Source organism: Dermochelys coriacea, chromosome 8 (genome assembly GCF_009764565.3).
Source record: "Dermochelys coriacea isolate rDerCor1 chromosome 8, rDerCor1.pri.v4, whole genome shotgun sequence".
Taxonomy (NCBI): Eukaryota; Metazoa; Chordata; order Testudines; family Dermochelyidae; genus Dermochelys; species Dermochelys coriacea.
In genome coordinates, this window is record NC_050075.1 from 6395025 (window position 1) to 6464859 (window position 69835).

At 50.5% G+C, this 69835-nt stretch overlaps 2 protein-coding genes and 1 long non-coding RNA gene across 8 annotated transcripts; 2 read left to right on the forward strand and 1 right to left on the reverse strand.

Moving 5' to 3' along the window:
• Positions 1 to 3738: 3738 nt before the first annotated feature.
• On the reverse strand, positions 3739 to 6234 carry LOC122455504 (cationic amino acid transporter 2-like). The gene is made up of 2 exons (XM_043490748.1): positions 6102 to 6234; positions 3739 to 3911 (listed from the first exon to the last, which is right to left on the reverse strand). The coding sequence occupies exons 1-2, from the start codon at positions 6223 to 6225 to the stop codon at positions 3739 to 3741; spliced, it is 297 nt and encodes a 98-aa protein (XP_043346683.1). The 5' UTR covers positions 6226 to 6234.
• Positions 6235 to 12223: 5989 nt separating this feature from the next.
• Positions 12224 to 55110, forward strand: ANXA6 (annexin A6). Of its 6 annotated transcripts, XM_043491049.1 has the most exons (27): positions 12647 to 12798; positions 14648 to 14884; positions 18682 to 18739; positions 23151 to 23241; positions 24051 to 24145; positions 25630 to 25743; positions 26112 to 26202; positions 28573 to 28652; positions 28749 to 28805; positions 29542 to 29635; positions 30763 to 30858; positions 32139 to 32197; positions 32781 to 32903; positions 33608 to 33666; positions 35067 to 35145; positions 36205 to 36286; positions 38606 to 38700; positions 41995 to 42108; positions 43339 to 43429; positions 44366 to 44445; positions 45624 to 45677; positions 49054 to 49071; positions 50986 to 51079; positions 51589 to 51684; positions 53638 to 53696; positions 54024 to 54146; positions 54718 to 55110. In XM_043491049.1, the coding sequence occupies exons 3-27, from the start codon at positions 18722 to 18724 to the stop codon at positions 54775 to 54777; spliced, it is 2022 nt and encodes a 673-aa protein (XP_043346984.1). In that variant the 5' UTR covers positions 12647 to 12798; positions 14648 to 14884; positions 18682 to 18721; the 3' UTR covers positions 54778 to 55110. The 6 variants fall into 6 exon arrangements, with proteins under 6 accessions (XP_038269488.1, XP_038269491.1, XP_043346986.1 ...); XM_038413560.2 differs by lacking the exon at positions 14648 to 14884 and having other exon boundaries at positions 12224 to 12798; XM_043491051.1 differs by lacking the exon at positions 49054 to 49071 and having other exon boundaries at positions 12644 to 12798.
• Positions 55111 to 66101: 10991 nt separating this feature from the next.
• LOC122455555 lies at positions 66102 to 67161 on the forward strand. The gene is made up of 2 exons (XR_006273815.1): positions 66102 to 66256; positions 66850 to 67161. It is a non-coding gene; the product is annotated as an uncharacterized LOC122455555 (long non-coding RNA).
• The last annotated feature ends 2674 nt before the right edge of the window (positions 67162 to 69835 follow it).

The window sequence follows — 69835 nt, forward strand, 5'->3', positions numbered from 1 at the left end:
CTCTCCCCCCTCCCTAACCCCCCTCCCCACACACACAAAGGGAGTTCACAGGTGCACGTTCTGCACAGAGGAATGGGATGGGAAGTCCAAGTATGTCCATCAACTCCATTCCTTCCTCTCTCCCATGTCCTCCCCACCAGCCCCATGGAATTTCCCCAGTAAAGAGAATGCAGCCAGGGGCTGTATTTTCTTTGCGCCAGAGCACACCCCTTCCTCCACATGGACAGCTGCAGCCCAGGGGGTCCCCATTAGTGTGACGCCATTGGAGCTGGGGTGGGGAAGCTGTCAGACTGGAGTATGGCTGGTGTGGAGGAACATGGCCTCTATGTGGATGGCCTGGCTTCCCATGGATCCCTGGGGAGCTGACATGCTTGTTAACAGACCCCACTGCCTTTTCAATGAAGGGGACAATGACCACCACAGGGTGATGTTGGAATCTCTTAGAGAGAGTCTCATCCCTGAGACAGCTCCTAGGGGTGGGACCTTGTGAACAGACAAACTGGCCCTTGGGGGGGAAGTGAGCCTGTTACCATGGGAACCTGCTAGGGTTTCCTTCATCAGAACTGCGGGACAATGAATGAACCCCAGACAATCCCACGCCGTTTCCAGCAGCCAGCTTGCCAACAGAAAAAGAGGTGAGATCCATTGCCTAAATGACGAGTCGCTGGATATTTACCCCATTCTAGAAAGCAGTGACCCAAAGGACAATCACCACCACCACCTAGAGCAGGGCATGTTCCCATATGGCTCATATTCCGATGTACAATCAGAGGTAGGGTGGGGTTGTTTAAACACCAGTTTTAATAACTGGGAGAAATCAGCTGTGGTCAGAGCCAGGCTCTGCTTCTATGGAGAGGCTCTGCTGTTCAAAGTCACGGGCTCCCCAGAGTTAGTTTTTTCAAGTATTAGTGTCTGCGTCCACATCACCTGCTGTGCAGCCATCCCTATGGCCCCACGTCTCTCAGTGCTGTGGATCCCATAGCCAAAGTAAATCAGGAGACCTGGCAGCACACAAAACTTCATTCTTTCGGAGGTCACGTAACTGCCATTGCCCTCCCAAAAGGTACCGTTCCTCTCTCCAGAAACAGACACGACCAGCATCTTTCTTCCATGCACCAAAAGGTCCATACACATCCCGTTTCAGTTCCCTGCCAGCTCCCAAGAATGGATCCATTCAAGGCTGGAGAGATGGGCATCTATGGGGGTAGCTTGTGGGTCACTCAGCTGGAGAGCAGGAACTTTGGGATATTCTGCATTCTCACTTCCCTGAGAATCAACCTGCTGCCCATAGTTCTCAGTCTTTCTCCCCACTGGGCCCAAGGGCTTGCTACCAGAGCCTCGCTGCTCCTGGAAGCTCTCTGCCCATCTAGGCTATGTGCTACTTTTACAATCACCTGATCCTTAGCGGATCAGTCTCAACTGGGAGGTAGCTAAAAAGACACATGTGGGGCTGGGCCCAGTTTAACCCTTAAAAGGCCAGCCACCCTATGACAGTCTCCTAACCCACATGCCTCTGTCTCAACCACTGGACAAACCTGCCTTAGCAGCAAGTGCGGATGTCTCTTGCTGTCTACACAGCGTTCTCACTTGCCCAGTACTGTGGCTTATGAAGTTTCTTTGAGAGCCAGCTTTGAGAGGCTTACCAATCCCCATCCACACCATGTACCACAGCCAGGTGTCACCGCTGAGCTGGGCCATCAGGTAGCTGTTGACTAGGATGCTCACGGGGCAGAAACGGCAGACAAGGCACCTGAAGGGAACACGCACTTACAAGGGAGCGAGCATTGGTTTGTAGCACGTATGCAGCAACTCCAGGGAATGAAAGGAACAAGCTAAGGGCTGGGTAATTAGAATCCAAAGTTCCTAGTAAATATTGCTAGGGTTGATCTCAAATGGATGCTTGGGAACAATTATTAGGCTGATGTCAACTTTGCCTCTCCTAGTAACTGGAAACAAGGTGCAATTTTTTACCAGTGAGGATAATTACCCAATGGAGTAACTTACCCAGGGATATGGTGGATTCTCCAGCATTTCACATCGAAATTGGCTGTCTCTTTCTAAGAGAAATGCTCTAGTTCAACCACAAGTTATTAAGCGCAATGCAGGGATCACTGGGCGAAATTCTCCGGCCTGTCTTATGCCGGAGGTGATGATCATAATGGTTCTTCCTGGCCTTAAAACCGATGACTCTATCAGCTCTGTGATGGCACCATCCAATGAACCTTACCCCAGGCTCAGTCTATGGACCTCTGTCTAACACAGCTATGGAAAAGGTCCAGCCAATCTTGAGCTCAGATGGGGTGAACATCCCTATATCAAAGCCATTAATGAGACACCGTAAGCCTGCGAGGGCCTTTTCGCGCATGAACATGGAGGGTTTCTCATCTCTGGTCACTCATGGTTCCTCGTTTGCTTTGTGGGGAGTGGGGCGTTGAAAGTCTTCCCGTGTCATTTTCTGGCTCTTGCTTACCATGAAGGATGCTTTCCTCTGGCTCTGAGACTGCCTCCAGATGACCAGCGACACCTCGAGGATCCCCAGCAGAAGAAGAACCAGACAGGCAATGCACCAGGCTCCTCCAGAAGAGAGACACTCCAGCCCTGCTGTGGTCACTATGCTCACAACGCAGACCAGGATGGCTGGGAATTGGACCACAAACAGCTTGTGAAAAGGGGCTGGCTAATGACCAGATATCCCCGAACCCCCAAACCAGATCTCCCTCCACCTCCCCAAGTGCTTTGCTAATGTAGCTGTTATTCCAGGAACACAGCTGGGAGTGAGAGTGGGGCAAAGGAAGGGCTTTTTGGCTCATCCTCCTGGATGGGCCAGTTTCTCTCAGCAGACACAGTGCTCCTTTCTGTCCTAAGGTGGCTAAGTCTTGGTTCTGTCATCCTGGGTTCGGCCCAGAGCTGGGAGCCAGGAATGCCTCAGTTCTGATCCTGGCATCTATACCAACTCCTTCCGTGGCCTCGGGCAAAGTCACTGACCCTCCCTGCCTCGGTTTCTCTATTTATCCAATGGGGGTAATATTTTTCTTATTTTTCCCCTTCTCGCTTACCCATGGTAGCAATGCAGTTGAACCCAACAAAGGCGGAGAAGCAGGTCGCGGCTCCGGCCAGTGTCCCAGTGAAACCATAAGGCATGAACCCTCCAACTCCAAACTCACCGGTCCTATTGCCAGCCAGGGATTGGTTACTGGGGAGAAAAAGGAAGTCAGCCAGGGGGAACCTCTACCAGGGGGCAAACTGAGGGCCTACCTCTGACAAAGCCGCACCAATCCCACCCCCAACACCAGCAGGGGTCCCGGCCCGTGCGCTGCGGCCCGCCCCACCCCCAGCACCAGTGGGAGTCCCGGGCCACCCCTGCAGCACCTGCAGTGCCACCAGACTGCCCCCCATCCCTGAGCACCCCCGCCCCCAGACCCAAATTTTAGTTAGGCGTATATAGTAAAAGTCATGGGCAGGTCTCAGGCCATGAATTTTGGTTTACTTCTCGTGACCTGACCATGACTTTTACTAAAAAAACCCGTAACTAAATCTTAGCCTCACCGATGGGCCCAGCAAATACGGGCTGCATTGCAGGCAGGATCTTTATTAAATGTCCAACCACATGGCACTTGAAAGTACAGTTGGGGCACTTTCATACAATCACTTTAGACCCAGGGTCGGCTCTCAGGGGAGGCCTCCTTGTGGGGTGATTCTAAAGCACGCAGAGGACTTGGGGCCGGCCCACCTATGCTCTCACTCGGCTTGGTGGGCAGCGGCCCTCAGCAGGTCATCCTCACTCATCCTCCAATTCCTCACATCCCCTTTGCTGAACCCACTCACTGTGATAAACAGCAGGAAGAGCACGTGGATGGCTGTGAATAGTTTGTTGACTGTGGTGGACTCTTTCACCCCAAAGGAAAGGAGCCCTGGGGAATCAAAACAGAAGAGCAACATGCCCAGCTGGCCAGTCCCCTTGGAGGCGCACGGGGCATCAAGGCCAGGTGCCACCATATGGAAAGGGATCCGAATATGAGACCTGTGTGTCTTTACTGAAGGAACCATTGAAAGACCCCAAAAGGAGCACAGGGGAGCACACGAGCCTTTTCTCTCTGGGAAGCTGAGTTCAGATGCTCCTTCAGAGCCCACTGAATTAAGGGAAAGGCTCCCATTGACTTTGGATGAGGCCCTAAGTCACGTATGTGAACATGAACGGGTGATTTCACCTCTCCTCTGCTGGGTGCATGAAAACACCACGGCAGTCTGTCACACCACCATAGCAGAGACGCAGCTGGCCAGGACTGTGGTACACGGGCCAGGCAGGGCCTAGCGGACCTGGACTGGAACATGCAGGGGGGCTGACACGCGTTGGTGATGCTTTCAAATGGGTGTTGAGATGCTCACTTTGGGTGGCTGGTTTGCATCCCACACGGCAAAGATCCTCAGAACACGTTACAGACCTATGCTGCTAAGCTGCCTGCTTCACCCAAGACGCGACCGTTACTGAGGGCGTCAAATAAGCGGAAGTATTTGGCTACAACCAACACGCCTGTTTTGCAGACCAGACCCCCTGACTCTTGGCAGTGGGCTGCAACCCCTGGGGCTCAGTGCAAGAGTTTCACTGGAGGAAGAGCTGGCCCCTCCTCTCTCAGATGCCAGGAGAGCCACTGCGATGTGAGGGCTGGGAGTGGGGGATGTGAAGAAAGCGGGGCCCGTAGGGCTCTGACCAGCATGGGAAGCACCCCCGGCCCAAGCATTTCACTGTATTTGCCTCATGTCTAAGGCCTGAAGGCAAAACCAACTCATCTGAATGCTAAATGAAACTCAGGCCTCATGCCCTGAACTTGGTCTCTGACAGGCTGTGAAGCGGAGTGAATTCCAGAAAGGGGTGGGGGGTGAGAAAGGATGGTCCAGGGGGCTAGCTTGGGGCTAGAGCTGGCTTCAATCCTCCAGGCTTCCCCTGTGACCGGGGGCAGATTACTTATGGTTATGTGTCCATGCTGGAGCTGTAAATTCCAGCCCAGGTAGACACCCCCCACCTAGTGTGCTAAAATCAGCGGTGGCACTGCAGTGGTGCGAACAATGGGACAGGCTTGTCGCTTGAGTATGCATGTAGGGTTTCAGACAGGGTCATACTCAGGGTGGCTAGCCTGCCGTGTTGTAGAGACTACACTGCTCTTGTTAGCATGCTAGCTGGATCAGAGCTAATGCGGGTATATCTCCCAGAGCTGGAAATTAGTCTTTCCATGCCTCAGTTCCCCAGCTGAACAATGGAAGCAATAGCACTTCCCTACCTCACAGGGGTGCAAGGTGTTGTGCGGTGCCCAGAAACAATGGGAAAGGGGGGAGCAGATAAGTCCCTTAGGTAGACAGAGCAACCGGCTGCCTAACAAGGCGGGTACATGCTTAGAGTCTGGCCACAGGAACCCCCCAGCCAATCCTAACAGTGTGCATAGAGCATAAGGCACTTTGGATAAAGGTCCCAGCCCATTTGAGGATGTAGCGGCAGCCTTCGACTGAGTCTATCCAAACCACATATAGACCCGAGGTTTATCACATCCCCTGGGGTACGGCTGGACATTCTGCCTCTTATAGACAGGATCAAATAAATGAAAGCGTTCATGTGAATTGTGTCCAATAAGGGAATGCCCCTTGTTTAAAGCTATATTATCTTTTTTTTGTTATTGGTGTTAATAACGACCACAAGTGAAATCCTGGCTCCATTGAAGTCAGTGGGGCCAGGGTTCACCCCACATCTCCAGTGCTGTACATGTACACTGTGCTGCACAGGTTCCTTGCCTCGAGAAAGAGAGCTATGGAGAGCTATGACAGGACCAGCATTCACGAAGGGGCGGGGCGGGTTATTGGTTGGGAGCTCCTAGAAGTAGGTGTATGGAATGGGGGGCTTGGAGACAAGAATAGAAAGAGGGGGCCAAGTGCAGGGGAAGTGTTGCAGGAGAATGGCAGAAAGGGGGCAGTGAAGGAAGAGGGTAGATAGGACTGGAGACATGGGGGACGCAGACAGCAATGCAGAAGGGGCAGGATTTTGTAAAGCTTTGAAAGCAAGACTCAGCTCCCGAATCCGATGCCTCAGACTAAGCTGAATGCAAACACTGTACCTGCCAGCATGACGATGAGGCAGACAGCGAAGATGTCTGGGTACTCTGCCAGTCCCAGAGACCTCATGGCCATGTAGGTGCCAAAAAACCTCCCCATCTTCTCGTGGAGGAGTTCATCAAACATGGCACTCCAGGCCTGGGCGACGCTGGAGGTACCTGGGGAGAGGCAGCCAGGTAAGCAAAGATGCCAGCATTGGGAGGCTAAACACATGTCCCTGCATTAAAGCAAGATACAGCAGGTCTCTCTTTCATGCTTGACTCTCTTTGCTCACTTTTCTGTCTCCCAGGTCTACGTTGTACCAACAAGACCATGCATCCACCCCCAAGCTTTTACACTGGAAGTCCTGTTTCTTTAACACATGCCCTCATAATGAACCATTAGGTCACTTACGGAAGCTTCCATATCAATGAGGACTTTATGGGAGGAGGAAGAAGCAGGTCAGGAGGCTGAGAAGGCTGCCTGATATGCATGATAATATTTGTGTGTGCATTACACCTGGCTTGCAAGGACCAGATTTTTATCGGTAAATGTTGGTCTCACCGGTAAATGTTGGTTTCACCGTACACACGCTCACCCCAACAAAAAAATGTTTCCATTGATAGTAATTAAAACATACAGATAAGCAAGGTAAGGCAAATGCTGTGTGAGAACGTATTCGGGTTTGATGTGAGGATATTGATATGCTGACGTGCGATGTTGACCTCCCCCATAATTTTGCATAGCTGTGAAAATGTAAATCTGCGAAAAGAGAAAAAGATGCATCAAAATAAACATCGATGGTATCTTTCGAAATTATAAAAAAAATAAAAATGGAATTCTGCCCAGCCTAAATACAAGGCTGAAAAATCTGCAGCCAGAAATACCTGGGACCAAGCCAGTGGGAGCTGGGCAGATTGCGGCTGCACAGTTGTAAGTCCTAGGCATTGCTGGTTGACAGAGTCAGTTGCCGGATTCCAGGGTACCGTTTCGATTGTGTCGTGAAAAGCTGTACTCACCAGCTTAGAGCAAAATTGTAGTGGCCAAGCTGTGCTGGAGTGGAGTGCTTGTTGGTAAAAGGGCAGGGGGTGGAGACAAATGTTGTTTTCCATCATAGAGAAAGGAACAGCCTGACAGTTGTAACAAAGCTTTTATTGTCTCCTGCAACCATCTCCAAGGAGCAGTTGCTCCTCACACACCTAATCGCATCAACAGGCGTGACTGTCACCCCAGCCAGCTGGGTTATACAAAGCAGATGGGGTTGTGTTACCCAGAAAACCAGGCTTGGGTGACGGCCAGGGGAGTTATTGGAATGATTAGTGGGGAGCAACCAAACTAAAGGAAACTTGTGCTCCCTATAAACATCCACCAACTCCCTCCTTCTCCTTCAGATCCCTCCTTCAAGCGCTCCCCTGCTGTGGTGCCTACAGAACCACAATGGTTAGGCAGCTGTGGGTGTGCTCAGACCGCTGCCTGTCCTGTTGACCAGTGTTGTCTCACTGGGCTCCCCGTCTGTCCATCAGTATCTGTCTATTGTCTCTTGTTCTGTACGTAGATGGCTTGCTCTTTGCAGCAGGGCCCATCTCTTTGTTCTGTGTTTGCCCAGCGCCTAGCTGGACTGGGGCTGCTCCGTGTGACCACGATACAAATGATAAAAGACAATGCTAACTAAGTGACCTGTCCACAGGGAGGAAGCAATGCCAATCTGTCAGTACTAGGAAGGGTCTCGTTAGATCCTAGGTGGGGGATGGGGATGAGGAGGGATTCAATTTGTTTTTTTATACTAGGGAAAGCCCTACCTTTTCCCAGCAGCTGGACATTGTCCCTCAGGCTGTGCCATCCCTCTGCCCTACCCCCTTCTCTGCCCCTTTCTCACCATGCCCCGACAGCTCAGCAAGAGAAGGGAAATGGGCTCAGGGAAGCGGCTGGGGGTTGTCACCAGGATGCCTGTTCTGCTGATTGCCAGGACGCCACTCTAATTGCCGACAGCAGGAAGTTGGCAGCGGGGTGTTCGTCTCTGCTCCTCTCTACTCATCTGCAGTGATCCTCTGGTCCCGTGGCTGACCCCGAACTGCTTTGGAGTCCTGCTCTGCGGTACATCGAGCTGATACCTTCGGTTGCTGCTGGGCTTTGCTGGGCCAGCAGGTGGCAGTGTGGACCGGCACACGGGCCAGAGGCCATACCGCAGGGCTGGCTGTTCTGCCTTGGGTGGGGGAGGCAGTTCTCCAGCGGGGGTCCGGGGAGTGCAGGAGGCCAAGGGAGACCCCTTTGCACGTTGGCACTAAAGCTCCCATTGGGAAAACTGTTTGTGTCTCTGGCCGCTAAGGAGCCCGGTGCTAGTGTCAGGCACCGTCAGACCTTGGGGGACCAGATAGCAAGGGTGAAAAATCAGGACACCTTTTTTTTTTTTTTGGAAGGGGGAGAGCGGAGTGTAGTTGCGCATATAAGAGAAAGCCTCTAATATCGGGACGCCTGGGCACCCGAGTCAGACCTGCCAGCACCTGAAAGCGATGGACAGGGACAGGCAGCAAAAGAGAAAATTCAGTGACACGCATTGGGTTGAAAGCGTGATGGAGTGGGGTGGATAGATTTTCACGGATGTGCTCGCCTCACCGGGTGCCTTATTTCTCCCACCCCATGCCCCAATACGCAGTGTAGCCAACTCTGGTGAGCTCTGGTGTTTCTCTTAAAGCCCCTGCTGCACGAATCAGGAGCTTGCGGGAGAATCTCCACTGTTCTTTGGGAAAAAAAAATGTCAAGTAACTTTCAAGCCCCCGTCAATGCAGAGGAAAGCTTGAGAACATGCAGTGAGCGCAACCAAAAGGCTCAGAAACCAGCAGGCAAAGAAAAAGATCCCAACCTTTATTACTGACAAAAATCTCATCAGTTTTAAGCAAATCTCTTAATTTGGGGACCCTGACTCGTGATTTTTGAACCCTTCGGGTTGGCAACGCTGAGTCACTCCCATTGACTTGTATTCTGCGGAGAGGATCAGTCCATCCATGGCAATTAGCCAAGATGGTCAGGGATGCAACCCCATGCTCTGTGCACCCTTAAACCTCCAACTGCCAGAAGCTGGGACTGACGACAAGGGATGGATCACTCCAGAGTGCCCTGTTCTGTTCATTCCCTCTTGACTCCTGTTCTGCAGGGGAGGAGCATAGGGCTCCTGCGGAGGAGCCTTTACGAATCCTTTTCCAATGGCCCTACTGTTGCACTTCCTGGGGAATTTCCCAGCTAGGCGGCTTGAATCCTAAATCCATGTCTGCGAGTAGAGTGGAAAAATAGGAGACTTTTTGCCAACAAATATAGGGCCCATCCCCTGCCAAAGGCCCTGTCGCCATATGTGTGGCGCTGCTGTAGATGGCTCTTGCTTTGCTCTTTCACTGAAAATAGGGGCAGGAGGCGCTGAGCTGGATTTGGGGACATTCCTTCTGGCAGTATCGTCCCACATGCAGGCCTGGCTGGCAACAGCAGGCAGGGTGCTCTCTCTGCAAACAAGTTTGGCCGCTCATCTCCTGAGCACATCCTGTTAATCACTAACGATGAAACCCGGGCCCCACTGACATCAATGTGAGTTCTGCAGTTGCCTTCAGTCATGATCACCATCATCGTCCCAGCGCTCCAAGTGCTTTACAAAGGAGGTCGGTATCATTATCTCTGTTTTGCAGGTGGGAAAACTGAGGCACAGAGTGAGCCATGACTTGCCCAAGGTCACCCAGCAATGCAGTGGCAGTGCTGCAAATAGAACCACTGTTTCCTGAGTCCCAGCCCACTGCTCAATCCACTAGACCAGTGGTTCTCAACCAGGTGTCCAGGGCCTCCTGGGGGGCCACGAGCAAGTTTCAGGGGGGCTGCCAAGCATGGCTGGCATTAGACTCTCCCGGGTCCAGGGCAGAAATCCAAAGCCGCGCTTCAAGGGACTGTAGCCTGGGACCCAGAGCCCTACCACTCAGATCTGAAGATGAAGCCTGAGCGGCTTTGCAGTGCCCCCTGTGGCATGAGGACCCCCAAGCAACTGCCCTGCTTGCTACCCCCTAACACCAGCCCTGGCTTTTATAGACAGAAGAACAGTTGTTGTGGCACAGGTGGGCCTGGAGTTTATTGTAACTGTGATGCATTTCAGTTTCAAATATAGGAATGGCCCCAAGCCCTCTATTTACGATCAGTTTGTTCACACTATTTCACAAGAGACTGAACCAATTTCCTGGCCATTCATGATCATGATGGAGCAAATATTTTCTTTAATGGGGGCACAGGTCTGCAGGCAAAAGAATTGTGCATGAACTCGTGCACCTCCCTCTGCACAGGCAAACCGTCTACCTGCACGTGCACTGTCATCTGTTTCATCCCTTGTGCTTTCTACATCTAGGAGAAAACACCAGCAAATAGACTGGAAGTGCCAAAGAAACAGCCAAGAGCTGGTCGCACAACTGACCCTTTAAAAATACTTCAGAAATGGACTTGCTCTAGGGGCTATCTGTGCAATAAAGAGCAGCAGGCCCAGAACACACTTCTTGGAAAGAAATATAGGGCTTGATTCTCATTGACACTAAGGCAATGGAGAAGCCTTAAAGCAGGCAGGCCTCTTTACCCTGCTCGAGGAGTGTGGAAGGCCCTTCGTGTCAATGAGAATCAGGCCCCTAGCGGTTTCAGTAGGAATCTTTTCCTGCCCTTCTCTGGAGCATGGTCAGACTGTTTGCCCAGACCCTCTCTCAGCTGTTTGCGTTAGCTCTGGCAACTGCCCACGACGCAGCTGCTGAGAGCTGGGCGCTTGCCGCGTCATTTGAGTCTCTCTCTGGTAGGACCCAAGAGCCCCCTGATGTTGGAGCAAGTCCTGCCAGCCAGGAACGAAGCCCACACTACAGCATGGACCTCAGCTCTCAACAGGGCAATGCTAACGGGATAATTGGGTTAAAATCCCTGCTCCGGGAGCACTATCCCCCTCCTGAGGTGCTGCTGAAAGGTGCCAATGGCTGCCATCAGGTGAGCCTTTGACCAATCACAGACCTTATTAAAGTCCAGGGGTAGGTAGTAAAACAGCTACAGCAGATGGCAGCTGGGGCTCGAAGCACTAAAGTGCATAGCTAGGCCTGAGTAGAGCTAATCCAGGTAGATTAACAGGGGTTTTCCTAGGGGTAAGTGCAGGATCTAGGGTAGACTATTGGTTTGCATCCTTTGCAGGCTATTTGCTGGGAGGCAGAACAACCTATGAGCATGAGCCAGAAAGCAGAGACAGCTGGAGCTTCTTAGGCATGCTGGAGCAGCAGACAGGGGGATTTCTGAGCAAGGAAACTGCCTGCTACTGTTTCTTTCTGCATCTCCTTCCTCTGTGGCTGCAGCAGCCTGGAGATGGAAATGGCTGCTGCAAACAGCACACAGACAGAGGGCTTAGAAATGTCAAGGTGCAAAGCACTGAAAACTGGAGGCCCCAGAGTTCTAGCTGCCCTCCCCAGAGCTGTTGAAACCCAGGCCTGGCACATCACTATGCAGGTAGGGGGTACGCTCTGACCACATTCAAGTTAAGACTCTTAGTATTTCCATTATCGAGCCCAATTTTTGGTGCTTGCAAATGGCTGAAAACCCTCCTTGGTGTCTGGCCCGAGAAGCTGCTCCTCTCTCAGAGGCGAAGAAATTGGGCTTTTTATCTTTTCAGAGAGCACAAGGGAAAGGCACCATATATGGTCTGGCTCTTGCTAGATCTCTCCTCGCTTATATGGAGGATGCATCCCTCTGGCCCTCCACTGTCCTCCTCTCTCCTCTCATTCACTCCCATGCAGCGCGATGCTGACACCGCGAGTGACCATCAGAGGTGCTTGAGATGGGAGCCCCCATAGTTCAAAAGGGGCTGGGCATTCTCCCTGAAGCCCCACAACTTGCTTCCCTCCATGGTGGGTCAGAGCCTGGCTTCCTTAGTTAATTTTCCTGCAGTCTGCGATTTCCCCTGAATTAGGGTCAGGGATGAGCTGATGGGGCAAGGGGATCATTGCATTCCGGTCATTGGTGGACGTAGCTCAGTGGTGACATAGGCAGTTTGATCTATATTTTAAGGACTTAATTGTGTTAAATGCTCTTGTATTAAGAGGGTATAAGACTCATGCCATAAAACTGAAATAAGCGTTCTCTCCAGTATGTGCCACATAATGTACATCACGAGGCTGAGGGCAGTGGCATATGGCTGCTGTGAAAACCACTAGGGCTAACCTTTCCCACCATGCTGTGCCCGACACATGGGGGCTGGAGTTCTATCTCTGCAGCCTGGAGAGGCACCCAACTTACCGCTCTCTTTGCTCTTGTCCTGGACGTCGTGGTGCGTATAATGAGCTGCTGCTGCTGAGCTCTGCTCCCACTGCTGCAGCAAGACATTAAATCAGCTTGAGGCAGGAGCGGGATTATTTCTCTGACCCCTGTTGCCTTTTCTCCGTGAGGGTGACCAATGTCAGTTTGTTGGTGCATGTTCTTTCTACAGTGCCATGAGTGAGGGCAAACCAGTGCATCTCCTGGTGGCCTCTGCCCCTGCCTGGGTGACACCGAGGGGCTAGCCCGGATTGGAAGGCTCTGGAGTGTGTGACGTTGCTCCACCGGAGGAGAGGAAACAGCTGCATTGCAACAAGGGCAGGCTGCACACTGCCAAACCGAGCGCTGCTCTGCACAGTTCCTGGGCTGTCTCACTGCAGGCTGAGAAAGGCTGCTCCAGGGGAAGAGGCCTTGGTAGGACATGTAAGTCTGAACCGGGCCCGGGAAAAGGGTCTATCCTTAGTGAGAGGGGAAGCTGGAGAGTGCCAGGGCTGATTGTGGGGAAGGGGGTCTGGCAAGCCACTGGACTAAAGGCAAATCAATAGTCCCTCCTGTGTGCATTGCAAAATGTTTGGCGGGCTGGTGAGTTTCAGGATTATTTTCTCTTTAGAGTAAATTAATTATTATTTATTATTAATGAAAATCACCATAAGTCTTCCTGGCACTCTCCACACTGAGAGCAAGCCCCATGCCAATTCGCTGGGAGTTTTGGGGAATTGGGTAGCGTTTCTGTAACCAAAGATGGCAGGGAGCTGGTGGGTGTGTTCCGGGGCCCCTTCCCCGGGGTGTGTGTGCAAAACCCAGCCACAAGGATGAGCCTTGCTTAGTTTTGCTTGTCCCAGTATTTGGGCAGATGGTAGAAAAAGACAAAAAATCCCCATGAATCTTTGGGATATGGGTTAAATCTGTGAATTTGGTTTGGGGAAAGCGGATCACCAGGGAATTTTGCCCTCCTGTTCATAAAATGACCCATGCAATAGTTATTTTATAATGTATATTTTTAAAAGATTCATGACCCTGTGGGGAGATGCATGAGCTCTGGGCCGGTTCTTGGGGAGCTGGGATCATTTGTCCTAAGACTTAAGGTTGAATTTAAAAAAACAGACTGCATTGGATTTGTAGCATCCCGTGTCTCTGCCTTCTGAGGTGGCTTGTGCATCTTTTTTTAACCCTCCCAGTGTTTCATTTGCCACCCTACAAGGCACTTCTTTTAATGAGAAGAGCCCCAAAGGGCTGATGCAGGAGGTCCTTGAGCTAATGCCCCGATTCGAGGGGGGCGGGTGGAGCCTGTGGGCTTCTTTTGCTCTGGGAGTAACTTTCTGGAAAACCCCTCCTGTCTAAAGCAGAAGTAAACCCTCCTGAGGCTTGTGGCACCTTAGAGACTAACAAATTTATTTGAGCATAAGCTTTCGTGAGCTACAGCTCACTTCATCGGATGCATTCGGTGGAAAAATGCATCGGCTGCTACTCTGAAACCTCCTGAGGCTGCAACCTGGTACGATGCTGGGTAAGAGCTGGCAGGGTGTGTGCTCACAGTACCGCTGCAAGCCTGAAAGCTTTTAAAAATAACCCCTAGGTCTCTTGTCTCTCTGTCCATGCTTCACCCTGGCATGAATCTGCAGGGCTGGGAAGAATGTAAAACCAAAGTCCTGCTGCTTAGAGGAGCTGTGAATCCGTCAGTAAAACACAGGGGCTGTGGCTGGCCCGTGCACCATGGCTTTCACTGGCCCTTTTGGGGAGGGGGAGCTCAGGACAATTATCATGCCATTGTACCAAGGATTTAAAGGATGTGGGGAGGGGCTGCTGAGTCCCCAGAGACTCTGGATGCAAAAGCAGAGAGCTCTCTGCTCTGGTAAATTATTTACTAGGTGCTGTGAGAAAATCCCTATAAGCCCTCCTAAAGCATAATGAGTGGTGAATCCTTTTGTCTGCCCAAGAGCCGGCAAACATGGACACACGGCACCACCTCCCAGATTCCAACCCCCCCAGCCATCAGGAGTTTCTGTTGATTCCCTTGATCTAGTTTGCTGGTCCTGGTGTTCAGCAATCGGAGAATGAGCCGAGCTTGCCAGGAGAGGCGGCAGCCCGAATTGTCCTGTGGGGCCAGCCCTCCAAGTAGCGGTCCCGTCTGCCCCTCGTCAGCTCATGTGCTGCAGGGGCGAGGCTGTGCGGCACAATGGCGCGTTGAAAAATTCAATCCCCATGAGCCTGTCTTTGTCTTCCAATGAGTGTCCCAAGTGGTGATCGGCTCTTGCCGTTTGTCTTTTCATAGCTGGACCTTGCCTAGACAGTTGTCATGGGAGAAGAGCCTCCCCTAGGGCCAGGGGGATCAGGAACATGTTAAAAAGCAGTGCTGGATGGAGCTATAGTGGCACCGGCATGGGCCTGCTCCCATTCAAGAACAGGGACGATGCGGAAGGCCAACTGCAACCCTGAGCAGCTGCTCGTTCCAGGGAGGTGGTGTTTCCCCAGAGGGGATCCTTGTGCTGTCGGGAGTTATCAGACACCAGTGAGATGAGTTTGGCTGTCTTTGTTGCACATTTCTGTGGGGCTGCACACACAGGTGGGAGCCAGGCCCAGGTAGGTGATCTGTGTCGGAGGAAGTAAGGCAGGAAGCTTGCACTAGATACAAGTCTCTTCATTTCCTTGCTGCAGTATTCACAAGCAGCCCCCTCCCCCACCCAGGGCCCAGGGGAGGAGCCCCATCTATGCAAGTAACCTTGCACAATGCCCCCTTCCAGCACAGCTCTACCCACCGTCACACCACGGCAGGTGCTGGCCACCCTTTGCAAAGCCTGTCAGTTCAGCTGCTCTCAGCCCTGAGCCCTGCACGTTCCTGGTATTTCACTTTCCGGGCTTGCTGTCTTCAGCATTTGTGGATAAAAGCCCAGTTTTTGGAGCTGGCCCTGAGAAAATATGGCAGGCGATGAGCCTCAGTGAAAGGACACGTCAGCACCCCACTGGGGCTGGCCAGAGAAGACCAGCAAAACTGCAGAGTTCTGTGTCTCTTGGCCAGTTCGTGGCCAGACAGTGCAGCCCATGGTGCCTGGAGGCTGAGGGGCGGCTCCGTCTGGTTCTTGGATCCCTGCCCTGCAGCCTGACTGCAATGCAGGGATAGGTTGTCAGCCAGGAGCCAGCCAGGCCTCTTACTGCGAGCTGGGCTCTCCCATTGGCAATCTGAGCTGTGCGCTCTCCACCCACACCAGACATTTCTCTCCCACCCTCTCTGGGCAGCGCTGCAGCTAAGAGCGTGCCTCCGGAAAGAGAACAGGAAAGCAAAGGGGGCTGAAGAGGCTGCTATGCAGAGCATAAGAATCATAAGTAATTTTCAGAATCACGAGTAAAACTGTGACAATGCTGGATGCTTCTGTAGCATCTGAAAGCACTTAATGCATGTTTGGAGAGCACTCCTGAGACAATACTGTTATCACCCTTTTAGCAAGGCGGAAATTGAGGGACAGAGGTGGTTAAGTGTCTTGCCTGGGGTCACCCAGGAAGTCGGTGGCAATCAGTTGAGAAGAGAACCCAGAACTCTTGACTCCTTGCCTCATGAGGAACAATGAGGCAAGCCCACCCTTCCTGCTGCCCCTGGAGAAGATTGTGGTGTCTGAAATCCAGCCAGACGACCTCCCCACAGGCTGTGCAGGAGAAGAGCTTCCCTGTTTGAATGCAGTTAGCTTTGGCCGTTTGCACACAGGCTTTGTGGAAGTGGGCAGGATGGAAAGTAAAATGCATTCAACGTATGTTTTTGAAAAGTGCTCCCAGCAGGAGAGCCCCTTCCAAATTGCTGCTCTGGGGCTTTGCCACTATTGAATTTTCCTGAAACACGGAGCGTTGGCTCCAGGAAATTGTGTGTGTGTTGGGGGGGAGGGGGGAGTGCTACGAGTTGTCCCGAGATCCGATGGGTGTCAGATAACACTCAATAGACTCATTCATTTCCAGGCTTCGTTGTCCAGCTGCTCCTCTCCCTCTGCTTCTCTCTAGTCCTGAGGAAAATGAAAATGGCTCCCCCTCTCTGGTGAACCTCCTCCCTGTGGGGACGGGGTGTCCGTTGCATGGTGACCGGCAGTGACTTTAGCGGTGAGGGCTTGTTTCCGTTGGTGTAAAAGCTATCATAAAGTAGGAGTACAGTGAGCTGCCATTGAAACCAAACTGTATTTCCTAGGGTCGGGTCTCTGTATGTCTCCGGCATTCGGCTTGATTTCTAGTCTAGACAGAGTGTGGGGCCTCTGAGAGGGAGCTGCACGGTGTGCTGCAGACCTTGAAATGTGGCACTTGGTTCTGGCCCCTGGCTCCCCTGAGAAATAAAGGTCTGATCGAAGCCAAGGCGAGATTCTGTCTCTTGAGGGCCTGCGGGATGAAATGGTGAACAGGGAGCGAACCAGCCGTGCTCCAGAACGCAGAGCAGCTCCGTCCCGCCCTGCCAGGTCTGTCTCTGAACACCACACCCTATTGCAGGGGGTCTGGATTGTGAGGTGTCACTTGTAGCAGGGGCTTTCCCCATCTGCCATTGGCCTCTGCTGCTGCCTCAGTTTCCCTTCTCCCCCTGGTAAGCATGCCACTGCAGGCCTAGTCATAATAACCCTCCCCTTCTGGGATTTTGGTTTATTAACAGCCACGATGGCATGACGTTGTTCCAGAGGAAAATGCCGCTGAGACAGTTGGCGTTCCGCTGGCTCCTCATACCAAGTACTGTCAGTATCGAACCAGTTCTGAGGTCCTCGCTCAGGCAAACTCCGGTTGACTTCAAGGACTTCGTAAAAATGGCTGAGCATGCCAGGATCTGGTCTTTGGGTTCCTCTCCTGATGATCCTGGGCTTGAACGGGGCTTAGATTCCAAATAAAACCTGTCTGCTGGTATGGCGGGTGGCTTCCTGGGGGAAGCAGAGCACTGGGATAGCAGGGGGTGGTGCAGGCCTGGGCTGAGGTGCGTTGGCAGAGTCCTGGAGGGGAAGCTTGTTCAGTGCTGCCTGCTCTGTACCTGTCCAGAGCAATTTGTTCCTCCCCTAGAGGAGTTCTCCAGTAAATGAGGTGTGTAAGAGAGAACAGCTGGGAAAGCAGAGGGAGAGCAGAATACAAGGTGACTGGAGCAGGATCACGGGAGCTTCTGTATTCGTGGCAAAATCTGAATCTTCCTGGCATGCTCCTGTGGGGTCTGGTTGTTTTATTATATCCCCTGTTGCCATAGGACCGCTGAGGTTTAATTACAATAAGATGAAAACACACAGGGCCTGATCCAAAGTCCATTGAATTCAGTGGGAGACTTTGCATTGACTTCAGTGGGCTTTGGGTTAGGCCCATTGCCTACGTAAATTAATGCCAGCAGAAGGAGGTCTTAAAAATTGAACTGGGCCATGACAATAACTTATCACCAGCAAAGCTATGGAGACTGAGTGTCCGACAAGAGACAGAACACCCCGAAGCGATCAGCCAGGGACAAAGCAGCCATGGGCCATTGTGTGATGCTCCCCAAACATGGGCTCTGGGGCGGGATCATCTCCCGCCAGCCAAGGAGAGCTCAATCCTAGGAAGCAACAGCAAGAGCATCTCCACCACTCAGGATGCAGGGAGGGAGAGGGGGTCTCCTAGGTAACCAGGTCCCCGGCCATTCAGCGCGAGACTTCAATTGCTCTAGCAGGCTTTCCACTGGGGAGCGGGCTGCCAATGGCACTCCAGATGCGGCACTGATCCCCTTGGGACCACACTGTGCTCCTTGCTGACTCAAGGGCAACTTACTTTGTGTTTCTTCCCTCCCTCCCGTCCCCTTCCTGTGTCTGTCTGTGCCAGGCTGCCTGGCGTGGAGCAGAACGCCAAGGACCGAGAGCGAAGCAAAACTGGCCGCAGAAAAAGAGGCACCTGTGTATCTAGATGTGCATGTGCTGCTCTCACTGGTGAATGCTGGTGATTTCTTGGAACGATGAGCCAGCACAGGGCAGTAGGATTTCTGCCCTCCAGGTCTATCAATACATGCAGAATGGCTCTAGGGAAGAGAGGGGATGAAGGGCAGAGCAAATCTGGGCAGCATCTCTGCCCGACGGAGGCATCCATGCCCTTCAGCAACTGTATTGTGTGTGTGTGTGTGTGTGTGTGAGCTTGGCCAAGCCTTGGATAGGGGCCAATAAAGGACATAATAGGCCAAACGTCTGTCCTCAGTTACGCCGGTGTAAATCTGGAGTGGATCCCCTGACTTCAGTGGCAGCACTCTGGATTTACATTGCTGTGACTGAGAGCACAAGCGCCACCAAAGTCAGTATAGCTGTTGGGTGAAAGGACGTTTTGCCTGACGTTTTTCTTTTTTTCCTGCAGCTTCCTCTTCCTCCTCCCCCGTTGATTCTGACCAGAAGCCATGGCGCCCACCAGCAAGGTACTGTACTAGCTCTAGCCCATGGGACATGTCGTAGCACTGGTTACCTCCTGCCGACTCCTCTGCAGACATAGAGAGGCTCAGGGATCCCCCGTGCACCATTTTGTCCTTGGGACAGATTCACTGGTTCACTCCGGTTGTTTTGTGCCTCTCTGGCAATGTAAAGCAGCCACAGTCCTGGCTTAAGGATTGGTTACCAAGAATCCATCCCATATTTTGCCAGGGGGCCATGTTAGTGAAGCTAGCATGTTGGTACTATTCACCGACCCTTCTTGCCATAGGAGTACTGGTTAACTCAACATTTCTGCTCAAGGTGGGGGCAGTTTCTTTGTTTCACACAGCTTTAAGGCTGAGAAGCAGGAAAGCAGCCACAAGTTTGGCAGCTGGCATTGCTTTTCATCCATGAGGCTTGAGATCTTGCTGACAGACACTGTTTAAGGTCTTCGTCCTTCGGCTAGCACTCTGTGTAAACACAAAGCAGACGCACAGTAAGATCCAAATAATTGTCATCTGAGTGGGGCTGGGAAGAAAGACAGAGGGAAACACAGAAGGAAAAAAAGAACCATTAGGAAAAGAAAGAAAGGAAAGTAGAAATAGGAAAAAAAGGGGGAGGGGATGAGGGAGTCAGGAGCCTCTATGGGGACAAAAGAAGTAGCGTGTACAACAAACTTCTCATTCAGCCTGGGGAAGTAATAGATCAGACCAGTTCATGGCCTTCAACCCAGATTCTGGTCTCAGCTATCCCAGTGTAAATCTGGAGCAACTACACAGAAACTGAAGGACTGACTCCTGATTTACATTGGTCTAATGGAGATCACAGCCTGGCCCACTTCCCTGGTTTTCCAAGCAAGTGGTACAACCCCTGTTTTTAAAATGCTGGGGGTGATGGTTGTGGCTGGATGCCAAGTGTCGGTGGAGTGCTGGAAGCTCAAGAAGTTCTAATCTCGAGCTTGTTGCCAAACCTTTTGTTGTAGTGTAGACTGGGGGAGGAGTGTGAGTGAAGGGAAGGGTCACCACAGCTCCTCTAGCCTGGAGCAGGGCCAGCCATGTGGGCGTGACCTTTAACAGCCACAGGTGGGGGCTGTTTGCTATAAACCCTGCACTTATATCAGTTTGAGGGAAGGGTCCTTTTGCCTGCTTGGCCCTGTCCTTAGTGCGCATTTCAGCGATCCCACTATGTCCTAGCCTGGCCTCTCATCACGCCTAGAGGAAACTGATCTGGCAACTCCCCTGAAGGAGAATGACTCCCTTCTGCTAAGAGAGCAAGTCCCTTCACCCTCTGCCATCTGGCAGCTCCATAAGCCAACACCCATTCGCTGCCGAGCCCCGGAGGGGCAGAGAGGTGGAAAATCCCAGGTCTCTGGTGTCATTGAGGTCTGCATGCACCCACGCCTGTCACTGCTGGAGGGCAGCTCCTGCCACCTGATCCCTCGCGGCCCCCATGTGCACCTGTTGCTTGCACTTCTTCCCACTGCAATGCATCCAGTAGCCATTGGTCAGCGTGTGTTATGTCTCCCTCTGCGTGCCCGATCCACATAGGTTGTGGGTCTGTTAAGAGCCCCTCGCTAGACAGCCCAGCTCCTTAGCTCAGGCTGCAGGGCCTTGTGCTCCTGGATCTAGAGGGCCCGGTTCAATCCTGGTGCTGGCCAAGATGGTGGCTGTCACACTGGCAAGGGGTCAGCACCACTTCACTCCCTGGGAGCATCCAGGTGTCCTAGCAGGACACTTAGGAAGGAGGGGTGGGTGGGAAGCTGACGTTCTCTCCTCTCATCCACTTGGGAAGTCCTGTCCCCAAAACAGGAGAAGTCCCTTAAAGCGACAGACAAATATTCACACTGTAAAGAAAGGTTTCAGAGTAGCAGCCGTGTTAGTCTGTATTCACAAAAAGAAAAGGAGGACTTGTGGCACCTTAGAGACTAACAAATTTATTTGAGCATAAGCTTTCGTGACCTACAGCTCACTTCATCGGATGCATTCGGTGGAAAAAAATCCACCAAATGCATCCGATGAAGTGAGCTGTAGCTCACGAAAGCTTATGCTCAAATAAATTTGTTAGTCTCTAAGGTGCTACAAGTCCTCCTTTTCTTTTTACTGTAAAGAAAGTAACCCACACCCCTGAGAGAGAGATGGCAAGAGCATAGGGTGCTGGGCAGGTGAGCATGTGCGCCCAGCGATCACTGGGCCCAGGGTGGATGCTGAGGCTGTGTGAGGAGAAGCGAGTGAAGCTGTGTAGGGAATTTGGCTTCCAACCAGCATGGAGCAGCCTGCCTATTTATAGCCTCAAAGGCTCCAGCTGTCTAGAGGCTGGTGTGACTCAGAAGTGGGGGATGGGAGCAGGAGGGAGTCTTAAAGACTATGCACTAATTAAAACAGGAGAGGAAATGGGGGGAAGGGGGATGTTCTCATTCTCAGCATCTCGCTCTGCTGCTGCCCAGCAAGGCAGGAAATAGGGGGTGGGGGATGTTATTGCCCCAGGAAAGCTCACTACTAGCAAGGAGCAGCCTCTGCTTCCCCTCCTCCCATTCAGTGCCAAAGGGGCCCTCCATTCCTGCTAAGTGCGTATATATACAGCACGGTTTCGGGCTCCTGCGGTCTGTTCCCAGCTCTGCTACTGACATGCTGTGCAGCCTTGCCCATGGCACTTAGCCTCTCTGTGTCTAAGTTTCTCCACTGGGCTCAGAGTGGTGTGGCTGTGAGCGTGAACAAGTTAATGTTTGTAAAGCACATTGGGACTACGAAGTGCCGTGTCAGTGCTGGGTACTAATAAAGTCTCTGCCCGAGTGATGGGCACTGAGTGTGCACCTGCCAGCATGATCTATGCCACCCCAGCTCCCAGGCAGAAAGAATTTCTGCTAGTACCTGATGAGCCACCCAGTGGGCCTCTGCTCTGAGCTCTCCCTTTAGATGAGTATCCGCAGAGAACACGCCCCCCCCCCCCATTCTGCTGGAGTCGGTGACAAGTGACTCCTTTGTCAGTGGCTTGGCCTTGTAATGTTTGTTCATGTCTCTCCAAGGCATTTGTATGGGAAGCAGCTCACACTGGGAATAAGGGACCTCAGGAGCTTCCTTATGGAAAAGCAGGGATAAAGCCTTGAATCACCTGCAACATGATCCTGTCCTAGCAGCAGGGACAGCGATTGGCATCTCTTATTAGCCAGGCCAGAGGCTCTGCACACTGCCTCTGGGAGGGGATGGTGGTTAGAGCAGAGGTGCCTGCACACATGTAACTAAGAACAGGCTCACAGTCTCCTGCTTGAGTCACCAGACCCTACTGTTTGCTTTTTGAAGATCTGTTTCTCCCCTGCTGTGGTCTCTCTTCTGTTCCTTGAACTGGACCATTGTGGTGGTTGAGTGTTGCTAATCAGGTGTCATAGCTGAGGCCCTATTGCACGGCAGTCTACAGTTGTCCTGCTTCAGTGTTCCTGCACAAGCTCTTTTGTAGATGATTCTGCCTCTGCGATGGCTGATTCAGCACTGGCCTGAGAGGATGGTGGCTAAAAATTAGCCAGGAACCGTGAGAGAAATCCTAGTTCTCCAATTTGACTTGACTTCTTCATTCTTAGACTCTATTCTTGTGCTATAACTGTGCATGGTGACTTGCTAGCAACATGGTGCATAGGAATTGCCATGGTGGATTGGACCGTGGGCTCCACCTCGTCTAGGATCCCATCACTGACCTTAGCCAGTACTATATGCTTCAGAGGAAGCTGTATGAAACCGCAAAGGAGATAGTGATGGGACAACCTGCCCCTCAGGGAGCCTCCTCTCAGCCCCCCCGTGGCTGGAGGTTGGCATATGCCATGAGGCAGGAGGCTTTGCGTCTCTCCAAAGCATTTTGTTTTTGAGTGTTCACTAGAACAACTCTGGCTGGGCCTGCCATCCGTATCGATGGCCAAGCCCGCCTGCAGCCTGGCTCGGGTATTTGTCCTAGAATGGCACAGCAGCCGCGCACACTGGAGCAGCGAGGACTGTAAAGACAAAGGGTTAAGGGAGCATCCTGGGGCCTGATCCCTGTGGTTAGAGCAGGCCCAGCTGCCTCAGTGAGACCCAGGCAGAGGCCTGGAGCACAGATGATTGCCGCACCGTTGGCTGCTGGCCGAGCTGAGTTGCCTCGCTGCAGAGAAGGGCCAGGCTGGAGCAGAAACAAAGGCAAGGTCCCATCAGGGCACAGGGAGGTGACTTGTCTGGGAAGCTCCCAGCTCTTGGTAGATCTGGGCCCTGTTTTCCTGGAGTCCTCCTGTGGAGGCTGGATGACAAGCCCAGTGGTAGAATTCAGCTGGGGCTGAGTGGATCTGACGTTGGGTTTGCCCCACACGTTCACGTTGCCGCCCTCATGCCAGCTCTGGTCAGGCTGTGGAGAGGCGCCTCCAGCTGGCTCTTCCCCATTTGTTTTCTCGTTTCCTCTCTCCAGGCTGGCAGGTACAGGGGCTCCGTGAAGGAGTTCCCAAACTTCAACGCGAGCCAGGATGCAGAGGCGCTGTACACCGCTATGAAGGGGTTCGGTGCGTACATTCCACTGCCACCGCGCTATGGGCCCAGTCCAGTGTCCGTCGAATCTCCAGGGGTCTTGACATTAGTGTCTTTGGAGCAGGCCTTGTGCGAGCATCCTGCTAATAGCCTCTGGGGCTGCATGGCCGGGTGTAAGCGGAATGGAGGGGTGACACTGGATGCCCTGGTTGTCCCTTTTCTGAAGGCAAGGGAGAGCATTAGGGGGAGAAGGCCATGAAAGCACCTCCTAGCCCTTCAGTATTGCCCCCTGGCACTGGCAGGCAGAGCACGCTGCACCACCTCTCTGTGCCTCCATTGCGCAGTGCATGTATTTTCAGGGCACTGCTGCTGCCTGTTTCTGTAGGGCGCTGGAGTGGCTTCATGATGCACAAACTACCCTTCCTATGGGAAATGCCCCATAGCTTATCTTTTTTGGGGGGGAAAGGCAGGACATGTCTGCAATTTATCTGGGAGGGGCAGGCAGAAGGCACAGCGCTTCAATCTGGATCTGACCTGGGACAGTCTCTGGTGCCCAACTGCAGGATTCCCATGAGGAGAGTGAATGAATGGGACATTCTCTGTGCTAGCATGCTATGCCCCCCAACCCCTCCCTTTCCCCAAATGATGCCCTTGAGACCAATCAGTCCATTGCCCTGTTCCCAGGTAGGCCAGCTGTGGATGGGGTGCATCCTGGTTGCAGCTCTCTGTCCTACCAAATCCAGCACAGAGCTGGAATCTGCTTCTGGTCCAGGTAAAGCTGGATCTTAGAGCAGACCCAAATCTAGGCAGTGGGACCAGGGTGACTGACCGTGTCTCCCTGCAGGCAGTGACAAGGAGGCCATACTAGACCTGATAACATCCAGGAACAACAAGCAGAGAATCGAGATCAGCCAGGCCTACAAATCACTCTATGGAAAGGTAACCCCAGAGAATTGGATGGTGCCAAACCCTGCTCTGTGATCCGCAGGAGAGGGAGCCTTTGCTGCTTCCTCCAAACCAGACCATGCAGGGTGTACAGCCCCCTGCTTCACCCAGTCCCTGTCAGACTGGCAATGGGCATACAAAGCAAAGTAAAATCATTGGGAAAATTCACTAGCTAACAGTAGGGTGGGGAAAAGCCTTTGGATACCCATGGCCAGCCTGGACTCTGCCAACAGCCCTACTGAGAATCATAGAATCATAGAATCATAGAATATCAGGGTTGGAAGGGACCCCAGAAGGTCATCTAGTCCAACCCCCTGCTCAAAGCAGGACCAAGTCCCAGTTAAATCATCCCAGCTAGGGCTTTGTCAAGCCTGACCTTAAAAACCTCTAAGGAAGGAGATTCTACCACCTCCCTAGGTAACGCATTCCAGTGTTTCACCACCCTCTTAGTGAAAAAGTTTTTCCTAATATCCAATCTAAACCTCCCCCATTGCAACTTGAGACCATTACTCCTCGTTCTGTCATCTGCTACCATTGAGAACAGTCTAGAGCCATCCTCTTTGAAACCCCCTTTCAGGTAGTTGAAAGCAGCTATCAAATCCCCCCTCATTCTTCTCTTCTGCAGACTAAACAATCCCAGCTCCCTCAGCCTCTCCTCGTAAGTCATGTGCTCTAGACCCCTAATCATTTTCGTTGCCCTTCGTTGTACTCTTTCCAATTTATCCACATCCTTCCTGTAGTGTGGGGCCCAAAACTGGACACAGTACTCCAGATGAGGCCTCACCAGTGTCGAATAGAGGGGAACGATCACGTCCCTCGATCTGCTCGCTATGCCCCTACTTATACAACCCAAAATGCCATTGGCCTTCTTGGCAACAAGGGCACACTGCTGACTCATATCCAGCTTCTCGTCCACTGTCACCCCTAGGTCCTTTTCCGCAGAACTGCTGCCGAGCCATTCGGTCCCTAGTCTGTAGCGGTGCATTGGATTCTTCCATCCTAAGTGCAGGACCCTGCATTTATCCTTATTGAACCTCATTAGATTTCTTTTGGCCCAATCCTCCAATTTGTCTAGGTCCTTCTGTATCCTATCCCTCCCCTCCAGCGTATCTACCACTCCTCCCAGTTTAGTATCATCCGCAAATTTGCTGAGAGTGCAATCCACACCATCCTCCAGATCATTTATGAAGATATTGAACAAAACGGGCCCCAGGACCGACCCCTGGGGTACTCCACTTGACACCGGCTGCCAACTAGACATGGAGCCATTGATCACTACCCGTTGAGCCCGACAATCTAGCCAGCTTTCTACCCACCTTATAGTGCATTCATCCAGCCCATACTTCCTTAACTTGCTGACAAGAAGGTTGTGACCTCCTCCCAAACATCTAAGGAGGCTATCTTAATAAGTCCTTTCTCCTGGAGAGTCTGCCACTCATGCATTCTTCTCTCTCTCTCCTTCTGTGCCCGGTGGCCAGGACCTGATCGCAGACCTGAAGCGGGAGCTGACAGGGAAATTTGAGAGGCTGATTGTGGGTCTGATGCGGCCCTTGGCATACTTTGATGCCAAGGAGATTAAAGACGCCCTTCAGGTAAGGGGCAGGAAAGGGCACTCTCTGACTATGCTAGAATACAGTATGTGCTACAGGAGGGGTTCTCAAACTGGGGGTCGGGACCCCTCAGAGGGTTGCAAAGTTATTAAATGGAGGATTGCAAGCTATCAGCCTCTACCCCAGACCTCGCTTCACCTCCAGCATTTAAGTGGGGGTCGCACTCAGAGGCTTATTGTCTGAAAGGGGACACCAATACAAAAGTTTGAGAACCACTGTGCACCCTCTAAGGGCAGGTGTACTTATCCCCACTGCCCAATGCAGTCCCCCAGAGGTTGTCCCTCTTGGGTGATACCCACCTGGCATCAGCGCATGGCATGTCACGTGGTGGTTGTGTTTCCTGTCTGTAGGGCATTGGCACCGACGAGAAGTGCCTGATTGAGATCCTGGCATCCCGGACCAACCAGCAGATACACAACCTGGTGGAAGCCTACAGAGACGGTGAGCGTGGGGGACAAGGGTGTCCCGGCTTCTCTGGGGCCAGGAGGCCATCAGTCACTACCCTGTGGGCAAGGGAGGATTAAAGTCAGATGGGGTACAGGTTCACCAGAACTAGAACATCCCCCAGTAGCCTCTTCCTGTGGGCTTCCCCCTCCCCCCCGCCACTCCTGAGGTAGACTCCTCCACTCCAATCTCTGTGCATGCTTCTTGGGGGCACTTGCCTGCAACTTCACACATGGGTGGGAGAAGGCCTTGCACTTCCCAAATGTTGCTGTTGCCTTCGTGCCTAATCTACCCGGGTGTCAGTAAGGCATTTGCTACAGTTCCACATGAGAAATTAGTGCAAAGTGCAAGGTCATGCACCAAGGGATTAACAACAAGAATTTTTGCTATAAGCTGGGGAAGTGTTGGAAGTGACGGAGGGGAAAGACCTGTGTGACAGGGAAGTGTTAGTACCTTTATACAAGGCACTGGTGAGACCTCATCTGGAATAGTGTGTGCAGTTCTGGTCTCCCATGTTTAAGAAAGATGTATTCAAATGGGAACAGGTGCAGAGAAGGGCGACTATGATGCTCTGAGGAATGGAAAACCCACCTTATGAGAGGAGACTCAAAGAGTTTGGATTGTTTAAGTGGTTCTCAAACTGTGGATTCGGACCCCAAAGTGGGTTGAGACCCCGTTTTAATGGGGTTGCCATTGCTGGCTTAGACTTGTTGGGGGCCAGGGCTGAAGCCTGAGCCCCACCATGCAGGGCAGAAGCCGAAGCCCGAAGGCTTTTCAGCCCTGGGCAGCAGGGCTCAGGTTACAGGCCCTCTGCCTGGGGCTGAAGCCCTTGGGCTTTGTCCCCCCACACCTGGGGTAGTAGGGCTTGGGCTTTGGCTTTTCCCCCACCCTCACCAAAGGCAATGAGGCTCAATCAGGCTCAGGCTTCTGTCCCCCCTCCTGGGGTCGTGTAGTAATTTGAGAAAAGTGTGTCGCGGTGTGATGAAGTTTGAGAACCCCTTAAGCCTAACCAAAAGAAGGCTGAGAGGAGATCCGATTGCTCTCTACAAATACATCAGAGGGACAAATACCAGGGAGGGAGAGGAGTTAAGCACCATTGTGTACCCCAGAACTAATGGATATAAACTGGCCATCAACAAGTTTAGGCTTGAAGTTTGGTGAAGGTTTCTGTCCATTAGAGGAGTGAAGTTCTGGAGCTGCCTCCCAAGGGGAGCAGTGGGGTCAAAAAGCCTAACTGGCTTCAAGATTAAGCTTGATAAGTTTATGGAGAGGATGGTATGACATGACTGCTTATAATGGTGTGTGGCCCAGCGGTGACTGCCTGTAGCAAAAATCCCCAATGGCTGGAAACAGGACACTCGAGGGGAGGGCTCTGAGTTACTACAGAGAACTCTTTCCCACGTATCTGCCTGGTGGGTCTTGCCCAAAGGCTCAGGGTCTATCTGATTGGCAGATTTGGGGTAAGGAAGGAATTTTCTCCTGGGTCAGATTGGCAGAGACCCTGGTGGTTTTTCACTTCCTCTGAGGTCACTTGCAGGTTTAAACTATGAATTCTCTGCCACTTGAAGTCTTTAAACCATGATTTGAGGAAGTCAGTAACTCAGCCAGAGGTTAGGGATTTATCACAGGAGTGGCTGGGTGAGGTTCTGTGGCCTGCAATGTGCAGGAGGTCAGACTAGATGATCACAATGGTTCCTTCTGACTTTAGTAAGAGTAGCCGAGTAAGAATAGACATTTTCATTTCCGTTTTCAACCTAACCAGTGTCCCTGAAGTGACTTCCCACGAGATGTCAGAACATGTTAGTGTTAGAGCTGAGTGGATCTACTATTTATTTAATTTTCTTTCTTTCTTGATATAGGAATTCGATACAGTGCTCCTGTCAGATCATTTCTAAGTTTTTATCTGAAAAAAAAATTAGAGTTTTCAGTTGCCTAAGTAGCCCCTGGAATCATGGTTAAAGTTTCCCCTCCCCACAAAAAACCTGAAATGGTGCCCCTGTGGGCAGGCACAGAATTCCCCCCCCCATGCCCAGCACAATTGGCTTGACTGGAGCAGCCCCCCAACTATAGAAGTCAAACTAGGCCTATGGTATTGGGTCTGTGGGGGTGAGGGAGTTGTTAGCAGGGGGCAGTGCCTCTGAAATGGGTTTGGCTTGTTTTGGACTTGCTGTGAGAGGCAGGGCAGCTTTGATTGCATCTGAGAGGGGATGGCATGCTGGACAGCAGCTCCTCAGAGCCCAGTGCCCCATACATCCTTTGAACCCGGGGTCTGGATCCTGGGAGTCAAGGAATGTATTTTGTGTTGGGCTCCGGCCTAACCTGAATACAGAGCTGACACGCTTTCCATTTTCCTTTCCAACGCTCCAGCCTATGAGAGGGAGGTGGAAGCGGACGTCCTGGGAGACACCTCGGGGCACTTCAGGAAGATGCTTGTCGTTTTGCTTCAGGTACGTTGATCTGTCCGCCCCTCCCCGTTCCCCTCGGTCTGTCCGCTGCCCTCATTCCTCTGTGACTGAGGCGCTGGCCTCTTGTCTCTGATGCAGGGCACGCGGGAGGAGGACGATGTCGTGAGCGAGGACCTCGTGGAGCAGGATGCCAAGGTAAGTGTCGCTGAATTGAGACTGGTTCACTTCCCTGGCAATCACTATTGCACAGCCAGTGACTGGGAGGAAAAATGATGGTCAGGGCCAAAGAATGAGCTTTTTATGGCACTGGCTGTATCCCCAGCTGGTTCACATAGGAGCGATGCTGATTTATACCAGCTGAGAACCTGGCCCCTCCGACTTCAGTTTTAAACACATTTTTTGTAGTTTATTCATTGTTCTGCTGTGTGTCTGGGCAGCTGGAAAGGGGCCCAAAGCCCTGGCTGCGGACACCCCGTGCTGGAAAAGTTCAGCTCTGACCTCTGGCCCATGTTTATCACCCCTTCTTACAGCATTTGAGAGGCTGTGTGGGCAAGAGCCACCCAGGACCTGCTTTTGAACTGAGTAGAAAGCTTCACAAACACGCATGGCTGTGGGCCAAACAGGATACGAACCTAGGTCTCCAGCAACCAAAGGCCAGTGCATCTAATTCACTGAGCCACCGAGAAGGAAGGCAAGACAGATCAGATTTTGAATTGACAACGTCCCTATAGATGAAGTCAGTTAAACAAATGATCGAGCCTGAAGCATTCCATGCAGCTGAGTGAGACCGGGAAGGAGCTCTGCCTTTTTAAGCAGTGGCATTAGGGTTTGGAGCTGGCACTGAAGGCAGGTGTTCATTCTGGGTTGCATGGCCAGGATTTTAGCACTCTCTGACTCTGGGCTTTTGCTGCTGTTTTCGCCTCTCTACAAGGATCTTTTGGAAGCTGGAGACCTGAAATGGGGCACAGATGAGGCCCAGTTCATCTACATCCTGGGAAACCGAAGCAAACAGCATCTCCGGCTGGGTAAGCTGTTTTCATAGCGATCCTGCGATCACCAAACCAGAATGCTCCTCCCTCCCCACAAAGCAGCTAGCTGGTTCTTGCAGATTCTGTGTGGATTGGTGGTAACATGCCGGCCAGTCTGGGCTCTTGCCATCTGGTGGTCACGCTTGGAAAGGACAAGTAACCGTTTTCCATGAGATCTAATGAATTTTGAGGGAGGAGTCCCCAGTGCCCATTCCATCTCTGGCAAAATCTTATCGGGGTGTTGCTGGGGGAGCCCTGAATGCTCAGGCCTCATGGCTGCAATAACTTGTTCACCCCAAGAGATTTTGTTTCTGTAGAAGTGCTTCATAGCTTTCATTATTGTCATTGGTGCCTCCGCTGATTACAATCCACATCGGTGAGTCAGCTGCTGGGTAGTTGCCTTAAAAGCAGACTTGCTGTGCACGTAGTAGAGTAAACCAGCCGCTGGATGGCTGCCTTCATGCGGTAGTGTCCGAATGACTCGCAATCTGGCTAATGCACAAAGGGCAGGAGTACGTCTGTTTAACCCACTGGGAGTGTGTGTTACAGTGGTGGTGGAGTAATTTGTATAGTGGGGGTGCTGAGAGCCATTGGACATGACTGTAAACCCTGTATATGATGGAAACCACTTCAAGCCAGGGGGTGCAGGTTACAGGGACCCTTTACGCTGGTACACAGAGGATATGAGTGGTTACAGCCCCAAGCTATAGGGTGTGGTGGTTTTAGCTTAAGCTGTAGGAGCCCACGCTTTTAGTTCTGGAGGTCCCTGGTTCAATCCCCAGCATGTCAGCTGAAGATTTCAGATGGCCGACACATTCTCTGTGGCCAGTGAGGGCGTACCACAGGGACAGCAGCTGCAACCCTGGCATATGGCAGTGAAGAGAAAACACAACAGATTAATTTCTCCTCCCACGCAGCGACGGGCTGGGTTACTGAGAACAGCCGGACGCACTGAGGCCTCTTGCCAGCCAAACACCTAAAAGGCAAAAATCCCTGCCTCAGAGAGCCCCCAGTGTGCAGAGTGGTGTCTGCTCCCCCACAAAGGCGCTCGCCACCATTTCCCCCGCCTCTGGGCCATGCAGTGTGGCTTGTGACAGGGCCTCTCTCCTGCTTTCGCCCCACAGTCTTTGACGAGTATCTGAAGATTTCTGGGAAGCCCATCGAGGACAGCATCCGGGGCGAGCTGTCTGGGGACACTGAGAAGCTGATGCTGGCAGTGGGTGAGCTGATGCTGTCTTGTGGAGGGGCAGGGCTAGAGGAGATGCTCAAGCCAAAAGGGTCAAATGAGGGGACTTAAAGTGAAGGGCCCGTTTCCATATTTTGACAGCTGAAGAAGAGACCTGAGCAGTCTCTGATACCGTGATCCCTCTGACGTCACCTGGTGTTGTGGGTGCTCAACCCCTCTCAGAAATGAGCCACTTTTATTGAGGTGCCTTAACATGGATTATGGGGCCTACTCCAAAGCCCACTGAAGTCCATGGCAGAATTCCTCTTCGTGTCAATGGGCTTTAGATCAGGCCCCAGGTGCCCATCTTGAGGCACACAAGTTTGAATATTTGACACTAATCCCTGTGGAAAAACACATTGGGTCCCCCCCACGTATACGAATGTGGGACTTGCCCGACTGCATGAGGCCAGGGTCTGTCAAGTCTGGTGTCCTGTCTCAGAAAGAGATTCTGGGCAGACAATCGTTCGTGCTAAAACGTGTAACGTTCCCCTGAGCGTGCAGGGAATGACTGGAGAGCCCCGGACAGTGGAGAGGAGCCCGCAGCAAGGCTGACTCGCGGAAGTATGTGCAAATGCCTGCTGTGTCACGGGGCCAGCTCCACGCTGTGTGTGTAAACACAAGCCCAAATCCTGCAGTCCTCCTTCAGTCTGTACCCCTGTTATTGCAGGAGGTAAGGAAAGAGGAAGAGCTGTGAGGTCCCATGTCTACAGGAATTACCTGTAATCTGCAACAGGAAAATAGAGCTCCAAGATTTGACCCACCATTAAAAAGACCTTTACCAGCTATTGCCTCACAGCAGCATCTGCAATGCTACTCTCATTTCCCTTTAATTAGATTAGCGGACAGCTGTGACATCTGAGGCACCACAACACAATAACTCATCCTGGCTCTTTAGTGGTGACCACTGTCCTGCGGGTGGGTTACAATACACCTTAGAGGGAGACCACTGTCCTGCGGGTGGGTTACAATACACCTTAGAGGGAGCCTCTGGAATTATACTGTGACAGGAGGAAAACAGACGCGGTACAGAGAGAATACTGAGGCTTGGGAAGCTGGTGGCGGGGAGGTGGGGGTTAGGGAGCAACATCTAATGTGGTGGTGGAGGTGTCGGGGAAGAGACCAGGAGCCTGGAAGATTTGAAGGAGTCAGCTGTGGCCTGAGCTGGGGCATTGTGGTTTAAGGGCTAAGGAAGCCACTCTGCTCTGCTGGCCAATGGGGTCACTGGACTCTTGTGACTCTTGTTTTTTTTCACCTTCATTGTTTCTCCTTCAGTAAAGTGCATCCGGAGCACCCCAGAGTACTTCGCTGAAAGGCTCTACAAGGCCATGAAGGTGAGTGGTGCAGGAGGTTCTCAGGAGCCCCGGCTCCGCAGATGCTGTGTCAGGGAAACCCCACTAGGTGAGGCATGATCCCCGTTTTCTTTAGTCCGTGAGAGGCACAGGGGCTCTCTTTCGGGCGCAGGCCTGGCAGGGTTCTAACCACCAAGGCGGGTGCAGGGAGAGTTCAGCAGAGCATGGGACAGAGGGCTGGGAGCAATCTGGGCAGATTCATTCTGGCCATGGAACTCCTAGTCCAGGCTAGCATAATGACACTGTGCTCATTGCTCTCCTCTGAAACTGAGCCCTAGGAGAAGATTTGCACAGCTCCAGCTCCAGGAGAATTAACCTTGAAGTGGCTTGGGGACTAGCAGTGTGCATGAGCAGAGATTCTGACAATGGGCCACGGGGACATTGGCTAGCTGGCATTCGGCTGGTTTCGGAAGGTACTGGGAGCCCAGCTGGGTGATTAGTGCAGAGAGAACCGCCCCCGTCCAGGGTTTCGCCTCTTTCTCAGATGGCAAATTGTCTGCAAAAAAGTTGTGACTTTCTGGCATGATTGTGTGGCTAAGCCTGGCCTGTGGGGCATCCCTTCCAGGGGCTGGGGACCAAGGACAACACGCTGATCCGCATCATGGTCTCCCGCAGCGAGATCGACATGCTGGATATCCGGGAAGTGTTTAGGACGAAGTATGAGAAGTCCCTGCACAGCATGATTAAGGTAAACAGAGGGCACTGCCGGGAGAATACCCAGTAATTTCAGCTTTGATCCCCACCACATACGTAAGGGAGACACGTGGGACCAGGGAATCCCATCCTCGCCCCATCTTTTGACAGTGTGGGGTGGGGCGGCAGGGAGGAGGGCTTGGAAAACCAACAGGAGAACATTGGGGAACTGTTGAGGTTGATTTTGGTTTTGTGAAAAAGCCTTTTCTCTGACGTGCAGAACTCCTTACTCCCCACTCGCTGCTGAGGCAGCTTTAGGGAGAGACTCTCCAATGCTCCCTGAAATCATCCCTAAGGCATTTTTGGAAGGCTCTGACTAGATTTTTTTTTTTCCCCTCTTGGTCAGGACACCCCCAGAACTGCAGTGAGCTCTGGGGTTCCACCGCCCCAGGCTGGTTAAAGCTCCATCTAATATTTTGCCAAACTGATTTGTTCCTAAATCCACAGTATGTTGGATGGTGGCACCCCAACCGGCCCCTCTCTGCCTTGTACCCCGGCTTCCTTTGGAGAATGCAGCCAGGAAATCCCCTCCCGCTCATGAGTTACTTTGTGAGACCCAGCATCACACCCACATGACCTGCTCAAGCTAGACAACCCCAGCTGAGGCCTGGCTCCGCGATGTGGCTAGAGGCCCATCAGCGAGGTCTGTCCTGTGCAGGCGTGTGGTTTTAGCATCTCCCTCTGTCTCTTCCTTTGCAGGACGACACATCCGGCGAGTACAAGAAGGCCCTGCTGAAGCTGTGTGGGGGAGACGATGAGTAAGCACACCCGCTGCACCTGGTGCCTACCTTGTACTGTCCCGCCAGCTTCCATCAGGGTCTATGGGGAGGCCAGACACTAGGTTCTCCAGATTCCTTGACTGGAGCTCCGTCTGGGGCCCTGCTGGAGGGTTTCCACCGCAGTCCAGGGAAAGGCACTCAGCGCTGGTCTGGTGCCAAAGTGGAGCGTCCACATCATGGGCTTGATCCTCTGTCACTGACGTCAGTAGGAGCAGGTCTCGTTGCCCACATGGTCAGCGCAACCAGAGGGGTTGTAGTCCTGTCCCAATCCCCTCATATCCTCTTCCTCCCCCAGTCGTTGCCTCTAGGGGCCCCTGTCAGACGTTGGCTTTGGGGGCAGCCCCACCTGAGCTGAAGCATTTGTAGCTGCCTGGTCCGTGCATTTGAGGGAGCTGCTGAAGGGATGCCACGCTCTCCCGTATCTCCAGCTTGCATTGGCATGGGGCCCCCTCCACATCTGCAGTGATCTCCCACTGGTGATATACCAGCACAAAACAGCCTCCTTTCACAGGAGCTGCCCCTGAACGCAGCTGTAAAAACCCAACCCAACTCCCCCCACCCTGCAGGGACAGAGCCATTGTCCAAACCCATGTGAGCCCCAGTACCGGCAGGCACCTTCTGATGAGAAACCAGCCTTGTTCACAGTCCTGCGGTCCCCGCAGTGGCACCCTATTGCTGCCAGCTTGGGGAAGGCAGGGACGTGACCGGAGAAGCACAGCAGATGCAGGATATGGACTAGAGCAGGTCCCATGCTGTAAGCAATGGTGGGGAGAATGCTTTGTCCTTGTCCCCCCAGTGCTGGGTGCAAGGAGCAGAGAAACCTCCCTGCCCTGTTCCCGGCCCTCCAATTGCTCAGGTTATGGAGCCAACGCCTCGTCACCTACCAGTGTCCCAGAGCGCAGTGAAGCAGCTGAACCGCCGATGCAGTGTCAACTTAGTGAGCTGGTGGCACCCTGAGTCATGGCAATGCTAGTGTGAAACACACCTCCGCCCCCCAGGCTCAACTCACCCGCCTCATCCGGTCGCTTTATCCTGACAATGCACAAAAGCCCCAGTATTCTCTCAACAGCTCTGGCTCACATTAAGCTTCAAGCTGTGGGGAAAGGGCTGCAGATTTGGGTTGGGATGCTGGCTGATTTGTCCTGAGGGGCATTTAGGGACTGGGTTAGAGTGGTAGCTGATTTGCACCCAGGGGCATTAGGAACTGAACTGCAGTGTCGGCTGATTTGGCTTGGGGGCATTAGAGATCGGGTGATGGTGTGGGCTGATTTGCCGTGGGATCACTCAGCGGTTGGGTTATGGTGCTGGCTGATCTGTCCTGTGTTGGTGAGTTTCCCCAGTTGCTCACTGTCCTTGTGTCCTATCCCCTCCCATTTCAGCGCCGCAGGTGAGTTCTTCCCTGAAGCGGCGCAGGTGGCCTATCGGATGTGGGAGCTTAGTGCAGTGGCTAAAGTAGAGGTCAGAACCCACTCCAACCCCTCCTCCTTTGCTTCCTGCTAGCTTGGAAATCACAGCTTCCTCCCTCTGCGGGCTGGCACCTTCTAACTGGCTGCTGTCCTGGCCAATCGGATGTCTTTACCGTGCATATTAACACCAGGCTTCCCTTGAGGTTCTGATTTGCTCCCCCATGCCCAGTGGTAGCATGTGTGTCTACTAACACATGTTGCTAACACTGAAATGCAAGCCTGGTGGATCCTGCTGCATGTCCAGTGCCATGTCAGCACAGTATACTGCGTGCAACCTGCAGGCTGGCTTCGGTGCCTCATGGAGGTCGCATGCACATGCAGCAGTGTGGCTTAGGGGGCCTTGTGTTCACCACATTAATGGTGTTGCACTGATGAGGCATCCCAGGGCTATGGGCGGTGGTGATGGGGGTGGACATGCTTTTAACCCCCTGAGGAATGGCAGCGCGGCAGATCATCTAGGAACCTTTTCCAGATCTGGTGTGTGTGATAAGGGGGCTCTGTCCCCAGCAGTGAGGCTGTTCAAGTAGCCCCATAGGAACATTACCTGGAAGAGTATTAGATGAGGAGCAGAGTTGGGTTGGGTGGCAAGGACCTTCTCAGCCCAGTCAGCCTGTGGAGGGACACGGATGCCTCTGTTCCCTTTGGTGGGAACTGCATGAGGACACCCGAGGGTAAAACTTGGCCTAATGCGGGAGCAGAAAGACTTTCATCCCGTTTGTGCTGCGGATTCCCAGTTCTCAGCTCTGTCCCTTTGCCTGGCGTGTGAGGTGGTGAAGCCTTGTCTGGCTCTCAGGCAGCATGACGTGAGGATGGTATTTATACGAGCAATGGCACCTCTTCTTTGGGGCTTCTTTGGCTATTTTCTTCCATGGGGGCCAGTATCTGGACACTGCTGGCTTGGCATCCACACACAGACCCCCAACTGCTTTCTAATCCCACTATCTGCTTTGCCTTTGGCTTGCTGGGTAACACGCCTTGTCCTCTGTTTCTTCTCCACTCATGGCCCAGTGGGCTTCTGGATTTAATCTAAAACCTCTTAACATTTCTGCAGTTGAGAGGAACCGTGCACCCGGCTTCAGACTTCAATGCTGATGGTGATGGAAAGGTGCTGAGGAAGGCAATGAAGGGACTTGGTAAGTAGGACGCTGTGAGCACTGGTGGAAGGTGGGAGGCCCTGTCTTCTCTGTCTTCTGGGGAAATGTTCCACTCCCTAGTGGATTCTAGAGCAGAAAACCCATGAAGGACTGAGACTATCTGAATAAAGATCTAGAAACATAATTCTTCAGATCAACCAGAATGAAGAACTGTCTTCATTAGGCTCAGGCAACTGGATTTGGAGCTGCATAGATTGGAAAGCTTGTAGTGAAGGATTTACTCAGAGAATTTGGCCCATTTTCCATATCACTGATTGTCCCTCAACAGACAGACTTTGTTTTGCATGTTTTCTGCAAACATATTTCAGCCTAAAAGGCATCTACAAACTCTTCACACCAGGGAGTATGCCTTCAAGCGTTAGAGATTTGCACATGTGTGACTGGTCACAAAAGTAATGTGATTTTTTTTTTTTGTGTCCCCCCACCATTGAATGGCCTAACTTTTAGAAGCTACTACACCCAATATGAATTTTATTTAGTTAGGGAACAAACTCTGATTCCTGAGTAGACGATTCTGGGCCATGGGCCCCAAATCCACTTCCCATGAACATCTGGGTTCCTGCACTTTGCTTGTGCACATCTTTGTGGAAAGGAAACAACAGGAAGAGATGAGCACCTGAGTGACTGAGATGTTTGTAGATAGTTGTTCTCAATTCACCCAGCTCTGATCTACAAGTAGGAAGGAGAGGGGCTGTTTGGAGTGGCCCAGGAGGGATGTCTGAGGATGTGATGAAATGTGATCAAAGGGAAATTTAGACTAAATATCAGGACATGTCCTGCCAGTGGGATCTTCCTGAGTGTGCTTCTCTCTCTGGACAGCTAAAGCTCATCTCTTAGGTCATTGAAAATTAGACTGGAGAACATACAATAGGGAACAACCCTTCGCTGGCAGGCTGATAAACTAATCAGGCCCTTTGGTGTCTACACTGAGGAAAGTGTCTGGGGTACCTGACTCTGGTTCAACTGACTCTGGCTCTCAGAGTTAGCAGTGTAGACACTTGGACTCTGGCTGGAGCCTGGCATCTGAAACCCAGCAAGAGAGGAGAGTCTCACAGCTCAGACTCCAGCCCAGGTCTGTACATCTGCTCTCCTATTTGTAGCTCTACGAGCCTGAGTCATACTGGCATGGCTGACACACTGTGAGTCAGGAGGAAGCAGGGTTAATGTCAACCCAACAGTTAGCTGTAGCCTTACCTTTCTCCTCATAGGGGAGAATCCCAGAATAGTAGCCACCCGAGCTAGAAAAGACCCATTAGACTTTCAGTGGGATTTAGGCGCCTAAGTCACTTTTTTGAAAATGGGACTTGCCCTTTGTTCTGGGCCACGGTGCTTGAAGCACCACAGGTCCGGCAGGAGGACTCTGAGAAAAACGAGGCTTACACACAGCTGTAAGTTATTGGCTTTATTGAAGGTTAGTGACCCACCCGCAACGGGGACTCCAAGTGTTGCAGTCACGGAGGCGGGGAACCCAGCACACCAGAGCTTTTCCTGGGACGGAGTCCAACGGAGGGGCAGACAGTCAGCGTTAATAAGCACTACACAAAAACAGCTCATGAATATAGAATTAGGTGCTTCTGAAAGGGGGGCTTTCTACTACCTGGTGAAGGGCCATGCAAAGCAGCTTTGTCCTTCAAGAGCTATCTCCTAGAACAACAAAGCAGCTGGGTCCTTCAAAAACTATCTCTATCCTACAATAACGAAGCAGCTAGCTATGTCCCACAGTAACCTCTCGGCTCGAGAAAGCGGAAGTTCCCTGGCTGGGCCATAACAAAGTCTTCTGCAGTCCCTTACATCCTTGTCTAGACACTTGAAAATTCTCCCCCACATGCTCGTTTGTTTTGCTGGCAGAAGTTGCTGTTGCCAGCTTTGCTCAGCTCTCTGGTCAGGTGCTCCCCCGTGGCTGGCAGATGCTGCACAAGCACCTCTGGGGAGTGCTGCTGATTTGGGGTGATCGTGTGACACCACTGCCTTGGATGTGATGTACATAGTGTCCCAGCCATTCCAGACTGACTCTGAATACCAGGCCCGTTGTTAGAAATGGCCTTAGAGTGGGAAAGGCCTCTGCCCCAAGCCCCTCACGTTCCTGGTGAGAAGGGTCGAGATAGCGGGGCTCCCAGACCCCTAGAAACCCAACTTCCCACCTCACAGGCCTTGTGGCAGCAAACACGTCTCAGGAGCTTGGACTTTGCTGAGTGTCTAGAGCCTGGACTGGCTCAGTCTGTGCCTACCTGTCCTCCAGGCCCATCCCTTTAGTGCGAGGTCCCCTGGTCTTCACGTGGGTTTCTGGTGTCATTGCAGGCACTGACGAAGGTGCCATCATCGATGTGGTCACACAGAGGAGCAACGCCCAGAGACAGGAAATCTTGAGAACCTACAAGTCTCACTTTGGCAGGGTAATGACGCTGGCTCCTTTTCCCCTGCTGCTTCCTGCCATCTTCCCTTCCTTTCTGCTCTTTCCCTTCTGTCTGGTTGCTCATTTTCACCTTCTCTTTCCCACTACTGTCTCCTCTGTCTCCCCCAGGTCTGACGAAGCTGTGAAGGGTGGGGGAAAGACTCAGACAGAGTTCAGCATCTTTGTATTTATCCCTTTCCTGCGAGAGAAATCCCAGCCAGGAAGGAGTTGGGTTTTTAGTGGAAAGCCCTTCTGTCCGTTCTCGCCCAAATAATCCTATCATTAAGGACCATGTTTTCAAAATGGCCCCAATTTTTGGATGCCTCAAGTTTTGAGTGTCCAACTTTAGACAACTGGGGGTTTGATCTTCCAAGAGCTGAGCTCATGCCTGTGAAATGGGGTCTCCTGTGGGGCATCCCAGAACGGAGGCATTCATAATGAGAGGAGACCAGGGGGATGAGGTGGACAAGGCTTTCTTCCGGCAACTCACAGAAGTTACTAGATCGCAGGCCCTGGTTCTCATAGGAGACTTCAGTCACCCTGATATCTGCTGGGAGAGCAATACAGCGGTGTACGGACAATCCAGGAAGTTTTTGGAAAGTGTAGAGGACAATTTCCTAGTGCAAGTGCTGGAGGAACCAACTAGGGGCAGAGCTCTTCTTGACCTGCTGCTCACAAACCGGGAAGAATTAGTAGGGGAAGCAAAAGTGGATGGGAACCTGGGAGGCAGTGACCATGGGATGGTCAAGTTCAGGATCCTGACACAGGGAAGAAAGGAGAGCAGCAGAATTCGGCCCCTGGACTTCAGAAAAGCAGACTTTGACTCCCTCAGGGAACTGATGGGCAGGATCCCCTGAGAGAATAACATGAGGGGGAAAGGGAGTCCAGGAGAGCTGGCTGGTATTTTAAAGAATCCTTATTGAGGTTACAGGGACAAACCATCCCGATGTGTGGAAAGAATAGTAAATATGGCAGGCGACCAGCTTGGCTTCACAGTGAACTCCTTGCTGATCTTAAACACAAAAAAGAAGCTTACAAGAAGTGGAAGATTGGACAAATGACCAGGGAAGAGTATAAAAATATTGCTTGGGCATGCAGGAGTGAAATCAGGAAGGCCAAATCACACCTGGAGTTGCAGTTAGCAAGAGATGTTAGGAGTAACAAGAAGGGTTTGTTCAGGTATGTTAGCAACAAGAAGGAAGTCAAGGAAAGTGTGGGCCCCTTACTGAATGAGGGAGGCAACCTAGTGACAGAGGATGTGGAAAAAGCTAATGTACTCAATGCTTTTTTTGCCTCTGTCTTCACGAACAAGGTCAGCTCCCAGACTACTGCGCTGGGCAGCACAGCATGGGGAGGAGGTGACCAGCCCTCTGTGGAGAAAGAAGTGGTTCGGGACTATTTAGAAAAGCTGGACGAGCACAAGTCCATGGGGCCGGATGCGCTGCATCCGAGAGTGCTAAAGGAGTTGGTGGATGTGATTGCAGAGCCATTGGCCATTATATTTGAAAACTCATGGCGACTGGGGGAAGTCCCAAACGACTGGAAAAAGGGTAATGTAGTACCCATCTTTAAAAAAGGGAAGAAGGAGGATCCTGGGAACTACAGGCCAGTCAGCCTCTCCTCAGTCCCTGGAAAAATCATGGAGCAGGTCCTCAAGGAATTAATTCTGAAGCACTTAGAGGAGAGGAAAGTGATCAGGAACAGTCAGCATAGATTCACCAAGGGCAAGTCATGCCTGACTAATCTAATTGCCTTCTATGATGAGATAACTGGCTCTGTGGAGGAGGGGAAAGCAGTGGACGTGTTGTTCCTTGACTTTAGCCAAGTTTTTGACGTGGTCTCCCACAGTATTCTTGCCAGCAAGTTAAAGTAGTATGGGCTGGATGAATGGACTATAAGGTGGATAGAAAGTTGGCTAGATTGTCGTGATCAATGGCTCCATGTCTAGTTGGCAGCCAGTATCAAGTGGAGTGCCCCAAGGATCGGTCCTCGGGCCAATTTTGTTCAATATCTTCATAAATGATCTGGAGGATGGCATGGATTGCACCCTCAGCAAATTTGCAGATGACACTAAACTGGGAGGAGAGGTAGATACGCTGGAGGGTAGGGATAGGATACAGAGGGCCCTAGACAAATTAGAGGATTGGGCCAAAAGAAATCTGATGAGGCTCAACAAGGACAAGTGCAGAGTCCTGCACTTAGGATGGAAGAATCCCATGCACCGCTACAGACTAGGGACCGAATGTCTAGGCAGCAGTTCTGCAGAAAAGGACCTAGGGGTTACAGTGGATGAGAAGCTGGATATGAGTCAACAGTGTGCCCTTGTTGCCAAGAAGGCAAATGGCATTTTGGGCTGTATAAGTAGGGGCATTGCCAGCAGATAGAGGGATGTGATCGTTCCCCTCTATTCGACATTGGTGAGGCCTCATCTGGAGTACTTTGTCCAGTTTTGGGCCCCACACTACAAGAAGGATGTGGAAAAATTGGAAAGAATCCAGCGGAGGGCAATAAAAATGATTAGGGGACTGGAGCACATGACTTATGAGGAGAGGCTGAGGGAACTGGGATTGTTTAGTCTGTGGAAGAGAAGAATGAGGGGGGATTTGATAGCTGCTTTCAACTACCTGAAAGGGGGTTCCAAAGAGGGGGTTCTAGACTGTTCTCAGTGGTAGCAGATGACAGAATGAGGAGTAATGGTCTCAAGTCGCAGTGGGGGAGGTTTAGGTTGGATATTAGGAAAAACTTTTTCACTAGGAGGGTGGTGAAACACTGGAATGCATTACCTAGGGAGGTGGTGGAATCTCCTTCCTTAGATGTTTTTAAGGTCAGGCTTGACAAAGCCCTGGCTGGGATGATTTAGTTGGGGATTGGTCCTGCTTTGAGCAGGGGGTTAGACTAGGTGACCTCCTGAGGTCTCTTCCAACCCTTGTATTCTATTCTATATTCTATGAGACACTTGAGAATTTGGGCCTAAATATACTATTTCCATGTCTCCATAGTACGTGCACTTCACACTCATTGATGGACTTTCTCCTCATGCCACCCAAAGTGCGGAAGTATTTAGCCCCTTTTTACAGATGGGGCACTGAGGCACAGGGTAGCCTAAGTATTTGCCCATGGTATTTCTTCTTTGCTCCCCTCTCCTATTCCTGCGTTCTGCACCTTTCCCCTTACTGGCCAGCAGGGAGCACTGAAGATTAGGGGAGAGCTGTGACTTCTTCCATCACTAGGTGCTCTGAGCTGTGACTGGTGAGGAAGACAGAGTTAAACATCTTGACATCCATCCCTTTTGCAGGATCTGATGGCCGATCTGAAATCAGAGCTGTCGGGAAGCTTGGCCAAGCTGATCCTTGGACTGATGATGACACCGGCACAGTTTGATGCCAAGCAGCTGAAGAAGGCCATGGAGGTAAATTGTTCAGTCAAAAAATTCTCCACAGCTGTGTCGGACATGGTGCTCCCGCTGCGCTCTAGCCAGGCTTCCAGTGCTGCATGGCCAATGCATGGGAGCAATGCCATAGGATGGCATCTTTCATCCAGTTGGCGACTTCTGTTTGCTTCTTCTGTTGCAACAAACTAACAGGGAGAGAGGCAGGGGATGGGCCCAGACCCAAAGCAGAAATAATCAGAATCAGAATACCTAGCTGTCATACCGTTCTTGTCATCAGTAGATCTCAAAGCTCTTTACAAAAGGGGGTCAATATCATGACAGGTGGGGAAAATGACTCACGGGGAGGTGAAGTCACGTGCCCATGGTTATTCAGCAGGCCGGGGCAGAGCTGGGAATAGGACACAGGTTCACTGAGGGCCCGTGCAATGCTCTACCCACGAGGCCATGCCAGCAGGAGTTTGGGATAGGAGCTATAATGGGAGGGAGAACAAAATGTGACAACCTGGGACAGCACCATTTGTCAGTGAAGAGAAAGAGCAGCAGCCCTGGGTCAGGTGCAGCTCAGAGACTTGCTATGCATCCCATGTGTCGTAAACATCCCTACCACAACAAGAAAACATGATGAGGATAGAGAACCTATCATCCTACCATCTCCAGAGCCTGCTGCAGCTCTCAGCATTTAGAACAGCAGAACTTCCCTTTAAAAACCCAATGGGCACCTGTAGGATTTTCAGGGCAAAAGGGATTTTTCTTGCCTCCTTGAATCCTGAGAGCTCTTCACGGGCCAGTGGATCACTGAATGCCTAACTGCAATGAGAGAATCCCCTGATAACTATGGGGGAGAGGAACCAAGCCAGCAATTCAAGGAGAATAGCTTCTGTTTGCTGTGTTGTGAATTAGTCATGACTTGCCTTGAGGTCCATAAACACAGGGTTAGGTGTCACTGCCTTGAGGGGGTTCTCCAGTCTCTACAAATACAGAGTAAATAAACAGAAATGAGGACATAGCAACAGGGTATTTACCCTGGAGTTACCGTGTGCTTATGGATTTTGTCTCACAAAACAAAGCATTGCTGTGATTAAAGAGATCTTCCTTATTGTGTGACTGGGATGATGTGGAAATGCCCAGCCGGGAGGGTTTTCATCCTAACTTCACCAGCAACATCCCTCCGGAAAGCACTTCCCATCCTGCAGTGTGCTGTGCATCGCTAATGTAGGACGTGCTGTTCTCTTCCCTTTGTGCTTCCAGGGGGTTGGCACCGATGAGAACATTCTCATTGAAATTTTGGCCACTCGGAACAATCGGGAGATCCAGGCTATTAACGAGGCATATAAAGCAGGTAAGGAAGCCGGAGGAGAGATCTTAGAGAAATGCCGGGGGGAATCTGCATGAGCAGTGAGCCTGGGGAGAAGAGGGCTACATTTCGGCATTATTGAAAGTGAGGGACTCAAGACCAATGCTACCCAAGCTCCCCCCAGCACAGCTCTGCTGGGGTAAGTGGTCTATGTACCGTTGCTGCTCCAGGCTTGGGTTCCTCACACAGCGCTATGAAGGCACCTGAAGCCTTCTAGGCATGGCCAGCATCTCCCACGTGGCCCTTGCCTCCATTTAGGAGCAATAGAAATGTATGAGGTGCTAGGCACAAGTCCTGGATTTCCTGCATCTCCATCCTCAGCAAACGGGATCCATGCCTGTCTACCTAGGCTCTTGTCTTAGTGCCCATCACCATCACTTCTCCCTGAGCGTCAGTTGTTAGAAAACGGGAGAGTCCAGGATCCGATTCCAAGCTCCTCCCCTTCTCTCCCAAACACTCGCTGCCCTGGACTAGGCATCTCCATCCAGCAGTACATGCCCGTCCTGGAGCCTCGCCGTGACTCATGTCCTACACTTGCCCTCTCCTCAGCCCAGTCTTCCTCCATCTGGCCCTTTCATTATGGAATCTGTGGAACAAAGGGCTTGACCTTTTCCATGTGGGATCCAAGTGAAGGCTTTTCAGCCAACCTCCAATTCCGAGCACCCACTGTTCCGTGTCCAAAATTGTGCCTGTAAAAGCTATTGTGCATTCATTTTATTGCGTGCAAATAAGGCAGCTGGATACACAGGCCGTAGGTGAAAGGATCACTCTCACCTGCCCTATTCCAGCCCCAGGGCCTGTGTGGCAAGCATGATCAGCTGCCTGAGCAAAAACGGATGCATAAGCAGAAGGCGGTGGCTGACTCTTTGAGATGGGATGCACATTTATATTGTGTGTGGTTTTGCGCTCCTTTCTCCTCAGCATATCACAAATCTCTGGAGGATGCGCTGAGCTCTGACACATCAGGACACTTCAAGAGGATTCTTGTCTCCCTGGCTCTGGTAGGGTCACTCTTTGTCCAGTGTGCTTTGCTTGTGGGACTCTGGTTTTCCAATCTAATCCCTCTCAAAACTCCAGTTTCCTCATAGCCCTCCTTCTCCCCAACAGTTAACAGGGATGTGGTTGTGTTTCTTCAGGTAGAATCTAAGACAGCTTGCAGAACTCAGGAATACACCAGGATGCCTTGGTGTGTGCCTTTTGGTTGGCTGTACCCACTCAAATCTTTCACTTCTAGTTCCTGTGGCCTATAGGAAAGCAACATGCCAAATGGCCATCCAGTCAGACTGCAGGCTGTTGAAAAGGTCACGCTCTAGGGCACGTTTTTTAAAGCGGGGAACAGAGCTATAAAACCAGACAAAAATGTCTCTAGAGTCCCTGGGCCAGATCCTCAGCTGGTGTCAATTGGTGTAGCTCTACTAAAGCCAACCTCCTGCTCTGAGGTCCATGATGCTGTGGTGATTGACCCCGGCTGTGGATCTGGCCCCATCTCGTCTCTATTTCTGAGATGGTAACTGAGTTGGACAGGAAATTCTCAGGGCTCTCAGGCAGCCTGTACTTAGCGAACAGGACTTAGTGATGCTCTATCCCAGCTGGTCAAGGAGTGTTGGAGGAAATGTACTCTGTGCACACATGTTGGGGTGGGACTGGAGATCTGACTGTGGATGGTCCTGGAGTCTTTGTGCCCCAGTTAAACTCCTGATAAATATACTGTCACTGCAGAGAACAGGGAAGATCCGGGGAGCCAGGTGACTTAAAGGGACATTGCTACACAGATGGTACCGTGGACTCTGGTCCTCTAATTCAATATGGAACAGGCAGCAGCAGCGCTGGCTTTCCAGGCCCATCCATGTGTGTCAGGTGTCTTCTGGAGAGACCCCTGGCAGGGGTGAAAAGGGAGTGCAGGCTCCAGGGTGCCCATTAGCGCTAAATGCGTGGCCTTTGGGATGTAGACTCACGTGCATTAGAAACCAGGCAGAGGTCACCAAACAGTTGTCAGCAAGCCAAGGCTTTTGCCACCAACCATGTGACTTGGCTGTGAAAGACTCTCTCTCTCTGCCACCGCTAGTAGGCTCGGCCATCCAATATTGTTTGGGTGTGCAGCTGAGACAAGGACCCTTCCTACTCTGAGCAGACTTTTCTTCCAAGATCCTTTCTCTATTACTGTCATGTTTAAACACAGGGCAACCGTGACGAAGGAGGAGAAGACCTCACACGAGCTCATGAAGATGCCAAGGTGAGAACTGCACCAGCAGGCATGCACACGTATACACATGCTCACAGACATGGGTGTGGGAGTGGGTGTTATTTATCAACCTCTCCTTGGATCTGAGAATGCCCACCCCGAGACCGCCTACCCTCTCCGTTTCTGTTGGGTTCCCTGCACGCAGCACTGAGGTGCAGGGCCTTCAGAGAGTTTGCGTTGCTTAGTAGCTCTTCTTTTCCTAACCTAAAGGAAAAATCTCAATGAAATTTTCCATGAGAATTGTCTAGCTGGGGCTTGCAGAAATCACACCGTGCTGCTAGGAGAACTGGGAGGAGTTACAAGGGCAGTGCTTCCTTTTAGAATTTAAATCAATCATTTTATTAGTTAATAAGACATAGAGTAAGTGAGCTGGTTGGTGTCCGAGGCCCTGAATGAAGTGCTGTAACGTTCCAGTCTGCCCAGAGGTCATTGTGGCATTGACTCAGAGAGAATGTTCAGAGCATTCGGAGGGATTTCCTTCCTGGGTTCCACAGCAGCTTCACGCTGGTTAGTGCGATTGCTGGCTCTTTCCCTGTTTGTCTCCTGCCTTCGCTTTTCTCCTTCTGCCTGCCTTGAACGACACCAGCCACTGCACTTGGAAAGCCAGCAAAGCCAAAACGTTCAAACTGGGAGCCTAACATCCGGCACCTAAACAAGGAGCCTGGTCTTCTGAGGTGCTCCAATGGGAGCTGTGAAAGCTCAGCACCTCTGCAAATCAAGCCACGGCTTCAGGTGTCCAACATCAGGCCCCCATGTTTGGAAAGACTGGCTTCATGACTCAGATGTTCCCATGCATAAACCCACAAGAAAAATGCCCAGTGAAGCGAAACCGTTTCTGGGACAAAACTATGTGTGTTTGGGTAAAACTGCCACCCTTGATTTCTGCAAGCCCTAGTTCTAATATCCTGGAGCCATTGCTGTTGGCAGAGCTCTGTAAACATACATGATGGCTACAAACCATGACAGAAGACAAGGTCCCTCTCCTGAGAAGCTTCCAGTCCGGCACCCTGGATTGTAAATGATCTTATCAAAGGAAACATCTCCCTACCACCACCACTTGATTGTTCAGAAGCTAGTTTGCAAAATAGCCACCATTTTTCTGGGCCACACAAATAAAAGTCAGATCCCCCTGCTGGCACCACCGCTGCAGTTAGCTTAGGAAGGCTGTCCCACGGGGAGAAGCTCAGCGCTTTTGCTTCACACAGGCTGGCGCCAGTAGCTGCTGTGGTTTTGATCTGTGGGAGTTACCGATCCCTTGCGTTTTGCTGGCAGTGACTCAGAGTGGAAGGCAACTGAAGTGAATGGGCTGCACCTGGTTCCTAATCTGAATCAATCAGGAACTGCTGAATTCATGATTTCAGCACAAACCCCTAAACCAGCCTGGGCTTGCTTCAAAGACCCCTGGTCCCCAGTGAGCATGGCGCGAGTGCCCTGTTGGTTCGTCACCTGGAACCAGGCAAGGTTAGCCTGGTGGGGGTCAAGCATGGAGACCCCTTGGCACAGCTCTGCCCTCCACAGAGCACACACTTCAACCCCCGTGACAAGAATCATCTCCCTCACCCCTTGCACTGCACCAGCTGGAGCGCCAAAGCCTGTTTAAGAATCTCACTGGCCTGAACTATCTGAGGTGGCTTCCAAGGGCTATGTGAATAGTCTGCTGCTGCAATGCTTGCAGATGCGGCTGCTCCGTGTAGGGTGACGAGAGGTCCCGATTTTATAGGGATAGTCCAATATTTGGGGCTTTGTCCTATATAGATGCCTATTACCCCCCACCCCCGTTCCGATTTTTCACACTTGCTGTCTGGTCACCCTAGCTCTGTAGCCCCGCCATGCGCTGCTCTTTGTGCTTGAAGCATGGTGACATGTGCCTTTCATTAGCACGGCTGGTGCTGTTCTCCTGGAGGACGTTGTTAGCATTGCTACCAGCAAAGGGGGGGCTAACATCACTACTGCATGCTGCTGTGCGTTCCTACGCCTTCCTGTGCAGTGCTTCATTCAGACCTGCTGCTGATTGTCCCGGAGAAAGAGAGAGGCAGCAATCAGTGGCTAAAATGACCTATGCTGAGCAGATGAACTCCAAATCCCAGGTCCCTATTCAGGCCATTCCAGCCAAACTACTCCCCATGGCTCAGCCCTGGAGGAACGCACGGGAATAATCTCCCATTTCATCAGATAGCAAGACCAATGCCCTCCCTGCCCACGTGGGCTCAGAGAGGGCAGAGTAGGTTTTCAAGGCTGGCAGAAGAGAACAACGATCCCCATGTATTTTTGTGGGCCACCTTTGTGTCTGCATTTGGAACATCTTCTCCCTCTCACTGCACCAAGCAAACCCCCTGACCTCCTCCCAGTTCCTATGGCTTGGCCTTGCATCACCCAGCTCTTTTCTGGCATGTGCACAGGTGGCCCGTCACGTCCTCATTCCTCCCCTTCTCCGGGTATGTCCACACTGCAATCACGGGGTGTGATTGCAGCTCACGTGGACTTACCTGAACTAGCTTTAATCCAGCCAGCTCAGGTACCAGAGCAATGAAGTGGCAGCAGCTTCATGCTTAGCCCTGTAATTACCCTGGGTTGGGCAGCCTGTGCTGAAGTGCGCACCACCGCCTTCACTGCTGCTGAACCCGAGCCAATGAGATTAAAGCTGGAATCACCCCCTGAGACTGCAGCCCAGACATTGCCTTAGCCTGCAAGTTCTTCAGAGCAGGGGCCTTGTCTTCCAATGTGTTTGCAAAACTTCAGGTGCATTGTTGGTGCTCTGTGAATAATAATGAGGGTCAGGGATGGTGTCCCTAGCCTCTGTTTGCCAGAAGCTAGGAATAGGCGACGGGATGAATCACTTGATGATTCCCTGTTCTGTTCATTCCCTCTGGGGCACCTGGCACTGGTCACTGTCAGAAGACAGGATACTGGGCTAGATAGACCTTTGGTCTGACCCAGTAGGGCCGTTCTTATGTTTTTATGCTCCATCACCCTGTTGGGAGACCACCACTCCCAACGGGATTTCCACTGTGCGCACCGTTCTCCTCTGCCCCACACGAGGGCCCTCCCTTTAAGGGGTTGTTAGCAGAGGAGGGGTAATGGAGTTTTCTATATTTTACCTAATGCACTTGTGAACAGCCTGATTGCCTGCCCTGGTGACCACTGGCATTTTCAGCAGCCAGGGAAGCAAAGGGAATGGCCAAGCCACTCAGTGGCCAGAACGGTGGGTGCCTCCCCAGGTAAACGCGAGTCCTCTTCTGCCACCCTTGCCTCCTGCTCTCTTGGTAGGGGGAAATGATCGGTGCCTCCCCCAGGAAAGGGCGTGTGCTGCACATCTCTGACCCTGTTGCCTTCCTCTCTTCCCCCCCTCTCTCTTTCTCTCTGCCAGGTGGTTGCTGAGAGCCTGGTGAGTGCCTGCCCTTTTATTCTTTGACCCCTCCATCTGCATGATTAACAGGATCCTACCTGGCTTGTTTGCAGTGCCGGAGTGGGAGGGGGCAGTAAAAGCCTGCCCGCTGCACAGCTGCAGGCTCCTCCTAGGGGTTCTCTGTGCAGGGAGCTCTCCATCTCGTTCCCACGGGCCAAATCCTGACTTCTGTCTCTGTCAGAGCTCTCCCTTGACACCAGCTGGGGAATTTTGCAGGAGTGTGGGCTCCAGGCCTGAGCCCATGCACGCAGTGTCCTGGGGGAGCAGCCTAGGCAGTGGTCCAACTCCTCAGTTTCTCACACACACCCCTCCCAGAAAGCCCCATGGGAACCCGAGTGACTGGTGATGGGTGTCTGGGAAATGTGAGTAATGGCAGAGTCCCGGAGCAGTCCCAAGTCCCTTCAGAGGGGGCAGCACTGTGGGCCCAAGCAGGGGAGACATTTTGCTATGGGGAACAGGGGCAGTTCCCCCCCACACCTTGGTTTGTTCACACAAACTTTACCCTCCCCTCCCCTCCCGAACTCTTCTGAAATGATGCCCCCGGGCCCAGTTTAGTTGTACACCACATAGCCCCATTGACTGCCATGGGGTTACTCCTGATTTACACTGGCCCAAGCTTTATATCTGCCCTCCCAGGAATCTACAGAGTCGTCTGCAGACTCCAGACAGACTGACAAGCCTCTCTGTGCCCAACGGGACCCCATGGGATGTGCTCTGGGACCGCCACCTTAGAGCCTGGCCAGGCCTCAAGGTGCACTTGGGAGCTTGAATGGAAGCTGCTTATGCAGGGTCCACACTAAGTGGGAAGGTCCTGCACTAGGGAGAGGAGAAGGAAGATCAGATCCTTTCCAGCCTAGATGTGGAACAGCTGGGAGCCAGTCCTATTCCCTTTGAAGTCAAGGGCAAAACTTCCCCGGATTGCAGTAGCTTAGGCTGAGACCTCTGCTGAGGGAGCGTGTCTTGGGAGCACCGGGGCAGTGGCGCCAGAACAGTGTGCCAGCGCTTTTGCCGCATAGAGGAGGCCATTTGGCTCTCAAAATGGCGCACCCAACTTGCGTGTGAGGTCACACCGGCAGGGCCGTTCCGATTGTGTACAGCCCAGTCAGGACCACAGCACTGCTCAGGAGTGACCGCTGCTCACTAATGACTTGCGACTCTCAGGCCTGCACAGTTTTTAGGCCGGTTTTACTATTTCTATTTGCCGTGTGACTTTCTACTGAAATAGTGAAATCGGTGCAATCCCTAGGGTGGGCGCAGTTCTGGCAGGATAAAGGGGCTTCACTTCAGTATAAGCTATTCCTGTTCCCTACAGGAATAAAGCACCTTTGCACCAATACACACACACACACACACACACACACACACACACACACACACACACACACACACACACACACACACGTATCTCTTTAACTACACCGTGTATCTTTAAAGCGCTACAGTGTTTGTGTGTAGGCAAGGCCTGAGTAAAACATAAGATCACAAAAATGTGAGGCTGGAAGGGACCTCAGGACGTCATCAAGTTCAGCCCCCTGGACCAGAATCAAACCTAGGAAGCCAAGTTGGTTGGGAAATAATTAACTTTCCCTGTCAAATATTTTCAACAAAAACACAGGGGAATCCTCTGTGTTGCAATTTTTCAGATTGTGGAAAACTACAATATTTCTGTGTCTGGGTTTTCCTGTTTTTCAGTGAAAACCCAACTATTTTCAAGAGAAATGGACTTTATTTTATGAAAATCCCAGTTTTGTCAAAGAAGCTGTTTTCCTTCTGAAAAGCTTTTTGAACTTAAATTTTTCCACCAATTCTCCCAGGAAGAAATGGTGTACAGCATGCCCCCTCCTGCTCTCTGCCCTGTCTCCTCTCCTCCTTCACTCTTGCTTGGTTTTGCAGAAACTATCCGATGTTTCCAGTGGCGACTCCACATCCCTGGAAACCCGTTTCTTGAGCATTTTGTGCACCCGGAGTTACCCCCATCTCCGCAGAGGTAGGAGCACATTAATCACCAGCATCTGGCCCTCTGACTAGTTGTGAATTCTTCGATCTGACCAGTGGTGCCCACATTGCAGCTTCCTAGAAGAGTGAGCTTGTGATGGCCTCGTCCATAGTGATGCAGCCCCTGATAAGAGGGTGGACATTTTCCTTTCACCTGAGGGAAAGAGTGGCAAACTCTGGGTCTCTGGGTTCTGGTTGCCGGCTGCGCCTGCCTTAGGAAATACCCATGTGCTGTTTTGTAACCGTTCCTTCTGGCACCTACTTAGCCTTTCCAAACACAGACCAGAGGGCTTGATCTTCAGGTCCTGGGGGGTGTGGCTTGGGAAAGGATGCAAAGGAGGGACTTAGGTGGCTTTGTACCCTGCTCCCCTGCACCCCAATCTTGGGGTGAGCTTGAGGCTGGTTTGGCCTGCAGCAGAACTTAGAGCAGCCTCAGGACTGGGGGGCTGGGACTTTGTATGCCCTGGCTTGTGACTTGCTCTCTTCTCCTTCGGTCCCTAGTGTTCCAAGAGTTCATTAAAATGACCAACCATGACGTGGCACACACCATCCGGAAGCACATGTCTGGAGACGTGAGGGATGCCTTCGTGGCCATAGGTCAGTTCCCCACTGTGTGCTCAGTGGGTGGGGGGGCCCAGGATTCTACTGTGTACACTGGCCCAGTATGGGATGGTGCATGGTCCTGTGGGGCTCTCTGCCATTGCCCATGCAGGGGGTTCCTTTACTAGGTTACGCAAATCGCAATCCACTTTAAGACCTGCAGTCCCACGTACCACACCTCTCTAGGGCTGGCTCTGGGGTGCCTCTTCTCTCCTTGAGTGTTCGGCTGGATCGGGGCCATAGTGAGTTCATGGTGCTGTACTATAGGCTCCAGTCCTGCGTTGCTGAAGTCAAGGAGAGTTTTGCAAGTGAACGCAATGGGAACTGGGTGGGGCCCATTGTTAGGAAGGGATTGTATTATTTAAATATTGTGATGGTATCGGGAAAGCTGTCTTTTATTCTCGTTTTCTGTATGAAAGCCATAATCAAAATCATACTAGGGGCAAACAAAAGAAAATCGGGGGTTGGTTCTGGTCCATTCAGTGGAGATGAGACAACTGGATAATTCAGAGCCTGCTAATTGCCTGCCTGGATTCGGGGTGGGGAGAGATCTTGGAGAGTGGCCTAAGCTGTGAAGTTGAGATCTAGGGTGAAATTCTGACCCCACTGAAGTCATTGGGAGTTTTGCCATTGATTTCATTGGGATCAGGTTTTCCCCCTGGGTTCCTATCCCAGTCCCGCTAACATACAGGGAGGGTGGTTGCTCCCTCTGAAATAGATTCATAGATACTAAGGTCAGAAGGGACCATTCTGATCATCTAGTCCGACCTCCTGCACAGCGCAGGCCACAGAATCTTACCCACCCACTCCTATGAAAAACCTCACCCATGTCTGAGCTATTGAAGTCCTTAAATCATGGTTCAAAACTTCAAGGAGCAGAGAAGCCTCCCTCCAGTCAACCATGCCCCATGCTACAGAGGAAGGCAAAAAAACCTCCAGGGCCTCTCCAATCTGCCCTGGAGGAAAATTCCTTCCCGACCCCAAATATGGCAATCAGCTAAACCCTGAGCACATGGGCAAGATTCACCAGCCAGATACCCAGGAAAGAATTTTCTATAGTAAATCAGATCCCATCCATCTAATATCCCATCTCAGGGGATTTGGCCTATTTACCCTGAATATTTAAAGATCAATTACTTACCAAAATCCCATTATCCCATCATACGATCTCCTCCATAAACTTATCGAGTAGAATCTTAAAACCAGATAGATCTTTTGCCCCCACTGCTTCCCTTGGAAGGTTATTCCAAAACTTCACTCCTCTGATGTTTAAAAACCTTCGTCTGATTTCAAGTCTAAACTTCCTGGTGGCCAGTTTATACCCATTTGTTCTTGTGTCCACACTGGTGCTGAGCTTAAATAATTCCTCTCCCTCTCCTATATTTATCCCTCTGATATATTTATAGAGAGCAATCATATCTCCCCTCAACCTTCTTTTAGTTAGGCTAAACAAGCCAAGCTCCTTGAGTCTCCTTTCATAAGACAAGTTTTCCATTCCTCGGATCATCCTAGTAGCCCTTCTCTGTACCTGCTCCAGTTTGAATTCATCCTTTTTAAACATGGGAGACCAGAACTGCACACAGTATTCTAGGTGAGGTCTCACCAGTGCCTTGTATAACGGTACTAAAACCTCCTTATCCCTACTGGAAATGCCTCTCCTGATGCATCCCAAAACTGCATTAGCTTTTTTCACAGCCATATCACATTGGCAGCTCATAGTCATCCTATGATCAACCAATACCGAAGCAGAGAGCAAACAGCACTCCCAAGGCAAAAGCTGTTGGAGGGGCTATGCTGTGGGGACTGATTCCCCCATGCCAGCCCCCACTGGGATATCCTGGAGACTTACTACTATTGCTGGGGATGTGGGGCAGGACTGGTTACTTGGTCCTTGGCAAGGTTTCCAGACTCTCTCTCTCTCTCTCTCTCTCTCTCTCTCTCTGCTTGCAGTGCGGAGCGTCAAGGACAAGCCGGCTTTCTTTGCCGACAAGCTCTACGACTCCATGAAGGTGAAAATAAACTCTCTCTGTTTGGGATTCCCATGGCAACCGGGCCCTCTTTGTGTTTTGCAGCCTGGCTGGAGCTGAGGGGCCCTCTAGCAGTGGCTGGTATTTTCCGTTCCGTGGGTTCAGGTGGAGCATCCACCTGGCTGCTCCAGGTGCAATGCCTCTGCCCCGCATTATGTCCGACGACAGTGTTGCTGCTACCACGCTTCCCTGGGCCCAAAGATTTGGGGAACTCATCTAATTTATCAGCTAGAGGAACAGTGGGAGGGGACCCCACCGTGCTCCCGCCCTGCCCGTTTTGCTTATTGTACTTTCTCCCCACGTTGCCAGGGCATCGGCACCGATGAGAGAACCCTCACCAGGATCATGGTGTCCAGGAGTGAGATCGATCTGCTGAACATCCGGCGTGTGTTCAAGGAGATGCATGAGAAGTCGCTCCACCACATGATTGAGGTGAGGCGCAGTCAGGAACTTCCCTGTCACATTCCCACTGAGCACTGTCCCTATCATTGACCAGGAGTGGGCCAGGCTTTAAAGACATGCCTCTTAGCTGCGCCTTTGCCCTTAAAGTTGACTGCAGGGGAATGTCCTGGGCTCTTCTGAATCGCTGGCCATTGGTGTCACAATGGTGACTGCTGGGTGCTTTAGAAAGTCTGGCCCCCACTGTCTTGGGTAGCCAGCTAGTCCCTCTACCAGGGGATGCAGGTTTGTGCCCTGCTGGATGGTAACTGGCACTTTGTCCATTCACCCTTTAAATGTACCAGGCAGGCAGTGAACATTGTGAGTGAAAATTTCTAAGGTACTTCTAAGAGGCTTGTCCCCATAATGTCTGTGCACCAGCAGTATTGATCACTGCCTTTTGCTGGAGGAGATCAAAATGCTTCAAGGGCCAGATTGCGCTCCCCTTAACGGGTTGACACAAGATTCTCCTCCCTCCCAGAGGGTGAGACTGATTTGCAGAGGCCGAGATCCCAGATGGATTCTGGCTTTTTATTTCTCTCTGGCGTTTGTTTCCTTATTGCAGAAGGACACCTCCGGCGATTACCGCAAAGCTCTGCTGGCCATTTGCGGAGGGGACGACTAAGCTGCCCCGGGAGTCCTGTGAAAGCCTGTCCCCGTGTCTGAGCCATTACGTTCACACAGCCTAGATGTCACTGTAGCTTTTAAGGGGCTTCGGAGGTCGTTCAGTTCCCCTTGGAAGAAGATTCACTTAGAAAAACATACCACAGAAGAGTGTAACGTTGCAAGCAGTGCAGACCACCCAGGTGGTCATGGGGTGGGGATTTTGGGGGGGGAAGAGATTGTCTGAATTGGTGCAAGAGGACTCATGTCCAAATGTGTCACTAACCCAGGAAGTTACTGTGATATAAGAAACATTTTAAACCACAGAAATAAAACCTTAATGTTGCTGACCATGGAACGACTCCAGTTCACTTATTGCAAGACCTTCATGTGAGAGAGAGCCCATCTTCTCAGAACCCTGTGTAAGGCTGAGTGCTACCTAGTTCTGTTATCTGATCACATTGGCTGCTGCATGCTACCTTCACTCCCATGGGTATTTTCTGTGGGAAATCTGTCTTTCTGGTGGAGTGGGGAATGGGATACCCAGGGGAAATAGCGGGAATGGTACGTGCAAAAACCATCCAGGAACTTCATGGTTTAATTCCAAAATACGGAGCTGTCAGGAGTTCTCCAAGTGCTGTGTGACCCGGAATCTGCTCCAAATGGAAACAGAAATCCAGTCCAGGATCGGTCTGAACTGGGAAGAGGTTGGTTAATTAAACCCATTGTTCATTCCCTGGCAATAGCCTATGTAAGCTTCCCTTTTCCTCTATGAAAAATCTGGACTGGATTTCTGTACCTTTATGGAATGGACTGTGGTTACAATTCTGGATATCAGGTATTTGTGTGGATATTGATACAATAAAGCTGAAGTAAAAAACTGTCCTTCCTGCCCTCACCTCTGATCCCATTCATGGTTTGATATGCTTTACAAGCTGCTAATGGGGCATTCAAAGCACATGTGCCAAACCTGTAATATTCACCCAACAATTACTTATTTTAAAATTGCCCTCAGATCCTAGTAAGTGTTGCTGGTTGGAAATGCGAATATCCGTTGTGCAGGAAATTCCAACATTTTAGAAATTGTTTCCATTCTGAATCGGCGGGGGGAAGGGGGGGCATTGAAATGTCAAAACTTTTTTGCCAAATTGATGTTTCCAAATTGAAACTTTTTTTGGAACTTCCAACTGTTATTATAAATATAATAATTTAAACATCAACATCAAAATGAAATAACGTGGAACATAGGTTTTGAAATTATCAAAACAAGAACGTCAAAATGATTTGTTTAGACAGTGCCACCAAAAATTTCTTTGCAATCAGCGTGTTCCCACAAAACATTACAATTTGGACATAAGGGTAAAGCCCTGCACGGATACAAAAATGTATCCACATCCAATCCGCGATCCACAAAAATTGTCTGTGGATATCCTCAGATTTGCAGGGCTTTGTTTACCGTGGCCGGGCTGAGGCTCCAAGGCACCGTCCCCCCTCTGCTTCCCCCTCCACCAGAGCCGGGGCAGGGGTTGCTGTACAGGCAGCTGTGGAGAGCCAGCAAGGAGTTGCTGACCCTCCACCTGCCCTTGGCCGGGTGGGGAGCCTGGAGGGCAGGGACACGGCCAGGGGCTGCTCTCAGTCCCCTTATCCCCGCACCGTGGGCAGGTGGAGGGTCCGCACCACGGTTCCTCACCACTGCCTGCCCAGTTCTTACCATCAGAGCCCTGTGCGGATGCAAAATTTATTAATTAATTAAGTATTAATATAAAATATAATTAATTAATTAGTTAATTAATTAATAAAATTTATTTATTAATTTGCATCTGAGCGGCTATCCACAAAAATGGTCCACGGATATAAAGCGGATACCCGTGGATTTGCAGGGCTCTACAAAAGGGCATTTTCCAAAGTAAAACCTGTTCCATCAAAAAAAATTTGAACCCACTCTCCTAGTAGCTTACCATACCCTGCTACCCCATGTACAACAAACAGACAACCCAAGCAGAGGGACAAGGTTGCAATGCAAACTCATAATCCCCAAAACACAGCTGGTTTGAGGGTGGGTCACCTAACGTAGCAGCTGGCATTTAACCCATGTTGCTGCCATCTGTTGGGAAGAGCGAGAGCATTTTGCGGGAGGATGTTTTAAAAGGGGCTAAAGCTATTGTATGAAGGTCGCTTCAGTGCTGGTCCTGTCAGCCCTGTGGGCATGAGCAGGTTAGATTCAAGAACAAAGCAGGTCTAGTGGTTGCTCTGACCCACTCGCTGCTCATTGAGAATGTTCTAAGTAGGCATCTATCGGTGGAAGCTGTGAGGCAGTTACTGCTTTGAGTCATGGGGGGGTGAATTCGGAATAATTCTATTGACTTAGTGGAGATGTGACACCTCTGTTGGAAGAAGAATCCAGAGCACCACATCAAGTGTCTCTGTTTGCTTGGAAACAGGAAGATTGACAGCAACGCGCAACTGCTGGCAAATGTGATGGTGAGCTACTGCTGCCCTCTTGGGCACGGCATCCTTGTGTAACTCTGACTCCTGAGGGTGGGGCCTGTTTGTCTGCATAGCTGGGGGCCACCCCAAACTGCACAACTAGAGACAAGCTGCTTCTATTCACTGGCAAGCCAAGCATAGAGAGATGATCCCCAAAGGTCTGGGAGGCCTGTTTGTTTTGTCCCTGTGCTCAGAGGAGATTGCCCTAAACTCACTCTCCGCCACCTGCCAGAAATTCCAAGGGAACCTGACACACTGAGACCAGGGGTCTTTGTTTTCATGTGTGAGGAATTTCTCTGGGAGGGCGTGGCTGTGAATTCAAGTCCTGGCTGCTCCCTGTTGAGTGGATGAGGACACCTAAGTCACTCAGTGATAGGAGGGAGAAATCCTCCTCAAAGGGGCTCCCTTTGCAACACCGATTCTCTGACATTACCCCTGCCACTGATGGTTTAGCCCCAGGGCATCCATCTATCGATCTAGGTCCTTATCTGGCCCTTACTGCTGTGGTGATGAAGCTCCACTAGCTATAGCTCCAGCAGAAACAAGCCATCATCATTGTAACCACCATGTGCACTAACTGTAACATCCCGAGCTCCATGTCTGCTCCTGCTGTTGTTAGTGCTGGTTAGTGCCCAGCACTCATTGGTGGCAGAATTTCCAAAGATCCTCAGTGCAGACCTAGACCATGCAATCAATGTCCCATCACTGTGGGAAGCTCAGCAGCCCCTAAAAGCATCTCAAGCCAGGAGGGAGCAATTTCTGGTGGCCTGGAGTATGTCGGAGGTGGGGTCCCCATCCCTGACCCCCCCTCCCCCGAACAATAGGAGTGCTGTAGTGGTTTAGGGAACTCAAGCTCAGTCCTACAGGATTCATTCTGCATTTGGAGTATTTTACCTCTTAATCCCTCCCCTCCAGTGCTTTGGGAAATAATCCAACTTCACCTTCTTCTCTACTTTCCAGGCAGCCCCCCTGAAATTGTCTTTGTTCATCGTCATGGATGAGTGGGGAAGAGTGCAGCTATTTCTGCAGTGAGAAGTGTAACCGAAACCAAAAGTGCAGTAGCACCACTTGAAACGAATGATGAGGAAATGAGGGAGTAACGACCTCTGGGCTCCAAGGTTTAAGACTTCTTGTGTACAAAAAAGATAACTCAGTTGCCATGTAAACTACTGGCACTTTCTGCGGTGCAGGAAATTGGGTGGTGCGGGGGAGAAGTGATCTTATTTAACTTCTGACAGACTTCTTGATGCTGTGCAAGGCCTCGGGGAAGGAATAGGCCCTGCTGCAAGGTGCTCGCAAGAGCAAGCAGGATGGCATTTGGTTAATTGAAGCAGCCTGAGCCAAGCATAGTGGTTCCCCTGCCCAGGGTTTAAATGCATCTTGATCCCCCTCTGGCAGCACCTCTTGCTACTCTTGTTCTAGGTCCCTGTCTAGCAGCCCCTGCTATCCCGGTCCTGTGAGGCTCATGGCCAAGTCTGCAGGCGGGGGAGTGTGTGTGACCTTTACAAATGGAGATATTTGAAGGTGAGAGGCCTTGAATCCAGACCATCTTCACCCATCGAGGATTTTAGTCCTGGTCTCCAGAGGAGAGCTGGGACTATCCCTCCAGTACACCTCTCTCTCCCCCATCATGCATTGGAGCTGAGCCTGTTCTAAGCTCAGACGCCGTGGGTTGAACTTTCCCAACCTTGAAATCTTTCTCAGGACCTCACCTGACTAACGTATGTGGTTCTGAAGGCAAATAGTGACCTCTAGTAATTCAATGGACACCTGTAACCAGGAAAGCGTCATCGGTCCTAGGTGGTATTTCCTTTCTCACCTGTCACGCCCCAAATAGCTTCTCCCCCTGCCTCCAGTAAGTACATGAAAAGGGCCATGCAGGGATTTCCCTACTCCCTCCCACCCATGGGGGTGTTTACCCTCCACCGAATTTCCCCAACCTCCCCCTGGCCCCAGTTTTGTGAACTAGTTACATGCAGTGTTGCCAATTTAGTGATTGTTTGGAAATTTGAATTGAAATTGAAACATTAATACACACTTTAAAAGCATATACAGTGTATGATAAAATGTGTACCTGAAAAGTATAAGAGATTTGAAAAGTATGAACATAGACTAGCTTTCTTATACAGCTGTTGTTTTTATGACCACGTCAGTGCATTCATTTCGGTGATGTTGGCCAACCTAATAATTTCAAATTATGATCTGTAAGCAAAGTCTAAATGAGCTCTCCCTGGCAGCTAGTGATGGGCTGGGGGGAAAGGCTTCAGGACCAGATTGTATTTACATTCACATCTAATCTACCTAGGTATCCAGCAAATAGAGCTGTATTGCCCAAGTGATAGATTTTGGCTGGGGTTGGGTTACAAATAACTTGAATGTGGGGGGGTAAAGAAATGTTCTTACTGTATGAGTAAAAGGCAGTAGAACTGTACTTAGTCTGTGCCGATTGAGGGCATCAAGAGAGAGGGTGGGGACAGGTGTTTTACCTGATGGTCTGCCTGAGTCACAAGTACTATGTGACCTGCCCCTCTCCACTGTTTAAAGACAGAGCTGATTAGGCTCCATAGATAGTCTTTTGTTGTGTTAAGTGACCACTACAGCTGAAATCACTGATAATCAGGTCTAAGTGCTTAGACCTGCTGTGGGACAGTGTTTCTGTGGAAGAGACGACCCAGTCTGCACTAGCAACGAGGTTCCCCCACTGAGAGCTCAGCTGAAATCACTGAGAGCTGGATGGAACCTCAAGAGACCAACTCGCATAGGTCACAGTGGCAGGTGGCAGTAGAAGGTGATGGCATAGGGCCATTGGCAACAGAACGATGGAGTGAACGGTGGCACAACAAACAACAGTGGCCAGAGCAAACAGTGAGCAGCTGGAGGAATGAGCAAGGTGCCTTCTTTCCCCCCACCTGGGAGGTGAACTCTGAGTCTCCACTGACCAAGGACAATACTGGTGAGTGTTAATGAGGCTGTTACACAACACAGTTCATGCGAACAAACATGGCTGTGGCATCATACTTTCTATTTAGGCAAGAGATACCACACACTACAAACTGGAGGCCAATGTTAAGTGCATTGTCACTTGTTCATCCTGAAGTTGAACACTGGTTCTGAACAAGACCAGCAAATGCTCACTATCTTTCTGCAAGAAACTCAGCTGACTGGCTAGAGGCATGTGGTGCAACAGTGAAAGACTCAACAGTTGAAAAAGTGAAGAACTCTCTCACCACATTCAAAAAATGTGCATACACAACTGATGAATGCACCAATGCAAATGGTCATCAAGTATTAAGTCATTGTGTACATTATCTTGATGTCAGTGGTAGGCCAGTACATGCATTTTTAGATGTTCAAGTTATAGAAGACAGATTGGCTGCATCTGTGACAACCCACATCTTAGAAGAGTTAAATGCTTGTCAGTTGGTCCCCAAACAGATGGCTGCTTGTGCATTTGATGGAGCTGCAAACTTTTCTGGAAGACATGGTGGAGTACAAGTTTTGCTCAGAGAAAAGCATAAGCCTAATCTCTCCTATACACACTGCAGAGGCCATCTACTCCAACTAGCGCTATTATGAGCTGCAGACTCTTTAAATTTATAGCTTTTTAAATGTCTTTTGATGTCTTCATTATATTCTTTTTTCAACAAGAGTCCAAAAAGACTGAATATCTTGGAAAATATAGAAAATACACTGGGACTGAAGTTCAAATTAGTCCAACCTGTGAAAACCCTCTGGCTTCCTCATGAGCAATCCTTGGCTGTTGTCTTAAAATTACTCCAGCCATTATTACTGGCTTTGGAAAGTATCTACCAAAATGGGATGGATCTAAGTAGTGAGGCTGGTGGATTACTTTTGCTACTATGTTTAGAGAAAACTATTGCCATTCTCTTTCAACAGTAGACTTACAAGAAACTTGGGTCATTAAACAATCCCATCCAGGCATCTGCTACAACAGTAGTAGATATTTGTCCAGCAATAGAAGCTACATTTGGGTCAATCAGAGAGCTATCCATTGAAAAAATACTGGAAGAAGCAAAGACTTCAGTCCAGAAGTTGACTAATGAAGGTACTTATATTGAATCCTTAAGTGAAGAGGACAAGAAGTGTTTGTTAAGACAACTGAAAAAGTACATAGACTTGATTCTTAAAAATCTACAACAAAGATTTCTAGATTCTACTCATCCCCTACGTAGCTTTTACAGATCCCTGTCTTATAAAACACCGACAGTTGAGTGGAGTGAGGCACTACCAGCAATGGGGGTCCCATGTGCTCAGGACAGAATAGAGAATTTGAACACAGAGTGGAATATCATACGACGAATGAATGAAGATTTGACTTCAACTTCTTTTTTATTATCATTAGTGGCTTGACCCGATCTTTATGCTATGTTTCCTGGGCTGAAAGAACTAGGAATTCATCTCTTGATACTCCCAATCACAACAGCTACAGCTGAGCGTTCTTTTTCATCATTGGATAGAATTTTGTGTTTAGAAAGACGTCATCTTCTGCCTGATCATGTGAATGAACTAATGAGAGTATCAGTTGAAGGACTGGAAGTACCGGACACACAAGAAGCCACCAAAGCTGAACGCATTGCATTCAAGAAGTTCATTAACAGAGTTGTGCAAAATTATAACAAGAAACCAAGAAGGGTGTAGCGCTTCATAGAAGGCTTGAGTAGCCAACTTTAATTTGTGTGATGATTTAAAAATCTAATAAAATGGTCATGAAACATGTTTCAATTTTTACTATGGTGCCATACAGCCCACCTTCACCCTCACAGTCTCACCCCTCATTGGCCCTGACACCCCCTGAAAATTTGAACACCCCCCCCCCAATTTCAATTCCTGGGGAAAACCATGTCAAACACAGAAATAAATGCAACAGGAAAGCTCTTCTAATGGTTTAAGAGCCAAAGCGCTATAGAAGGAAGGGGGGAGGGATACAATAAAAAAAGGGAAAGCTCGTGGGTGAGGTATGAATGCAGGTCAGGGTTTGTCTTCTCCCCCCTCTCCCCCCCCCGCCAGGAAAACAAGGCCTTCGGTGTTCCCCCAGGAAACTGTCTGTGAGGGCCAGAGGTTCATGTACCAGTATGAGAACAGAGAAGGCCAGACACACACAGCTGCTTTGCATTCTGCAGCAGCATCACTGGCAGTGATGGATTGTTTCCAGGCAAAGCAAAATTGCATTTCATTTGTTGCAACACTTAAAAAAACCCCAGAGCCAGTTATTTGAGTCCCAAATGGATGAGCTTTCACTCTGAGTCAGTTCCCAGGGCTATTGCAGGTCCTCTTTGCTGCTGACATACTCTGGGAGGTCTGGCGAATGTATTCAGCATGAGGCTGGCTTTGGGGCCTAGCCCCTCTCCCTACATTCCATGCTGTGGCCTCATTAAGCTTCTGACTTCTGGCCAGAACCGACTGTGCTACTTTGGAGAAATCTGAGTGCACTAAAACACCAGCAGGCTGGATTTTGGAGCAGTGATTTCAGCATGTTTCTCTGTATGTGGTGGGGAGTGATTAGGTTATTTTTGTTTTTCTCTGGTTTTTCAGCCCTCCCAACTAGACAGATAAGGAGGAAACAACCATCTTGATTCTAGGGTTGCCAATTTTGGTTGGACTCCAAGGACAATTCTGGAGGGTTGACAACCCTTCTTGATGCCTGTTTTCACACGAAACTCCCTGTACCAGTTTTAAAGGTCCACCATAGCAAACCAGCTCCGTGGAACTTGCTTGTGCAGAAAGGGGCCTGTTCCCACCGGAGACAGTGGATGGAAACTAGAGTTGGGTCCCAAGTTGATGTCCATGCTGGAGGTGTATTGGCCACGGGGTCCAGTTATTTACAGAGAAGTATATCTGCAGAAAGCTGGTAAAGGCATGACCATGTTATCCCACTGTGTTACTCTTTCAGTTGTGTCTCTACTGCCTAATTTTCTCAGTGCATGGGACAAATCCCCTTCCCCACCCACACAGGGCTGTTCCAGGAACCTGCTAATCTCTGCGGTGCTGACATTCCAGAAGATGATGATTGCTAATTGTTTCCTGTTGTCGTGTCCAGCTAAAGGCAATTTGATGGTAAACAATTCTGAGTCTCTGGGGTTAGAGAATCCCCTGTGTGTTACTGACCTTGAAAATTTAGGCTTGACATAGCTAAAGGCTAAAGCAAAGCAAAACATGATCTGAGATCTCTTGGGACCAAATTCTCTATTACTGCATATTGGTGTGGCTCTGCTGCTATCACTGGAGCTGCACTAAAATGTGGCCCATAGAATTGGCCATGCCTCATCTTGATTTCACAGTTCTTGTTTGCCACCAAATGGTCTTGAGTACCTACAATCATGGGAAGGGAATAAAGACCTCCTTGCTTATAGAACACTACCTCGCTCCATCTCTGGCTAGGTCCTGAAGGTAATCTGGCTGGATATTCAGTTTATGCCCATCATTGACAATCAGATCATGCCACTAAAGCTTTTGGTGTTCATAGGATTGCTGGCTGGGTAGTGGAGAGCCTTGGTACACGTTCTGGGAAGTGGGGGGAGTTATTTGATTAAATGAAAGGGTAAAAGCCCCAGTATGATGGGATGGGTCATGGAGGAAGCTGCCCTTTAGGCATGAGCCTAAATAGCTTGGTGCATTCCATAGGCCATGGGCTGCAAAAGGTATGGAGAAGCAATTGCCTACCTTGCCTCTCTTCTCTTCTTCCCTCTAATAGCCCTGTCCCCTTCCTCTCCCCTCCTCCCATTATCACTTCTCCCCTCCACACATTTTATTTCCCTCTCTCACCTCCTCAATGGTCCATTCTCCTTCCCCTCTTTCCCTCTCAGTTCCTGCCTCCATCCTACTTGATCTCCAAATCATCCCTTTCCCTTGTACTCTGTCCCTGAGCCTCTCATGCTGCCAGAGTAATCTGAGTGCATGATTTACATAGTCAGATCTTGAAGTTCTGGAAATCCCCTCCTGTGGCCAAAGCTTCCTCCCTGAGCTCAGAAGGCGTCATCCTTGTAGTTCTTCTGCTTTCCTTTGTCTACCAAAGCAACAAAACAGACCAGCCTGGACTGGTAACTACAGCCACAGGAGCAGCGAAACCCCACTTCTGATGTCAGTAGATGCCGAGATGTCAGAAATGTGGTGCCCTGAGCAGATCAAAGTGCAAAAATGGCCTAGAAAAGCACTAAGCCTTTGATCCTGTGCCTTCTCTTGAGGTGCCCTCTGTGTCTGGGATTTGATTCCTGACCTTTGTCCCCAACCCCTCTCCCCCCTCCACTTGTACAAAGATATAGGGCGAGAGCTTGGATTACAAAATTAACCCGAGTAAGCAAACAAGGAGCACCAGGATGTCTTGTTACTCAGGGCTCATCTGCATGCAGAGTTGCACCAGTTTAACGAAAGGTGCAATTTTAAACCGATCTACATAAATTAGTGCAAAAGGCAGTGTGGGGCTCTGGTTTACACCAGGTCTGTTTTGGCTTAGTAGGAGATGATTAGGATCAGGTTTAAACTAAACCGTAATAAGCCACTTCTGAAATGAACTAAGTGTGTGCAGCCTGGGGTTTGCACCAATATAACTAAACTGGTATAACTAAACCAGTTCAAATTTAATTAGTTTCCTGTTCCAACTGCCAAAGCCAGGGACAGTAATGCCAATGGGGGAGCAAGCTGGATTCCAATCTGCCTCATGCAGCATTAGTCAAGTTGTCCCCTTAATTCTCACTGTAGAAGTAAGGTGATGTAATGGGCTGGGAGAACACAGCTTGAATTGCTGATGCCAGGTAGAAGATGCAGGGCTGGCAGCTAGAAAAACTGAGCTAGAAGGTCCAATAAAAGAGATTACCTCATCCACCTTGTCTCTCCAGATTCTGCTGTCACTTGGTGCATCTAGAATAGAAAAACAAATGCTCACAATAGAGCAGGAGCCAGCAGTGGTGCAGCTGCTGGGTGCTAAACTGCTCTAGGTGCTATGAGTCCCTTGACATGAGCGGAGTTATACTATCAGAGAATTTGTCCTCCCGTGTAGATGGGGCTCTGGTGTTTTAACTGCCAGGACATATTCGGAGCATATTTGCATGATACTGTGGTCAGAGCACTGTCTACATCAGTGCTTACACCAGTGCAACAGCTGTTATATAGTACAAGCACTCATTTTGCTAGTATAGACAAGGCAGCTGGAATCATTGGGTGTACCTGACAGCAGAACTTGGTTCTCCCATCATCCTTTGACTTGTAGAATGAGGGAATCGGAGGAATAGAAAGTCCATGCTGTCAGAGCAATGTTCTGCACTATAACTGAAGTAACGTTATGGCCTCGGTCGAAGGCCCCCTGGAGAGCTGGATCAATCTCTTTAAAATGGAAAAGACTCTCTGAGTCTTTCATGTTTATTTCAGCACCAACTAGTTCCGGTCCTTGAGCAGACTCTCAAAGAACGTGGTAACCACACCATATGGTTTATCTGGAACAACTGCAGGGCTGGTGTCTATTCACCCTGCCTTCAGAATTTACCACTGGCCCACTTGACTGCACTGCTGCTTAGGCTGATGGGACAGTGAGGGACTGTCAATGGGATGTGCTGATCACTGGATAGGGAGGACAAGGCAGGCTGGCTAGTAGGAAGTATTTCCTAGCAACACTAAACAGGCTTCCTAGGGAAGTCACTAAACATATGGGAATGTGGGAAAGAGAACAATCTTTTGATGTCCAGGCAGGATAATCTCTGGATAATCTCATCAGCCTTTCTAGGATTCCATAACTGAATCATTGTTCTGTGGTTCCAGGCTGCAATTACTAACTAATAAGTGAGGTACAGCCCCCTCTTCATGAGGACAGACACAGGATAGCCCTTCATGCTGTGTGTGGCTCCTTATCAAAAACACTCCAGCTGTCTGGGGCCTCATCATGGGGAATTCCCCTTCTCCTGCCTAAAAGTAAACTCATCTGGGCTCTCCTTCCTGTATTCGCTTAACAGCTCAGAGTCTGGACCGAAGGCTCTCTCTCGCCAGCTCCCCTTGGCTCTACCTGGGTGAGTAACCAAAGGTTCTTTTAGCCAGAGCATGTGGTAGATAAGGTGAAAGGGAGAAGAGTCAGTTGTGTTGTAAATCAAGATTCTGGAACTATGGGGATAGAGACACGACACCTCTTTCTCTCTGTTTGACAGAAATACACCAGAGTTTTTACAGTCTGCCTTAGGCTATTTATTTGCAGGCTGAGACACTATCTTAAAAACAAGCCCCTTTGTGGCTCAATATGGCTGTATTTAGCTTTGCCTCCAGGCTTTCTGCTGGCTCACAGAACAAAAAACAGAACGAAACGAGTTCCAGTTGGGCTAGGAGAAGCAGGGTTAATTTGACTGTTTTTCAGTCCCAGGGTTCCCATAGATTCCAGGGTGCAAGAGCACCTGGGTAGTACATTCAGCTGTAGAACATAAGCATTTACATTTCCTGCACTGGTTTAAAATGCAGGACACCGGAGTCCCACGACCAAAGTCCTAGAACACAGTGAGCTGTGAAATTAAACCCTGTAGAACATTTGAAGGCATTGTTCTATTTGGAGCAGCAAGGGCCTAGGCCACAGAGCTTACCCCTTGTAAGGTACTTTAATGACCATGTTCTCCAGTGTTTCCTGAAGCCTCCAGTTTCCAAAAAGTGATGTGGTGCGTGGGCAGTGTGCTGCGGGAAACCAAGACTGGAATGGCTGACCATGCTGTAGGGCCTGATTGAAGTGTACAGGCAGACTTCTGGGAGAGCCCACCATGGGCTAGTAGGAGTTGCTACAAGTCAGCAGTGAGGTGCATAGGCTGAAAGCTGTGGGGGAATGGTTCAACTTCTCTGCTTGCAATGTGGCTCCTATGCTTGTTCCACAGCCAGATAGGCATATTCCCTAGCACCTTACCGGCAAAAAATGGCTAATAATTAAATGGAAGATCGGTACAGCGTATGTGAAAATCTCCAAATGCAATATTGTGCAGAAATGGGGAAATTCCCTGCAGTTGTCACTGGCTCTTTTTTCCTGTCATTATCCACCATTGTTGCTCATGAGTAACCCTACAATAACAGAAGCGATGGTGCCGGGGGAAAAAAAATGTGATAAGGAAACAGATCATAATGTCGGTTTTCCAATATATTATGAGAACAAACAGCTCAAAGATGACTTGACTCTCCCCTAGGCAATAAAGGCTGGGGAATTCTCACAATCTGAGCTGCTCATGGTGCCAGGAAAGCTGCGGTAACTCTGGAGCAGCTCTTTGCACTGTATATAGGCGTGCCTCTCATGCATCGCTCTTGACCTTCATGTACAGTTCCCCTTGATATTAAGGGGAGCCAGCCATAGTTACAGGGCTAGGCAAATATATGCTCATTGTGAAACAAAGCAGTGAGTCTCTGGTATTCTGAGGAAACCCCGTGACCATCCTCTAGCCAGCGGAATGCTGTGTCTGGCAACTCACAGTTACATGAGTGTAATTCACTTGTGAAAACTTTAATTAAGAATGCATTTTGCACCTCCATGCTCCCCGTGCTCCACCTTCACCTCCCCAGTCTGGCAGGGGGTTCCACCTCTGAGTCCGTGATGTCCCCCCTCTATTTGGCATTGGTGAGGCCTCATCTGGAGTACTGTGTCCAGTTTTGGGCCCCACACTACAAGAAGGATGTGGAAAAATTGGAAAGAGTGAAGCCGAGGGCAACAAAAATGATTGGGGGCTGGAGCACATGATTTATGAGGAGAGGCTGAGGGAACTGGAATTATTTAGTCTGCAGAAGAGAAGAGTAAGGGGCGATTTGATAGCTGCTTTCAACTACCTGAAGGGGGGGTTCCAAAGAGGATGGATCTAGACTGTTCTCAGTGGTACCAGATGATAGAACAAGGAGTAATGGTCTCAAGTTGCAGTGGGGGTGGTTTAGGTTGGATATTAGGAAAAACTTTTTCTCTAGGAGGGTGGTGAAGCACTGGAATGGGTTACCTAGGGAGGTGGTAGAATTTCCTTCCTTAAAGGTTTTTAAGGTTAGGCGTGACACAGCTCTGGCTGGGATGATTTAGTTGGGGATTGGTCCCGCTTTGTGCAGGGGGTTGGACTAGATGACCTCCTGAGGTCCCTTCCAACCCTGATATTCTATGATTCTATGACACTCACCGGCTTAAAAGAATCCACTAAAGGTTCAGGGTTTCTGTTCTATTTCTCCCCTCCCCAGAACCAAGGAGTCCTTGCTGACAGCTGCACAGACTCCCCCCTCTACTAATGCTAGGTGCTTCAGAGAAAATGAACAGAACAGGCAATCATCAAGTGACCAACCCTCGTCATTCAGTCCCAGCTTCAGGCAGTCAGAGGCTAGGGATACCCACGGCATGGAGTTGTATCCCTGACCAGCTTAGCTAATAGCCATTGATGTATCCTCCGTGAACTTATCTAATTTTTTTAACCCCATTATAAGTTTGGCCTTCACAGCATCCCCTGGCAAGGAGTTCCACAGGCTGATTGTTCACAGTGTGTTGTGTGAAGTAGTACTTCCTTTTGTTTGTTTTAAATCTGCTGCCTATTAATTTCATTGGGTGACCCCTGATTCTTGTGTTATGTGAAGAGGTAAATAACACTTCCTTATTCATTTTCTCCCCACCATTCATGATTTTATAGCCCTCAATTATAACTTCCTTTAATTATCTCTTTTCAAAGCTGAAAACTCCCCTCTTTTTCTAATCTCTCCTCGTATGGAACCCTTAATCATTTTTGTTGCCTTTTTCTGGACCTTTTCCAATTCTAATATATCTTTTCTGAGATGGGGCAACCAGAACTACATACAGTATTGCAGGGGTGGGCGTACCATGGATTTATATAGTGACATTATGAAATTCTCTGTCTGATTTTCTATCTCTTTCCTAATGGTTCCTAACATTCAAGTTTTTTTGAGTGCTGCTCTACATTGAGCTATATCTTCAGCATGGGACCTGCTCTCCCTTGGCACCCTGCAAATCACAAAGGCCATCATGCGTAAGTATCTTGTAATGATTACGGATACTGCCAGATGCAAGCAGACAGCCAGTGGGCATCTAACATGTGGGGCAAAGACCATCTTTTTGTTCTGTGTTCATACAATGGTGTCCTGGTTGTTGGGCAGTCCGGGGCTGCTGCTTGCTATGACAATACGAATAGTAAATATTAACAGAATCAGATGTAGGCTTAAAGGCGCTTTTTTTTTCTTTCCCCCCCCCCCCCGGAGCGACTCTGGGGGTTGGAGAGACTGAGAGGAAGCAGCAGATCGTGAGCAGTCCAATGTTTACTGCAGGCACCACAGTGGCGGTACCCACTTCCATCCAGGAGTGGAAATCCCCTCCACATATGTAATCAGCCTTTTGCCTCCCTGCCTGCCCGTTCCCCCTTCACAGATAGCCAAGGTGGATCAGTGATTGGAAGACTCCAAACCATTCGAGTGCTAAATTTAGGAAGGGGAACTAAGGGAGATAAGAGTGGTTGCCTCTTCCTGCTCTTTGCGTTATAAAGGCAATGACAGCGTTCTGTAGCCATGATCCAGCACGCTACAGCTCAGGCGAGTGATCCCATAGGCTATGGGGCCATCAGCCCAGAACGCTCCAGAACAGGACAGCGCACAAC

What these genes read in the sequence shown, in the direction of transcription:
- LOC122455504 (XM_043490748.1), bottom strand. Translation starts at nt 6,225, where the DNA reads ATGTTTGATGAACTCCTCCACGAGAAGATGGGGAGGTTTTTTGGCACC. An exon ending in CCTCATCGTCATGCTGGCAG is followed by an intron (nt 3,912 to 6,101) that starts GTACAGTGTTTG and finishes TTGATTCCCCAG; the next exon opens with GGCTCCTTTCCTTTGGGGTG.
- ANXA6 (XM_038413560.2), top strand. An exon ending in CTGTGTGGGGGAGACGATGA is followed by an intron (nt 33,667 to 35,066) that starts GTAAGCACACCC and finishes CTCCCATTTCAG; the next exon opens with CGCCGCAGGTGAGTTCTTCC. An exon ending in AGCTCTACGACTCCATGAAG is followed by an intron (nt 53,697 to 54,023) that starts GTGAAAATAAAC and finishes CCACGTTGCCAG; the next exon opens with GGCATCGGCACCGATGAGAG.